Source organism: Tachypleus tridentatus, chromosome 1, assembly GCF_004210375.1.
Source record: "Tachypleus tridentatus isolate NWPU-2018 chromosome 1, ASM421037v1, whole genome shotgun sequence".
Classification (NCBI taxonomy): Eukaryota; Metazoa; Arthropoda; class Merostomata; order Xiphosura; family Limulidae; genus Tachypleus; species Tachypleus tridentatus.
The window spans coordinates 24,234,637-24,298,983 of record NC_134825.1 but is presented as its reverse complement, the minus strand read 5'-3'; the positions used below and the strand labels follow the sequence as shown (position 1 = coordinate 24,298,983).

Genomic DNA, 64,347 nt, shown 5'->3' with positions numbered 1-64,347 from the left:
GTTTGGATACAATGATAATAAAGTTTAATAAACTTGCAGAATTTTACCATTAATTACACTCTTCAAAAGTGGTCGAACGAGAACACAAATGTTATTAAGTGCCTCAGATATCCTTCTTAATTGATAAATGATATTATTTAATGCTATATAAAGATAATTCTCTTGAATCACTCCTCCGTGTCTTCAAACTATTATCAGGCAATTGTATATCAAGCATGGTTCGTCTCTTTTGTTCTACTGCTAATTCAGTAGGAATGTCTAATTCCTATACTTTAGATCTTGACTCACTAACTATTTTTGATCATTAACCATGAGGGCTTCATTTAAAAAGACAATTCCTTGATATCCTCCCCAACGTTTTTCCAGAGTAATTCCTCTAGATTCGAGAATTACACTTCTTCTATAAAAGTTATCTAAGTCCTTTATCCCAAAAGAGGTCAGTATAATTATTTTAAGTGATGAAACACATTTTGAAGCCATTAGTTTCGAAGTAAGCATCTTGTGCCAGTATTTCAGAGAAGTTCAATCCTTCTTGCAACACTAGGTAAATACAGTAAGACGAATAGTCTGTGTTCTTGAACTCCAACGAGATTCACTCAGGTTAAACAGATAATACCCAGTGTTTCTATTAATTTATTCTACCTTGCATAGCTTCCACTTAACAAAACGTACGTATGAACGATGCTTCCCAAAGAATGATAATTTCTAAACAACAATACGCAACATATACTCAAACCAAATTTAATCAAAGGGAAAATGGAGTAAGAAATAGATCTTGGGTCGACACTCATAATAAAAGTTTGTGCTCCTTTCTATTTAACCACCATTTTCGAGGCATTATTCATTACCTGACCTTCACAATCACATATGTGAAATTTGTGATGGTTTTACCTAGATAACACCAATTTTTGCCTTTCTTTAAATTCAGTAAGCTGTTCATATATGACCCACTGTCTTTTCTATTCTGTTAACAAGTGTACATATCGAACATTAAGAATGTTTTGTTCAGTATGGGGAAAGTCAGGTGTGGTATCAGAAAGAATAAAAAATATGTTTTTCCTTTTAATAAGTATATATTTTAATATACAATTCTCATATCAATTGACAAATTCATTTTGCATTTCTCAGAATAAACAGCATCTTTCTTTTGAGTTTTAAAAATAATCCAAGTGCTCTTTCTGTATAGGGTCATCATAATGGGAGAACACCTCTAGAATTCCACTTTCAGATAACTTCCGCGAAATGCCTTATATCTTGTAGTCAAAAATTGTTATATCAAGTGTATTTTCCAGTAATGAGACAAAAGTTTAGGTAATTATAGACTGTTGCACTATCATGTTGATTGCTTCACCTCCTATGATATTCTGTAATGTTCTTCATTTCATATAACATTCTTTCGATGAATTCTTGTTTAGTGTTCTGTTCTAATATAATATAAAGTTTAGCCACTGTAAAACTAATGCACCAAACCCATTACATCTACAAAACTTGTGATTGTTGAAGATTGTATGAAACAACAGATATGACAATATAGTAAGTTTCGCTTTCTACTCCAAGAAAGCCAATCAATCTATTGGTGAACTTTAACGAACGTTTGGCGACTTTTAATAGAATAAAAAATCAGAAAAGTAGGAATGCTGAAACCTCTTTTAATTGTTCAATATTCTTCGGGCCTTTTTAAATAATTATTTGATGTTCAGAGTATGATATATTCAGGGGACAATCTTCAGGATCACTGGGATCTAAACATCCACCCACGTGTTTGCCGTGCGTGGTGACCCGTGAAGGGGAGGAGAGGATCCTGGTGGTTGATGGGTTTAAACCTAACACACTACTTTGGCCTTCAATTTCTGTAAACGGGCAGTGTGGGAGAGCCCACCCAGGTCTTTCGGTCCACTTAGGCTAGAGTCAATCGAGCACCAGTGTTGGTCGTTCTCATTAGGTGTTGTGGTCATTGTGTCTGAATCTGGTGTTTGGGTATAGTGCTCATGAAACTTTGGCATTGCTGCAATGTCCTTGTTTGGCATTGTAGTGCGTACTCTGTAGGGCTCCATGGTGGGTGGGGACAGTGTGAACTGAAATTTTTACTTTATCATTGATACCCTAAATTCAAATAAAGAAATAAACACCTCATAGGTAAACAACCATGTAATGAATATTCTAAACATCAGTCTTTCAGTTCTTCAACATCTGTACCTCATTTTCTAATATTACGTTCTTTATCGGACAAATTCTTCGGGCAAATGTCTCCCTTTTAATTCAAAAGGGAATAAATGGGCTTGCTGGCTCTCCTAAGTCAGACAAAACACAGCGAAATCCTCTTTCGTTCGAAAATTGTTGGGGGTATACTCACTGAGGTTACTTCCTAAGGTACTTTGAGTTCATCATGAGAAGTTGTTGTTGAGAGGGATTTAAAGAACATTCTCGAGTTGGAGATCCTCTCTGGTTTCTCCAGCCAAGGCATTTCTATTGTGTGCTGTATCTCCACTCTGAAGGACAAAATAATGCTTATATACAAATGCACTAAATTTGACGTTTACATCATCACGTCTTCCTGCCACAATTAAGCCAGGTTATCTAAATTGTAAAGTACAATGTTATGTTCCCAACCCTCTCAGATGATCTTAATATCAGTGGTACGGTCACTCAAAGACATCATGTTGTGGTTCCTTAACGTATGCTCGTTGTGGTGGTAAGGACCATAATGCCTACTAGTATGAAATGGATCCTCATTGTGTCAGTAGTAGTGGATCTTACCTTTCTTACTTTCGTTCTTGCCCTAGAGAAGTGGTGAAGAAAGAGGTAAAACGTTTGAAATGTTCACCATATTTCTTTACTCCGAGACTTGAAAGTTACTGTTCACTACTCCATTTCGGACTTCCACTGCTGTATTCTACGCCACTGCTACAGTGAATGTGCAAGCAAATTTCTTTGCGACTCCAACAGAGTCGTTTTCGAATAACGTGGAGAGTGTTTTGCCCTCCGAAGTTAAGAAAGCTGATGAGTCAATGTCAACATCTATCTCTGTCCCCACAATTACTTCCAATGGCTCCCTAAGACCACTTTCTTTGGTTCCAGCTTCTGGTGTTTTTTCGGGTCCATTTCTTCTTCTCCTACCCGAGATGTCGAACGATTATTCGTTCTTGACCTCAATGGCTACACTCCATATCTACTTACAGAGACCTGCCCACTCGATCTAGGGCAGAATCCATATAGATCGAAATACCTCATTCTAATTAATAAAAATGACGTGATCGAAAACTGAAAGGTTCTCCACCTAAATAAAAATGGCTACATTGATACAGTGATACTATCGAGGTTTCTAGTTGCATGTAGATGACAGAAAGGATTTGATTTATTCTTATCATTCTGATTGTCTTTCCTCAAAGAAACGTTTCTGAAACCAGCCGATGCAGCCACCTTTCGGGAGTGTTATTTACAGAGAAGTGAAACATTGTGTGATTGACGAGTGCTTGGAGGGGAGGCACTGCTGATCGATTAGCAGGTGCTCGGCCTGTCTTTGACGGCTGTAGCTATCCGTGTCGACTTGGGTCGTACCATCACTGTTTTCTCTATCTTTCTCCTTGAGAGACCTTGATGTTCTCATTTAACAATTGCTGCTTCCCTTTTTAATCCTGAGGAATGTTAATAGACATAATACCCTATAGGGTGGTGCTGATATAGATAGCAGGGGTCGTTTCGTAGAGTGTATGCTTTCGGATCACAACCTTATACTTACACATAATTTCTTGTACTTATTCGTTCTTAAAATTATTTTCATGCAACTTGTTATTATTTTACTGCAATTGATTTCCTTATCTGCTCCCCTTCACTTTTCTGTCACTTCTCTTGAGAGGTTGACAGTGACCGTTTTCTTATCATTCTGAGAAAGAATAGCCGTTGTCGTTAGTTACTAGCCGACCCGTGTGCTTCGGTGGAAGCTTGTCCAGACCAACTTGCCCTCTTTCACTGCTCTTTCAAAACTTGATCCTGCTGTCTTTTGTAACCATCGATAGACGATGGCGTAGCAGCAGTGACTGGCTGTATTATCCATTTAACTGTTCAGTGTATTTCTAAAACCTCGACATGTTTTCAACAAAGTCCTCGTTCGTGGTGAAATCCTGTCTGCCACGTGGCATGGAAGGTTTACCATTGGGCCTGAGATACCTCTCGTAGTTGTCCTATACTTTCAAAATGCATTGCTCTTCAAAGGGCCTATGCAGATGCTTGACGAGAAAGACGTCAAAACCAGAAAGAATCTTGGATTAAGGTCACAAGTAGTAACTATTTTACTATCAATTCCAAAGTCATATGGGACAAGAATAAAAAGGTCAGTAGGCAGTATACTTCTGCCTTCCTTTCAACCTTGCTTTCTGATGGCCAAGAAGTTCCTGATGCAAAGAGCTCATACTCACGGCGAAAACTTTTATCGTGCATTTAGCACTTCTGCTTCAGCCCCCACTTCCCCCTCCATCAAGGCTCGGAGAGAGCGATCACCTCTTTCTTTTTGGGCTGATCGTCTCTATGACTGTAATCACCCATTTACATTGGTGGAACTAAAGCTTGCTTTTCTTTAGGCTGGCAGTAAATCAGTAAGACCTGATAACATCCACTATAAGATGCTGCGACGTCTCTCTCTTGCCTCTTGCTGTTCTTTTGGTTTTTAACCGGATCTGGCAGGAGAATGCTCTTCCTGAGCGTGGCACAAGGCTATTGTCCTACCTTTTGTTAACCCTGGTAAGGATTCAAAAATTCAAGAACCATGGACTACCTGATTGAACATAGTCTCTTTCTATTCTTTTGGTTTTTTAAACCGGATCTGGCAGAAGAATGCTCTTACTGAGCGTGGCACAAGGCTATTGTCCTACCTTTTATTAACCCTGGTAAGGATTCTAAAATTCGAGGACCATGAACTACCTGATTGAACACAGCCTCTTGCTATTCCTTTGGTTTTCTAACCGGATCTGGCAGGAGAATGCTCTTCCTGAGCGTGGCACAAGGCTATTGTCTTACCTTTTATTAATCCTGGTAAGGATTTTAAAATTCAAGGACCATGGACCACCTGATTGAACATGAAACGTCAATCAGAAAAGCCTTCCTCAAGTGACAACATTTTGTTTCTTTATCTTTTGACCTTGAGAACAATTCTGATACTATGAGGAGGCATGGCATTCTGCAGACGTCCACTCATAGGGGTTGCGTGGCCATTTGCCCAGTTTTGTTAAAAATTTTTAATGGACTGCTGATACAAAGTCCATGTAAATCCTACACTTTCCCATTCTTTCCCACAGGAACTTGAAGCTCCACAAAGCTGTGTATTGAGTGTGACACTTTTCATTATAAAGATTAACGTCATCACTGGACAACTCCCTCATTCGTGCCCTTATTCAATCAAAACTGGACTATAGTTATCTGGTCTATGACTCTTCCAGGACCTTGGCCTTGAAAATGTTGGACTTTGTTTACTATCTACAGCTTTGGTTCTGCACAGGGGCTTTCCGCACATCTCCAGTCCAGAGTTCTACACTGAGTCTCATGAACCTCCTCTAAACCTCTGCCGTTTGCAAATGTCTTTACTGTGTACTTTAAAATTTTAGTCCTTACCACAACATCCCATCTGGAGTTGTGTTTTACTTTCTCAGTGGGACACGCTTTATCAGAATAGATGATCTGCCATTGTTCCTTTGGGTCTTCGTCTCCAGGTTCAGCTGGTCGAATCGGATCTGTCCTTGGATGACGTTGCTGTCATAACTGGTCAACTCATCCCACTGTGGCTTATTACATTCTCACCTGTGATGTTTCCTTGAGATATCTAAGGAAGGTGGATTGGAAGTACCGTCTTCTTTTTGTTGACCACCTTTCGAGCCATCTTTCATTCCATTCATATCGATGGTTCAAATTCAAGGGCCTCTGTGGACTCTGCCACAGTATATTGTTCGACAGTTGTACACAAGATCTCCTTTACAGTTTCTGTGTTCACTGCCGAATTGTACGACATTTTTCTTGCCTTGCATCATGTAGAAACTACGCAGTATACCAACTGTACCATTTATACTAACTCGCTTAGCTCTCTACTGGCTCTGTGATCGCTTCATATTAGTTCTCTTCATACTCTTGTCAATATTCGAAACCAACTGGTCAATTTTTGTTTACCATGTATTCCTATGAAGTTCTTATGGGTGCCAGGCCACGTCAGTACTCACGAGTGTGAGCTCTCTGACACTGCAGCTAAGTCCATCTGTTCTAAAGGTATCACTGCCGTGTTTGTTCCATACGTGGACTATAGTTTTGTATTCAAAGTTCGGCTCTGCGCCATTTGACAGTCAACTTGGAGTGAGGAGTGTGATGACAAGCTTTTCCAGATCAAATCCTCTGTTGCTCTTTGATCCTTTTACTTCTGTAAGGATCAGAAGGAGTTATCCTGGCCAGGCCACGCATTGCTCATAGTTTTTAACTCATCGTTGTCTTTTATCTGGGACTGATGCACCAATGTGTGGTCTGTGTGACACTGAGGTCACAATATCCTACATTTTACTGTCGTGCCATCGTTACGACCGTAAGCAACAACGCCATTTTGGGCATGTCTTTACCATGGGTTTACCCCTGACGTTGGACAATGTCATTAATGATAGTGATACTGCTTACCTCAGTTGTATTTTTAAATTTTTAAGAGCCATTGGCCTTTTAAATTTTATTTAAATTTTTAATTTGAAAATTGGACTATCTTTTGTTTTAGCATGATTCTTTTTTAGATATTTTAACGATTTTCCTTTTTTTACCTTTTTACCGGATGTTTGGCGCAGATAGCCTACTTGCTTTGCGTCAATAAACGCCAACCAACATCAGTTAAAGTGATTATCAAAGAATAGCATTCATTACTGCTGGTGTGATACTGTGGTGTTACCAGTCTTTTTGTGTATCTGACTGCTAAGTATGTCGTTGTTTACTTTATGACTATTAAATATTGTTTAAAACGACAGAGTGAGCTTTTCATATATATATAAGTAGAATAAAACACGTGAAGTAACTATAGAAAATAGAGGAAAGAAAACCTTATGTGTTACGTTTTACACTGTTATGTTTGCTTATGTATAAAGGATTGATTATTTTATATTAAAATTATTTCTAATACGCAAACCAACAAGTTATGTGACATTTAGAGCCGATATAAAGTATCGGTGGAACAGGATGTATCAGAACTACATTTTACATTGTTTGACATTTAGTAAATAGTATGATGCTAACAAAATTAATTGCTTTCAGCTGCAAAATACAAACACTTTATAAAAATGAATTTAATTCGAGGACTTAGAATTTCCAAAAGCGGTATACATTATGTACTTAACGGCAGTGGAGAATAAATGATTATGGATATGGCATTTGGAAAAGTCGGTTGTGTTTAGCAAATTCAGTATATAGAGGGTAATGTTAAATAATCAGGAGAAACTAGACAGTATTAATAGGTCAGAATAGCTGGAACATTAGCGTGTCACAAATATAGAAACACTTTAAATATGGTTTAGTCGAACATGTTTATTTAAGAAATTAATTCAGGATGTTAGAAAAACTCGTGGGTACAAAACGTCTATTTAAGACAAAAATACAAAACTCTATAACTTTAGCTCTTATGAAAGATGAAGGGCCCGGCATGACCAGGTGGTTAAGGCGCTCGACTCGTAATCTGAGGGTTGCGGGTTTAAATCCCTATCACTCTTACCATGCACGCCCCTTTCAGCCATGGGGGCGTTATAAAGTCGGTCAATCCCACTATTCGTTGGTAATAGAGTAACCTCAAAAGCTGAGGGTGGGTGGTGATGGCTAGCTGCCTTTCTTCTAGTCTTACACTGCTAAATTAGGGACTGCTAGCGAAGATAGCTCTCGTGTAGCTTTGCGCAAAAATTAAAAACAAAGCCAGAGCTTACAAAACATGAACGTAATCATCAGGCACAAGTTTTATTTAATGGATGGTATTAACGACATTACAAAACTGCAGATATTAGCACAATATTATATCAGCAATGAAAGTTTAGAAGGTTGACATATTGTAGATTCAGTTTTAACTCTTGTTAGTTATGAGAGGCACTGATCATTATACCCTAACACAAATGTACCAGCATTTATTACTGGTTTGGGACAAGTCAACAGATGGCGCTATTTCATGTAATTGCCACATTTGTCAGACCTGAGAATGATTGTTGTTGTAGCAAAAAAAATTGAGCTGTTCTTATTCTTTAGCTGGTGAGATTTTACTTTTATGTTTGGTTTTATTCTAACAATTATTTATATTCTTGTTATTTGAAAAGCGATAACATACGTTAACATTATCTGAAACTATAATTGTATTCCTGTAGCGGGCACAGCACAGATAGCCCATTATATAGTTTTACTCTTTATTAATAAGAAACAAGCAACTAAACACAACTGAATCTTTAATACTATGAATTACTCGAAGGTTTCGATTATTGTGTTAAATATTTTATTGTTCAACGCGTAGAAGACGAGTGTTCTTGGTTTTGATTTCTGGTTCTAGATATTTGTTTGTTTGTTTTTGAATTTCTTGTAAAGCTACACGAGGGATATCTGCGCTAGCTGTTCCTAATTTAGCAGTATAAGATTAGAGAGAAGACAGATGGTCATCACCACCCACCACCAACTCTAGGGTTACGCTTTCACCAACGAAGAATGGGATTAGCCCTTAAATTATAACGCCGCCACGGTTGAAAGAGCGAGCATGTTTGGTGTGACGGGGATTCGAGCCTGCGACCCTCACATTACGATTCAAGCGCCACCTAGCCATGCCAAGCCGGTTCCAAATATATAAACTACACTGAGAAAAATATCAGAAGTTTTGCTCATCAATTTCTTATTTTACTTGTTTAGTCCAAAAAAATAACTGTGGTAGCTAAATACAAAATAAAACATTTTGTTTGTATTACTGTGTGTTAATCCTACAGTTATTCAAAGTAAAATATGATTAGTTAATGAGATCATATTTATAATATCATTTATATTGAATAATTTATTTATATAACACAATACGATTTGGTATGGGAGTACGCGGGGTAAGAAGTCACGTGCTTAATAGTCAATATAGCTGGATAACATACTGTTCTATTACATCCAACGTTTAATATTGTAGACTATTAATGGATTTTGGAAGGATAAAATTATATTTGAAGATATCTGTATGAATTTAAGAACATACATTCTGTGTACTGCGAATTTACCCAATTACTGAAAATAAGAACAATACTGAAACAAATATTGTTAGTAAAGAACACAAACTAGGAAATGGTATATTCAATCATATAATAATGATAGTACGAAACTGATATAAAACCAGGAACTCTTTCATCGGTGACACGCATTTCTCTCAAGATTCCTTATATTTTCTTCTGTCAGTATAAAATTGAGGTTAAACGTGATTTGAACTCTAACACGGATATGTATATATATGGTCATTGGAAAAAGGTTTCAACCAATCGGGTTACCACGCTACTCAGTTTTTCTCTGTTTAATATCTGGTAATGTTCTAATTATTTATATTTATTTTTCTTTTACGTTCTATGAAAGTACGATTTTTCTGAAGAAATGAACGTACGATTCTACCGTCAGGATTGTAACTAGCACTTATTTATCCACGAAGTCCATTCATTTTCAGTAGTTGATAAATAAATGACGTTTCTATAACACACTTTCATTTGAACAAGTTCTACTTTCGTGATGACGAGAAACTCACTTGAAGTACAAATATATTCTTAATACAGCTGGTATGTGTATTAAAACATTAATTAAAATAAAATACACAACAACGTTTCGACCTTTTTAGGTCATTTTCATATTTAACAAAGAGCGTTTGCAACCTGATGTTGACCTAAAATGGTCGAAACGTTATTGTGTACTTTATTTTAATTTCGCATGCTGTTTATCAGATCGAACAACATTGGTCTGATATTAGCATTTACATTATTTTCAAATGTTTGTACAAATTTTATTAAGTTTCTTTTACAGCCCTAACTTTTCAGTTTGATACCTTTTGAATAAATCTTTTTTGTCTTACAGATCAGTTTTACATCGATTGCAATGTTATTAGCTGTTTAAACAAACTAACATATATAGCTTCAATATTTAATAATGACAACAAGAACAAAGATAATAAAACCTAATACAAGAAGGATTCATCTGTTTATTTTATTCTAGAAGCAAAAAGGAAAAATAAATTATGAGTTTCTAGAACTGAATTGTACAGTGACAATTATTGTTTTACCATAACACTTCCGTATAGAACAATCTTATATAATAAAAGCGAAAACGTTAATCATTATATATAAATTGAAATTACATTTTTATTTACCCGAATCTCGTGACGTAAAGAGATAAATAGTTATTACCATACACAAGTAACAAGATAATCCGAAAAACAATGCAAGATTTTGCAAAGGTAAAGGAAATCGAAGTGTGCTTTATCATTCGTTATCATGAAATTTACCAGGTTTTAAGTAGGCGGAGGAAAAAATTACTGACTATCATTTTTCAAAGAAAATTTAATATTTTTTGTCAGCAGTGAAGATCGAGGCAAAGTGATCAAAACGTGGACGTTAAATAAACGGAAGCTAAACCTGTTTCCATTTAATTTTCACCTACACGTGTTCATGGGTCATATTATGTTGTGTGCCTACAAAATAGATTAAACGAGACTTGTCTGCTTAAAGCTTCTCGTGTATTGTTTGTTTTTGAATTTCGCGCAAAGCTACGCGAAGGCTATCTGCGCTAGCCTTCCATAATTTAACAGTCTAAGACTAGAGGGAAGACAGCTAGTCATCACCATTCACCGCCAACTCTTGGGCTATTCTTTTCCCAACGAATAGTGGGATTGACCATTACATTATAACGTCCCCACACTCTGAAAGAGGCGAGCATGTTTAGCGTGACGGGGATGCGAATCCGCGACCCTCGGATTACGAGTCGCGTGCCTTAATAATATTAATTCGACATTTATTATTCCTTATACTCGTAAAAAATATCTATTTTAAATAAGTAGAAAACGTGTGTAGGGTGTGATTGTCAAATGTTGATTTTGAACAGCAACAAAGTTGTAGTAAAATCAGATAAATTACAGCCATTAGATATATAATAGATGAAAAGTTTAGTCTGAACAGGATCTTCTTTTTATTAGCAGATTCCCCGTTGATTATAAAAGGATGTTTTCTAATGAAGACCACCTGGTGGCGAGAAGATTAAATTGGCTTAAATTAGTTTTTTATCTTCGAATGAAACTTAATTTTGTTTTATTTTACAATTTTTTTTTAAATATTTAGCCAATGTTAATCTTCATTGTCTTACAGACGACGAATGATGCAGCTTAACGTATTTATGACGAATATTGTTTAACGTGTTTTCCACTTCGGTCTTTTTTTCAGTTATAAGTAAAACTGTACAAACGGGTGACAAAAATTGTTTTTTTTCAACATAATTGTTACCTGTTTGTCTGAATGGGAAGATAATAGACCAAAACTGAGGCAGACTGAAAGCAAACGTTTGGTTTTATTTTGATAAATTTTTGGTTGTTTTAATTTATGAAATCAAAATGATTAGAAACAGTTGAGGAACAAAATACGTACTACAAAGAAGGTGACGTTTCTTACGAAGTTGATTCAGAAACAACTTATTTTCCACAATATCTTACTGTGAAAATTATAAATATTTTTAGTCTGATTAGGTTAATTAGGTCAGCTATTAAAATACTGAAGTCGTTAGCCTTATTACACCTAATTTTGTTCCTCCAACGACAGTAGTTACACCTGCCTGAACATAATTTATATAAAATGTTACTTTAATTACCTACGTTACAACTACTTTCTCGTTGTTTTTTAAAGCAAACAGTAGAATACCAGTTAAGTGTTTAAAATGTTTCACTAACAACAAAACAGCAAAGTTTCACAAGTTGAAATAAAAGTTTTATCAATCAATCAAATGGAGCAGACGATCCGGCATGGCCAAGTGCGTTAAGGCGTTCGACTCGTAATCCGAGGGTCGAGGGTTCGAATCCCGGTCGCACCAAACATGCTCGTCCTTTCAGCCGTGGGGAGTGTTATAATATGACGGTCAATCCCATTATTCGTTGGTAAAAGAGTAGCCCAAGAGTTGGCGGTGGGTGGTGATGACTAGCTGCCTTCCCTCCAGTCTTTTACACTACTAAATTAGGGACAGCTAGCGCAGATAGCCCTCGAGTAGCTTTGCACGAAATTAAAAAAAAAAACAAATGGAGCAGAAACGTAATCATTTAGAAGTTCTGATTAAAAATGAGATAACTCTATAGATCAGGTATAATAAAGTAGCTTGGAAATTAACGAGGGACATTTTGTATAACACAGTCTGTATATCTAGAAGTTGTTAAAAACGTAAAACAATGAACAACAAACCTAAAACCTACTATAAATAAAATGCACTACATCATGAGTTGAATGTCCTCCTGTCTTATGCTTTTGTACAGTTAGAAATATGAAAATTATAGAATAGATAAAAACGCATCAGATAAAGTATTGAAATGCAGTCAACGTTTTGTTCCAACGATCAATATCAAGGCCACACGTTTCTGTTTATCTGTACATATTTCAACCATTTTAGTATTTTCAGATTTGATCAGACTAATATTGCATTAGATTGTTATTTTTATTTGCTAGAAGTGCTTGAAAAATTTAAGAAATAATAGTAGTATATTCTAAGACTTTTTAAAAATATATATCACCTCAATATATTTTCTCAGAGTATTTCTAAATGCTCATAAAGCATAGTTTAATTTTTTTGGTTCAAGAACTGAAGTAACTTGTCAAAGAAAGACCAAAAATCTGGAATAACTTGTAATGTCTAACTAAACCTTAAGCTCTCTCTATAAATATTAGGATAATATAACAGTAGAGGTATAATAGAATGAGCGATAGTTTCATTTCCCAAGGTGTTATAAAAGATAATATCGTTTTTATGTAACACTACGTTCTGCCTTTCTTCCGGAACGTCACGGTTACAACCAGCTATGAAGGTTTTTTATTGGTTTATTTGTAGGGCAGTGGCAGAAGGGAGAGCTGAATAGCGGGACTGTCTGAAACTCTGAGTAAGTGTGACACAATCGTGCGTGAACACACTCGGTATGGGGAACTTATAACGGACAGCTTCGAACTATTTTCTTTTTTAGAAATCAACAGTTCTTTCACTTACGTTATTGGAAACATGGCTCAGTTTATGCAGTTTCACACTTCAGAATTTTGGGAAAACTAAAAACTAAAGTCCTAACGCCCGTTCAACGTTTTTCCTCGTGAGGTTTATGTGCTTTAATTCAAGTGAACAAAGATTCATGATCTACGTTGGTGACAGGTCTTGACGAAAGTCATTTTTTAAAGACATTTTTTCAGTTTTATAACCAGTATTAAACAGCACAGTCCTAACAGTTTAGAAGAACAGGAACATACTTCGGTAAGTGCTTTTAAAGCAAGTTGTATAAAAAAGGTTAATGCAAGTTTTTTTTTACACGTTCTGGATCGTATATATCTTGAAAGTTGAAACCATACGGTATACAGTGGAACATACTTTACAAGACAGGTTTTTACAACAAAAGTAGGTTAATTACACCCGGCAGAAGAAACTATCCTTGGTCGAATAAGTCTTTTGTTCTAAGACTACAGAAAGTATAGGTTTCATAGGAAACAGTGTGTAGACTCCATGAAAGATTTAGCTTTCGAAGCTCTTATTCATGAAAAGAAAACCAAATTGATGTGTTATTTAGTTATAGTAATACATTACAACATAACTATAAGTATAAAAATAAACTTTATATTTCTTAAATGTTAACCTGCGTCTCCATTTCAAAGTTACTATTATTATTGGCCCGGCATAGCCAGGTGGGTTAAGGCGTGCGACTCGTAATCTGAGGGTCGTGGGTTCGCATCCCTGTCGCACCAAACATGCTCGCCCTTTCAGCCATGGGGGCAATATAATGTGACGGTCAATCCCACTATTCGTTGGCAAAAGAGTAGCCCAAGAGTTGGCGGTGGGTGGTGATGACTAGCTGCCTTCCCTCTAGTCTTACACTGCTAAATTAGGGACGGCTAGCGCAGATAGCCCTCGAGTAGCTTTGCGCAAAATTAAAAAAACAACAAAACAACTATTATTATTATTTTATGCAGCTATTTACAAATTAACAAGTGGTTTGGTATATTAGAAACATTCTTCAGTGTTATTTTATAATAATTTAAGTATTTCTTAGTGTATGTCATCAATTACATTATGGAGCTCAAATACTTTAGATCATGATAAGCCTGAATATTATGATACGGTACGGAACCCTAAGAAAAAGACAGATATGAACCGTATTTGATAGAATCTCAGTGTTACAGAAGAGTATTGAGCCTGTAATAAAAATAAACAGACCTGAACTGTATTTGACAGAACCTCAATGTTACGAAAGGGTGTGGAACCAGTATTAAAAATAAAACCAGATCTGAACTGTATTTGATAGATTTGGCCATATCTGATAACACGGATTATATTTCATGTCGTATTTACTTCAGAACTTACCTCGACTTATGCGGTTAATCTCTCATATTGTATGCTAATAGTGTAAAGTGCTTTAAAACTGATATCTGATTCAAAGTGTTTAACTTTTTACAGTTAGACAATATTGATAATTTTAAGTAAAAAAACCTGTGTATAAACTATACCTCTGTATTGCGGTTACTGGATGTGCATAATGAATATGGATTCGTGTAATATTAATTAAAGTTAATATTCTAGTAAGAATGATGAATGTTCCAGTTCTAGGAGAACTTCTATTATAGAAAGAAAATGACTTGGCAGTAAGGGAGAGTTAATATCCCAATAACATAAAAAGGTAAAATATTATAGTAATGGGTAAGAGATAATATTAGATATGGTACAAAAAGTGCTGTGGATTGTTTTGAATTTCGCGCAAAGCTACACGAGAGATATCTGCGCTAGCCGTCCCTAATTTATCACTGTAAGACTAGAGGAAAGGTATCTAGTCATCACCACCCACCGCCAACTTTTAGGTTACCCTTTTACCAACGAATAGGGGGATTGACCTTCACATTATAACGCCCCCACGGCTGAAAGGGTGAGTATGTTTGATGTGACGGGGATTCGAACCCGCGCCCCTCCGATTATGAGTCGCGCTCCTTAATCACGTGGCCGTGCCGGACAGTATTATGGAACTGAGAGTTGTATCATTTTTTAAATTTGTTTTTTCCTAACTTCCCACGTTTTCGAGGAATGATCTGGACTATGCAGAAATATGTAATCTAATAGAATATGCGATTCTAGAATGTTCTTTAATTACGAAAAGTTGATTCCTTTTTTATTTGAGAAAATAGTTTAACTGATACATCTCTTAGTTCATTCAAATTATCAATTTCATAGAAAATTCGACATAATAACACTTTATATATATATATGTATATACATGTATATTTAACTAAAAATCCTCATGCTTTATGTAATTACCGAGTTCTCTTGTCATACCATATTCTGGTACATGTAAAAAAAATTACTATACAGCAAAATAAAAACGTTCACATTATGAAGTTAACAAAACTTTAAATGTCTCTAAGATTGAAATGTGTTTTTTTTAAACCACTCTTAATATTCCAGAAACACTTGCACGAGGGAATGCAAAGTCAAGCGAAATTAATTTACCTCGTGTTTCTATTCCGTCACTTTCAGGTGTGGCCTTGTTCTAGTACACTAGGGACAATCCTTAGTTGCACTTCGTCATAACCATGGTCGAATTACATACCATTAATAAAAGCGACAGTCCTTGGAAAACAGTGTCTATGTTTTAGAGAAAACTAATCAGAAAGTCAAGGTAATCAAGGTAAAGGGCATGCCCTACCGTGTGGTTTAACTTCTGTGATAACTAGGACTAGTTGTAACCATCGACTTACAGTGAAGAGATTACTAAAATAAGTAGCGGGTTTGACTTGTTTTGATTGTTTGGGTCTTCCACACTTCATTTTTCCAAACCTACGTGTAATGTTGATTAACCAATAAATACACGTTTTAATGGGGGAAATAAAAAGTGACGACAATTATGGCATAGCTGAAAACTGGTTTGTGATTTGTACTAAATAGATGACCGTTTCAAAATACAGTCTCTCAGCGAATAAGTGCACTCGAGTTTGTTTATTTGTTTCCACAGACAACAGAAAAATATGTACAAAATAGCAAGAGTACACCAAAATAAAACTGACAATAGAAGGTATGATTTTAACACTGTTAATAACTGGTATTATCAATCTTACTGTGAAATATTGTCACATAATCCACTTCGCCCACACCTGACATGATATACCATAAAAAATTGTAAATATATATTTAACAAAATACTTATGCTACATTTACTGGTTAAAATTATGTATGTTTCGATATATTTACTTAAAAGTTTCAGTCTCATTCACTCATACATATGTACATCCATCCATCCATGCATACATAAGAGTACTTAACTGTTTAATTAATTTTAATAATTACGTTCAAAACTGAGTGTATAATATTAGTAGCGTCGGTTTATGTGTCTCTTTATGTCAGATCTTCACGTCGGTGAGATAGGGTTAGGTATATGGACTTACACTCCAAAAATCCGGGATTCGATTTTCCGCAGTGTACACGTCAATTGCCTGTGCTCTGAAACAAGAAATAAAAAAAAAACATTTTAAATTATTTATAGTAATTGTATTTAGACCAAAGCTAGAAAACATGTGCTAATAACGATATATTTAGCATTTCTCAATCTCTAACTAACTTTCTTCGTGAAAATTGGACACTTGTTTATTCAAACAGTAGCTTCTAGTTTATGAACTCAATATTTTCTAAGCCTTAAAAACACTGTGATGCTATCACAGACACCAGTATGTTTTTTTCTTTTTTTTTAACTTTTTGGAAAAGCAGTCAAACCTGTATTAGGCTTGAAAGTAAATGATAACCTAGAAAAGTTGTTTATGCGTTGTACACTCGTCTTCCTATAACTCTGTACACCAGGTGCCTGTCTCTTCTCACATGCGTTTACTCTTAACACACCAGCTTTATCTAGGTTTGTCTGTTAATTGTGATATGAGAACGATGTTTACGTTATTTCATGCATATACCAGATAATATCAGTAAAAATCAGTCATCCAAAACCTAGTACGTGAATGAAATGATGAAAATGGTACAGGGTAAGAATCATATAAGTGTCTAAAGTATAGACTGTTTTACGTTAAAAAAACAACAACATATTTACTTATTTTCTTAGCTTCATCATATAGAGATTGTTAAGTTACCATTTTTTGTTTCAAATTATTGTATATAGCACAGATGGATAATTTAATGTAGCCAATTTTAATAACTCAATTTTTCTGAATTGCGAGTGTATAATTTATAATTGTCGATTTTAAATTTAACTACATTGTTATGGATATAACGGTAAATATTCTGAAATAATTATCTTTCCCCATCAGGAATTTAAAATACATAAAACTTAAACTAGTCTTAAGTTCATAAAATATAAGATTTAAAGCCTCTCCCATCAAATATTCCCTTTTTCGTTTCTGCTGTATTTAACTTTGATCGCTAAAAAGTTGTGTTGAAATTTTTATTTTTCGTAAAAAAAAAATTACGAAAGAAAATCGTAATATAAAACAAATATTTGTGAAATTAAAACACTAATGATTCACGAAACTCGTTCTAAAATGCTTTCGTACAGACTTTTATGAAAACTGTAATAAGAGATATATATTTATACCTAAGTGTGTTTTATAAACTTAAGTGTTAGCAACAAACAGTCGTTTTTCTCATTCATATAAATATTTTGTTATTTTTATTTAATCATTATAGGTTTGCTTTCCTTTATATATTACGTGAGCATTTCTATATCCTTCCCCTAGTGGATAAGTGGTAATTTAAAACGTACAATGCTAAAATCCTGAGTTTGATTTTCCAGGGACGACAGGATGTAGATAATCCATTATAATATATTTGCGTTAAAACAATATTTTTTTGATTTCCTGTTTCTTGGAAGCCCGGTATGGCCAGGTGGTTAAAGCGCTTGACTCGTAATCTGAGGGTCGAGGATTCGAATCTCCGTCACACCAAACATGCTCGCCCTTTCAGCCGTGTGGGCGATATAATGTAACGATCAATCCCACTATTCGTTGGTAAAAGAGTAGCCTAATAGTTGACGGTGGGTGGTGATGACTAGCTGTCTTCCCTTTAGTCTTACACTGCTAAAGTAGGGACGGCTAACGCAGATAGCCCTCGTGTAGCTTTGCGCGAAATTAAAAAACAAACGAACCTATTTCTTTTCACTACCAATTTTTGTTATCTATTATCTTTAATAGTTAACTACGTTTACGTCATGGATCACCAGATCTGTGAAGGAAACGAACAGGAGTCTGACTGGTAGTAGCCCTAATACACAATAATGTTCATTCTATATCTGTTTTCAAACGTTAAAAATTATATTTTGCCAACAGCAGACGTTTCGAATAGAGAGAAAATACAAGTTACACAATCATCACAAACATTTAAACAAAAATGATAAAGAAAACATAAGACAATTGTGAAATATTAGTAAAGTGAAGATACTTCTAGTAAATTCATAAATGTTGGATATAGGTAGTTTTGACTTTTTAAAGGTTGAAAAAATAATTAAAGTTTGAACTTTGGTTTAAACTTCACGCAAAGCTACTCGAAGGTTATCTGCGCTAGCCGTCCATAATTTAGTAGTGTAAGACTAGAGGAAGGGCAACTAGTCATCACTACCTACCGCCAACTCTTGGGCTACTCTTTTACCAACGAATAGTGGAAATGACCGTTACTTTATAACGCTCCCACAGCTGAAAGGGCGAGCATGTTGGGTGTGACGAAGATTCGAACCCGAGACCCTCAGATTACGAGTCGATTGCCTTAACCACCTGCCCATGCCAGGCCAAAGTCTGAACTGCCTTTATTACTGGGTTTGCTTCTGACATATATAACTTACAACACAAAATACACATATTTTTATCATAGTTTCTAATACTTGGAGAATCGATTAATCTTTACCCATCCCGTGTGTACAAAGTGTAATATGTCTAAATATTCACATTCTACTTTTATAGCATATACATTTCTTATTCAATAGTTAATACATTTTTCGGTTATTTTTCACCTAATATAATAGTTTAGTTGAATCTAATTCACTTACTCTCGATGCAACCTGGTTCACATGTTTTTAACTACGTGAAGTACAGAAAAACTTCATGAATTTTATCAGTGGCAACAATAAGAGGAAAAAAACAACATAAAAAGTCCAACACATTTTTTTTGTTGTACTTTCTTTATAATTTCTACGTTTAAGTTACATTTAAGTAAAAAATTCTTTACTGTGCTTCTATCCATATCTCTACTGTTATTGCTTTGTTTGTTTTGAATTTCGCACAAAGCTACTCGAGGGCTATCTGTGCTAGCCGTCCCTAATTTAGCAGTGTAAGATTAGAGGGAAGGCAGCTAGTTATCACCACCCACCGCCAGCTCTTGGGCTTCTGTTTTACCAACGAATAGTGTGATTGATTGTAACGTTATAACGCCTCCACGGCTGGGAGGGCGAGCATGTTTAGCGTGACGGGTATGCGAACCCACGACCCTCAGATTACGAGTCACACGCCTTAACACGCTTGGTCATGTCGGGCCGTTGTTATTGCGATTTATAATTTAATTTTTTTTTCATTCTGCTATATTATAAAATCATATTTTTTGTTTTCCTGTCAGAACTCAGTGTTAAATTTACTGAAGAATGAAAAGAATCGTACAGTATAGCATTTGGTTTATATGTGTTTTCATCGAAAGCTTTATTTACATGTGCAGGAAGTGTATATACTGGTATATGTTTATTTCGGTAAGGTAAAGAAACGTTAGAGATTAGCACATTATAATAGACGCCTGTTTTCAGGCACGGTCTGATGGACACTAATTCCATCAAGGCCAACACGCACAAAAGCAAACAAACAAACTCGAATATTAGCAAATATTGATGTTAATATTTACATAGTTGTTGTTTTGTTAGTGTATTAGGGTAACTATCCTACATAACTGTTGATAAAAACAGCTCTCTAGACACAATCGGGGTAAAAAGCTTCATCAGTAAAGTACCTTTGATAGAGATATAACAAAGGTCTTTTGTAATAATGAAACATTTGGTTTCACACCCAGATAACTTTCACTCTTTTACTTTACTTAAAACAAAAAAAAGGTACCTGTGTGTTGATTTAACAAGGAAGATTTGCGGAAGAATTGTTTTTTGTTTTGTTGTTTTTGAATTAAGCATAAAGCTTCACAAAGGGCTATCTGTGCTCTGCCAACCACAGGTATCAAAACCTGATTTTAGCGTTGAAGTCCACAGACATATCTCTGAGCCACTTAGGAGCTTTACGGAAGAAGCTTAAATGAACCAAAATATGTCGATAAAATACTGTGGAAGGGTCATGCACTCTTGTGTTCTGGTATGATATTTCTTGTGGACAGTGAATTGATGACAAATTTTTGACTTCATCCTGTATGCCACACACGTTTCTGGCCACTAGAATCTTTACCACGTGCTTTTATTAAGCCTTCAGAACATGTATTCCTTTTTGTTTTAATTTTTAAATATCAAGGCAATCTGAACGATGTTTAAAAATTCGAAATTAATTTCGTTCAGTGTTAAGATTTTATACTGAGAATTGTTTTCGACAAATTAATTTTTTAAAGTTTTGATCATAAATAACGATTTTTTTTTTATAACAGTTTAATAAATTTTATCCTATGGCTTGTTCAATAGTAGTAACGCCGTATCTAAGTCACCAATCTCAGTTCATCACTTTAAGTTACACGATCTCTGACACCTTGAAAATTTATATTTTTTCTAATAGGATAACCATGATGTGTGTTGTGATCCCTTTCGGCTTCAATTACAAGTTCTTGTGTTTTGTTTTTCAGCGGCCATATTTTTGTAATGGTATTAGCCATTACTTTTAAATAAATTATTCAGGTGTTTCCACTTAAAACTAACCATGCCAGCTGATCAGAACGTGGTAGGGACAACACAACTGTCTGATGACGAAAACACCTTGGATGAAAACGAAGATTCTCCTTTGAATGAGAACACTTACGGCAGGTAAGATAATAATCCTATAGTCTCCTACACCTAACCATGTATTGTCCATAAACATAATTCTTTAACCCTTTTGTAACTTCATTCAGTGTTTATTAGCACGGTAGGCTGTTTTTTTCTTTTTTCTGTTATCGTGTTTTCTTTGCATGTTACTTACCTTCCCGGGATTCATCATTTTGTGTTATATCCTAAAACCCATGTTCCTTGACGTAAATTACCACTTCTTTGTTCTCGTTGTTTCCAGTCATACTTGTTCGTGAATTGGTTAAAAAAAAATGGAGGGTGACATCATCATCAATCTGGGCGCTGCCCTAAATATGTCAAGTGTATTTCTTTGTTAACATACTTTCTTGCTTTAAACAATTTAGTAGTATACCTAAAACACGTCATTCAGCGACAACATTTATTATAGAGTGATAAATAAGTTAAAAACATTGAAAAGGAACATCATGAGTGATAAATAAGTTAAAAAACATTAAAAAGGAACATCATGAGTGATAAATAAGTTAAAAAACATTAAAAAGGAACATCATGAGTGATAAATAAGTTAAAAAACATTGAAAAGGAACATTATGAGTGATAAATAAGTTAAAAACATTGAAAAGGAACATCATGAGTGATAAATAAGTTAAAAAACATTGAAAAGGAACATCATGAGTGATAAATAAGTTAAAAACATTGAAAAGGAACATCATGAGTGATAAATAAGTTAAAAAACATTGAAAAGGAACATCATGAGTGATAAATAAGTTAAAAACATTGAAAAGGAACATCATGAGTGATAAATAAGTTAAAAACATTGAAAAGGAACATCATGAGTGATAAATAAGTTAAAAACATTGAAAAGGAACATCATGAGTGATAAATAAGTTAAAAACATTGAAAAGGAACATTATTTTATGACAAAATTTTTGTTTAGCTTAAAGCTTTTGGTTAAATCTAAATACAATTATTTGTACTTAGTATTATTACAAAGATAGCAAAAATAAATTACTTAGATTTCCATAAACAAGAATTTTAATTCCTTAGTTTGTTGTATGTAGAGCCATTTGTTGACACCTCATATTTCTAAATACTGTGAGCTTTTCTATACTACATGATTACTCCATAACGCCCCACACTCTGGCTGAGTCTACCACCCTCACCTATTGAGGTTACATATACTGAGTATTTTAACAGTATTGTGTATTTGCTATGCCCAGCTGACACTTTTCTACGACCCTTCAGACAGAAAATACTTTTAGGTAAAAGTTATGAACACTAAGTCGGTTTTTCATGTGAAAGTACGTTTATCGAACTTGTCACTTCTTCAGAGTTTAAGGTAAATTAGCCACTTGCTAATGTTTGAAATATTTTAATTTTGTTTGTTCGTTTTCAAGCACAAAGTTATACAATGGACTATCTTTGCTCTGCCCACCGCGGATATCGAAACCTAATGTTTAGTGCTGTAGGCTGACTGACTTACCGTTGAGTCACTGTAGGAAGGGAGCGACATTTTAAATATAAGAAATTCCATAACAATGAGATATTGTAAACAGATCTGACTAATGTATGTTAGTCACTAAATATTACTGATGTATTTTTATTTCAGTATTTCATACAGTTTATAAACTATGTATATGTTTAAAAACGTATAATTTGTTTCTGAAAAAATCCACATTGTGTACATAGAGTGGAATAGAACCCCGAATTATAGCTTTTTAAGTCCATAGATTACCTCTTTCCTCCTGGGGGGATACGATGTATTAAATAAAGTTTAAACTAAAATAGATTAAGTGTCGTTCCGCACTTTGGGGCCTCAGATACGTTAGAGGAGTGACAGTGAAATCTCACTATTCGATTAGAGTAGCCAATAATATTGGCTTTTGGTTGTGTTGGCCAATTGCTTCCCTTCTTGTCTGTCGATTCAGAATTAGGGATAGTCTTCAAGGAGTTATGATTGTAATTCGGCAGAAAAAAAAAAACACGTTTGAATTATACGTGACTTTCCAGATTCGTGGGCACGTTGTTTAGGCGTTGTTATTGAAACTTACCCCTCAGTGACTCAGCGTTAAGTCAGAGGGCTTTTGAACGCTAAAAATGGGGCATATAACGTTTACGGATAATATCAAGGAAAATGTAATTCCCTAAAATGCAAAATAAAAAAGAATAAAATGTGTTTACAATAGCTGGAGTGGTTTGTTTTTAAGAATATAACTAAAAATGGGACATCTGTGTTCTGCGCATCGCAGGTATTGAAACCTGAGTTACTGCGCAGACGATGGTGGAATTTGCTTTGTTTGTTTGTTTTTGAATTTCGTGCAAAGCTACACGAGGGTTATCTGCGCTAGCCGTTCCTAATTTAGCAGTGTAAGACAGGAGGGAAGGCAGCTAGTCATCACCACCCACCGTCAACTCTTGGGGTACTCTTTTACCAACGAATAGTGGGATTGACCGTCACGTTATAACGCCCCACGGCTGAAAGGGACAGCATGTTTGGTGCAACAGGAATGCGAACCCGCGACCCTCAGATTACGAGTCGAACGCTTTAACCTACCTGGCCATGACAGGCCTTAGATGGTGGGTAAAGGGCGCTTAAAAATGTGGGCAAGTCACGTATAACCAACTGTTACGATTGTGCCTTATAACGAGCAAAAACGAACAAGTCTAGTTGCAGTACACACTTATATAAATATTGAGAATCTGTGGTAATTTTTGCATTTTCAATAGAAAAGAATTCTTTTTGTTTTCAGAATGTTCTCACAACGTTACATGAAGGGTAACTGTGAAATTAATTTTTAAACGCAGCCAGTTTGTCTTATTTTATATGATGTATAAGTGTAAAGTTATAATAAAGTATGTCGTTGTTAGATGTTCTGATGTTCTTGTACATATTATATAAACAACTGCACAGGCCTAGCCACAGCTGTTGTGTCTCAACATTTGAGGTATGATAATGGGGTTACGGATAACCACTTTCTAAGTTCTTTGTTTTCCAATATTGTGAGCCTTGCGTCAGTTTCCGAACAAAAGAAGCAAGAACAACCTTTACCGTTCAAGGTCGTTATTCAAGGTCATTTCATCTTTCAGACATTCAATGAACCTCGTTGGCAGGTGACGTCAGAAGTTGTTATGCATGTTAAAACATATCTATATATATATACTGTAGCCACGGAATAATCGTTTATTTTCTAAATTAAATCAAGCAAACTCTGATTTATAATCATGATAACGAATATTTAAGTATTTGGTATATCCTTATATGATACATTCATATAAAAACATTAGCCACTGTCCCGTATATATTTTTGAGCGACTAGTATAAAAACATATATAGACACAGATATATAGTTAAATAATTACCAAAGTCCCTGTAAAACCTTATTTCATGGTTAACTGTATGTCGACATAAACAAATTATCAACCTCACGTATAGTTAATTTTTAAGCGACATTACTGTATATGGTTTTGCAGTTTCTAGTAAAAACTTGACGCAAACTAATAACGTAGATATAGAGTGTAACTTTATGGATGTCAATATATTATTTTAACCAGATTATAACATCTGAAAAACCAACTTCTCAACAAATTCAACTTAATGTTAATACGTCCTTAAAGAAGGGGTGGGCAACTTATTTTTCATGGTGGCCACAACTGTGGCTGATGAAAAATAACGTTGGCCACATTATTCAGAAAAATAAATTGAAAGATGTTAGTTGCGTCAAAATAATTGCATTTCAATTAACCTTCAAAATGAAAATTGATGGGAATTTTCATTTACAATTCTCGTGAAATTTGACTTAATATCTGTGTTCAATGAGCATAAATTTATGCCTCTAAATTTATGTCAGTAAGTCGAGATCTGTATCTAGTGTAGGAACTGTTGAAATTGCTATCTTTAAATTTGGAAGACTCTCATTTCTCAGAATAGTGAGCCACATCTCTGTGGTAAAACGTCTTTTTTACACTTTGCAGGATAAGCATCTCGTCTTTAAATCCACACTTATCCAAAGACAAAATAAAAATAGATGTAATTTCCTTACTGAAATTTCCTAAGTCAAATTGAAATAGATCATGCAGAAATTTAAATATCAATTTCAAATTTTTAAATTTGGAGAAACGTGATTCAAATTTTTGAGATTTTTTATCTAGTTTACATAGAGATCGTCTTTAGCATCAGAGAAATCATAATCCTTATTATTTTCTAGAAAACTATTCAACTTTGCAAAATGTGTCAAATCATTCTTTTGTAATTGTTCGCAAGGAGGCTTAGCTTTAATTGAAATTCATGAATAGACTGTGATTGGTCGCTTATTATTTTACTTCTTCTCTGAAGCTTCGTATTCAAATCATTCAAGTGAACCATCATGTGGCACAGAAAGTGCAAATCACATTGCCATGACAAAGTTTCAATTTCAGGGAAATTTTCAATCTTACCTTTTTCAACAAGATACTCTTATATTTGAGGAAATAAGGAGGTAAATCGTTCCAAGACGTTTCCTCTACTTAACCATCTTACATTTGCAAAATCAATAAGATCATCAAAAGTACAGTCACTGCTTTTCTCCAAAGACTCAACAAACTGTCGATAGATGAGAGAGCTTCCACTTCTAACACAATTCACAATTTTTACAACAATGTCCATCATTTTTTTTTTAAATTAATCACTTATAGACATCTGAGCACATACATTTTCATGATGTAAAATACAATGGAAAGATGGCAGCGTGGACTTCACACTATTTTCAATTAAATGCTGCTTCCAAAGAGTAATAAATCCTAACTTTGCCCCAGTCATGGCGGGAACACCATCTGTTGTGACAGAAACCAGTTTTTCAAAATCCAGATTGAATGTTTTTGACATTTCAAGAAATTTTTCAAATATATTTTTTTTTTACATGTTTGATCTCGTAATCCACAAAGGCCAAACATTTCTACTCTCACTTGAAGATCTGAAGTTACATATCGAACCCAAGATTTCAACTGGGCAGTGTCACTAACATCTGTTGACTCATCTAGTGCTAAAGAAAAATACAAACATAATTTTAGTTGTTCAAGAACTGGTTTTCTATGTCTTTTGCTAACTCTAACATTCTGCGAACAATTGTTCTTTGACTTAATTGCAAATTATTTACCTTTTGAAGAATATCATCTTTTATTTTGAATCATATTTCTCCAACAGAATTTCAATGACCACAATCAATATTTCTTTTACTAGTTCAGCATCAGAAAATGATTTCTTTTTTGAACTAGAATCTAAGCTACTTTATAGCTGGCTATCGTAACTAGTTCTGTCGATGACAAAAATATTTTAGGTCTTTCTTTTGTTCATTAAGTTGTGCTTTCAGACGGCTAATTTCATTCACACGATTTTTGCTATCAACTGGAAATTTTACATGAAATTCGTTGTGAAAATTGTTAAATTGTTACTTAAGGTTGTATGCTTTATTATTCATAAAAACTTTGTTATACAAAAGACACACTGGTTTATTATTTGCTTCAATCACTACAAATATCAACTCCTAACTTTCATTAAGTTTTCGTTTCACGTTTTTCCAGTCACGTGTTATTCTATTTTCGTCAGTAATACCAGAATCAATTAAATTATCTTTATTTTCTGAGTGTTCACCATCATCTGGGTTCTTTCGTTTTCAAATTATCCACTTATCCATAGTATGGGAGTGAAAACAAAATATATTTAAACACTTAATAGTTGCACAATAAAAATATGTTTGCGAGCGCATGCAAAACAACGCACACTTGATAACAAACATCTAAACCGGACTGACGTTACAAAATGGGCGGAGTCTGTGGCAGTGATGAAACGCGTGACATTTGCGATAAAAAAATAACAGATCGAAAATGTTGATTCCTAAACTCGATCTGGCCACAACTGTGCTATCCACTGGCTATATATGGCCAGTGGACATGGAGTTACCCACCACTACTTTAAATTTTTCTCCTTTCATGTATTACTTAAATAAATTTTAGAAATCAAGAGGACAGTAATAATGGACTATTACTTGTTAAAGTAGTGTCGTTCACACGTTACTTATAAATTAATAATATTAACTGAACCTTTGTAAATTGGTCGTTTAATTCAATGAACTGTTTAAGGGTAATACCATTAAATACCACTACATAAAGATAATATACAAACTCGTTAAACGATAATCAGCATTTGTCGTTTCAATATGAAATGGTTGACCCAACGATGTAAAATTATACCAATCCCTGATTTACAGGCCCGGCATGGTCAGGTGGGTTAAGTCGTTCGACTCGTAATCCGAGGGTCGGGTGTCAAATCCCCATCGCACCAAACATTCTCGCCCTTTCAGCCGTGGGGGCGTTATAGTGTGACAATCAATCCCACTATTTGTTGGTAAAAGAGTAGTTCAAGAATTGGTGGTGGGTGGTGATGACTAGCTGCCTTCCCTCTAGTCTTACACTACAAAATTAGGGACGGCTAGTGCAGATAGCCCTCGATAATTTTGCGCGAAATTAAAAAACAAACAAACCAAAACCTTGATTAATGTGCAATTACAACATCATTCAATAGCAATAGAGTATTGTAAATTGATTAGAAGTGTTTATAAGCAGAATGTATAATAGCTTTCGAAAACAACAACAACAAAAAACTTACTTACTCAGCTCTTTATCGGCAAAACTATAAAAAGATTCCTCTCTGTTGGTTCCGACTAATTGTTATCGTGGGACACCTGTTTTAATTCTGAATTACATTTTCGTAGCCGAAACTAGATGGCATCTTATTAATACAGATAGCTGGAAGCAGACTTTATCAAGTCGATCTATATGTCAGTGAAGTACATATCGCTTATTGCAATATACGAAAATAAAATATCTGTAAGGGAGCAAATAACACATCCAGTGGAGCAACATCTTTAAAATCATTTATATTTCATATTTCATATCAACTGATAAATCTTGAGACACCTTACTTTAAGCCCTCCCAGTGGCACAGCGATATGTCTGCGGACTTAAAACTCTAGAAACCGGGGTTTGATACCTGTGGTGGGAAAAACACAGATAGTCCATTGTGTAGTTTTGTACTTCACTACAAATAAATCTTCATTTTTTTTTGTTTCATTGTAATTGCCAATCACCAGTGAGTATTTCTTGAGTAAATGTAATCTAAGGTTGTCATCAAGTTATATCTGGAGTACATAATATCCAGAAACATTGGTATATAACTTGTTAATGTGTGTTCTTCTGTTTCGTAGTCGCCGGAGTGAACAAGAGACTAGAGGATGGGACGTGTTTGTAGACAATCCGGCAGAAGAGGAGGACCTCACATTAACTTCGAAGGCCGTCGAAATCATTCTGAAAATCGTCAAAAGTTTTGTCTATATTTTCACTCTAGTTTTAGTTATAACAACAGCAGTTATTTCTAAGGGAAGTATGCTCTTCATGACGTCGCATATTAAAGAAAGTCGAACGCTTCCAGTTTGTAAAAGGGATTGGGTAAGCATAGGAAAGAACGTCATGAAACATTTTGTTGTTGTTGTTGTTGTAGAAATTAAAGGGAGCGTTTGTGATTTAAAACAAAATAGAAATGACTAATTAAGTCCACGAGAAAAAAAAACCTATTGTTTTCTTCAACCTTTGAAATGTGATAAAAATACGTAAGTGATATAAAGTTGAAAAGGATGCGAGGAAAAATCTAATGCTGTATAGAACTCTAAGCTGCATTACTGTAAAAGTATTTCATTTTGTCTCACGTCAAAAGAAATCATTAGCTGGCTTAATGTGTCTGATTATTTACCCTTTTTAAGTCTACTAAATAAATCGAACAAAAGTAAGAAAACTTAATTTCACATATTTTTTTTCTTTAGTTTTAGGTGTAGACTAATTATTGAACTAGTTTATAATTACATTTTATTTCTGTTAAGTAAAGACTGTCTTTCAACTGATTGGTGACCAAAATGTTGAGTTGAATGTTAAAATAATTATAATTTAAACAAAAATGCATTTCAACTGATTGAAACTTAATTGAGGTAACAAAAAAACAACAACACAATATTAAATTTTAAATTATTGTTTCCCTTTGTGTTAAAAAATAAAATATTATTCAGTGTCGATTTTATATCACAGCTGTGTAATTTCCAAAGGAATTTTTACAGTACTACAATTCGAGTTTGCTGGATCTTGTTACGGTGAAAAACTTAAACTTAGTTTGATGTAAAAAAAATGTAGTTATCAATCTAAAGATTTTTAAATATCGAAACCAAAACCAAAACCTTGAAGGATAACATGACAATCATTATGTTTTATTACAACTCTTTTTTTGTTTTATTTTTTGTAGGCCTAGAAAGAGACAAAAACTATCAAGTGCAAATACCGGAGGTGGAGAGAATCGCGTGGATATGGTGTCTCTTTTTTGTACTGATAATACCTGAAACGTTCACTTTTTTCCGTAGTTTCAGGATATGTGTCTTCAAGTCCTATAGAAGACCCAAGATTACCACGTTTCTTTTGGTATAATGGTCTTTTCAAATGGTTCATTTTTGAAAATTCTGTATCAAATATAATCTTTTAAATACTAAAATTCTGTCCCTCTCTGGCCCGGCGTGGCCAGGTGGTTAAGGCACTGGACACGTTATCGGAGGGTTAATGGTTCGAATCCCTGTCACACCAAACACGCTCGCCCTTTCAGTGTAGGACGTTATAATGTGACGGTCAATCTTACTATTCATTGGTTAAAAAAGTAGCCCAAGAGTTGGCGGTGGGTGGTGATGACTAGCTGCCTTCCCTCTAGTCTTACACTGCTAAATTAGGAACGGCTATCGTAGATAGTCCTCGTGTAACTTTGCACGAAATTAAAAAACAAACAAACAATTTTATAAATAACCTATTAAATGTAATATTTCAAAGTTAATGTTGAAGTGATCTCGAAATGTGTCTAGTTGACATAAAATTATTTTGTGAAAATATGAACCGGAACAGTGAGTGAGTTGTTCGTGAATTAGAAGTATTGAGACAGCTGAAAGTAGCAATAAATATCCTCGCTGGTATCGCATTTCAAACAGACCTCTACAGAAACACTATCTGTAGTAAATACAATTCACAATCTGTATTGAAAAACCATTGAACACAAAAAGTTATATCTATAGTTTTATTAATATTTAACTTTTTCAATCTCCGTACGTACACTGCCCTTTCATTCGAATTCTGAGAAAGCCTTAGGCGGCTACTAAATGTATTTATTTTGACTTAAAATATTTAAGTTAAAGGCGGAAGTAAGATGAAGGGCTTGTAATTTAATATATTGAAATGAAGTTAATTAAACATTGAATTCAACGACGTAGTTGTTATTTACCACAATATTTATGTGTGTGTGTGTATTTTTCTTATAGCAAAGCCACATGAGGCTATTTGCTGAGCCCACCGAGGGGAATCGAATCCCTTAATTTAGCGTTATAAATCTGTAGACTTATCACTGTTCCAACCGGGGGTACACAATATTTATAACTGAATACTTTATATAAGTTGTTTGTTTGTTTTGAATTTCGCGCAAAGCTATTCGAGGGCTATCTGCGCTAGCCGTCCATAATTTGGGAGTGTAAGACTAGAGGGAAGGCAGCTAGTCATCACCACCCACTGCCAACTCTTGGGCTACTCTTTTACCAATGAATAGTGGTAAAACACCCACACGGCTGAAAGGGCGAGAATATTTGGTACGACCAGGATTTGAACCCGCGACCCTCGGATTACGAGTCGAACGCCTTAACACACTTGGCCATGCCGGGCTATATAAGTTATAGTGAAACAAGTCTCGTGGGAATTAAGTTGTTTTCTTATGAAATATTTTATAGCACGAGACAACGATAAAGGTGTGTTACACAATGCTAAGTCGTCATATTATTAGAAATCTCACGAAGGAAAATAATTATAATATGTGTACAGACCGATGTGTTAAAAAACAGCTTCAAACAGATCAAAGTTTAGCTGCTCGTTTAGAGTCAACCCGAGAAAATTTCAAGCCATAGTTTTTTATAAAAACTATGTAGCATTCTTTCACTGTATTTTGATCTATCCGTACGTTATATACTCGTATACAACCAGTATATATCAGTGCTACTATGGATACATTATATAGTGGTAAGAGCGTAAACTTTACTGTTCGCTATATACGTAATTGAAATACTTTTATAAGCAGCCAAGTAAAAGACATTTAAGTACGTTTAAAACTGTATTTTTAAATATATTTTTATTCGACTAAGAAAAACTCCGTAAAAAACTGTTACTAAGTTGTAAAATGCACACAATTGCACATTTATGTTAAAAACACACTTTTTTTTTTTACTTTCAGGTTTTCCTTATGGAGTCACTCCACGTTCTAGGCCTTGTTCTCCTGATATTCGTAGTTCTTCCAGACCTAGATGTTATAAAAGCAATTATGCTTACAAACTGCACGTGTTTTATACCTGCTGTGTTTAGCCTACTGTCCCGTTATAGGGGTGAGGAAAAGCGCGCGATAAAAGTTATTTTAGACGTTGTTTGTATTCTTGCACAAGCTACAGGTTTTGTGGCTTGGCCAATTGTTGAGCATCAGAAACGTTCCTGGACTATTCCTGTGGCAATATTTCTCTTGTCCTTTGGCTGGTGGGAAAACTATATCGATAAAAAATCTCCAGTTAAGTTTATCAAAACAATTGCCAGTGTGAAAGATGACCTGCGCAGAAGCCGATACTTTACGTATATTTTTATTTCTATATGGAAGGTTATTGTAATTTTATGTAGCATGCTTGCTTTTTTGTGCATGTCAATGGAAGACATATCCCAGGTTTTTCATCTCTTTAGAAACAGTTTCCAAAGTCACGCGGTTACGGTACACCAAGTAAAGAAGTTGTCTCTCGACTCCAACCTTCCGGATCTTCCTACGGCCAGTCCTATAGATGAAGAGATTGTTATCGATTCTCTGGAAATGACTCCTATTTACGTTGCTCTGATCCAAGTTAGCGCTTCGCTTCTTTGTTATGTTTTTGGAAAGTTTGCCTGCAAAATTTGCATTCAAGGATTTAGTTTCGCATTTCCAATCAGTCTGACCGTCCCCGTAACCATGTCTTGCCTCATTGCAGCTTGTGGAATACGAACGGAAAACGAATGTGTTTACGAAAACATCCTTCCTAAGTACCTTTTCTGGACTTGTCCAGAGGGAGAATTCTTCCAGGACTTCGTTTCCAAACAACATGCATGGATTTGGCTAATGTGGTTACTTTCTCAAGCTTGGATTGCTGTTCATATTTGGACCCCGAAGTGCGAAAGACTGGCTTCAACTGAGAAGTAAGTTGTATGAGTGCTAGTGTCTTAGAATAAAAGTCTGTCAAAAACTTATTGTCTTTTCTATTCTCATGTATTACCGACTGAAGTTATTAATGAATATGTGCTTGGCAGAAATTAATTTACACGTAAACCACTCTTTGCTTGTTGAGTTTCAACTTTGATACTTTAATTTACTGTTCATAAAACATATTTTTATTTTTTTAGAAGAAAATCATTCAATTTTAGGTTATGTCAAAATGTTCACGTTTACTATCATATTGTGCAAATATTATGCTCTGATTTTAATAACAGGTATATTGAAAGCTGGAATACTTTAACTCTATTTACGCTCACACACACATATATTACTGAAATGTTTGTAATTTCACTCAGTGAATTAAGTATTTTTAATTAATTTAGACTCTTCGTCAATCCTATGTATATTGGCGTCTTAGTGGATCAGTCTGTTGCTTTAAACAGAAGACGGGATGATATTGCAGAAATCAAAAGTTCAGTAAGTACAACATTTTACTGATGTGAGTAAAGTTTATCACAGTTAAGCTGGTTGCTGTTTTGATGAAAAAACAACAACATTATTTTATAAATTATCTCAAGGGATATGATATTATATAAAAACAGACTTGAAATGAGCTGTTTTGTAAGACGCTTATTAAAATAGTTCTTAACGTAAAAATAAACTAGAATGAGAAACTCGGTGACCTGATGGTGACCTGATGTTTCTTATCATTAAATGTAATTCTTAAAGATGTACGTGTATCTTATAGGGACAGAAATCTTAACATGAATCAGAAAACGATTAATATATTTCAGCCACAGATCTGCTTCCACACGCAAAATTTCAAATAATTCTTCAAATAAAATAATTGTATTTGTATTCATAATTAACAATTATGAAAGCCAAAAAAAATTATTGGGCATTCCAAGACTCCACCAACACAAATGTACACATGTGACAGAGGCCCGGCATGGCCCGATGGTCGGGGGTTCGAATCCCGGTCGCACCAAACATGCTCGCTCTTTCAGCCGTGGGGGCGTTATAATATTACGATCAATCCCACTATTCGTTGGCAAGAGAGTAGCCCAAGAGTTGGCGCTGGGTGGTGATGAATAGTTGCCTTCCCTCCAGTCTTACGCTGCCTAATTAGGGAAGGCTAGCGCAAATAGCCCTCGTGTAGCTTTGCGCGAAATTCAAGACAAACAAACAAATAACACAAGTGACAGCATGGTTTCATTGTAAGAAGAAGAAATTTAATGTAGTATATTTTCCTTTGATCATGAGAAATTAATTATCTAATTAAAACGTGAAAAATAAGTAGGCTTAGTTAAACTGGTCTCATTGTATGATTTTGACAGCAGTGGGAAAAGTGTGACTCATTTAATGCTTGTTTCACTCGTCGGTGTCACGTGACACAAAATGTTGTTTATTCGATGGCACAGTAGTTAATAAATGCATTATGCTATTAGCAAGAAAGAAACCAATACATGATTTTGTGTCGTGTTTCGTAATCTCAATCCTGAATGATGTAATCAATTTATTTTAATTTTTAGGAAATTGATTTGGAAGTCAACGAACTCAACGACAACTCTCAATACTATGAAACCATATCTGTACAAACCAACGAAAGTTCCAGCAGCCAGAATTGCCGGAATAGCCAGGGTGTCCGAAGCGTTGATCACATCACTCGAATTTACTCGTGTGTCACAATGTGGCACGAAACTCCAGATGAAATGATTCAAATGTTGAACTCGATCATGAGGTACGTGAGAATCATGGTTGATAAAGAAAAAGTATTTCGTATGTTTGTATCAGGCCCAGCATGGCCAAGCGTGTTAATGCGTGCGACTCGTAATCTGAGGGTCGCGGGATCGCATACCCTTCGCGCCAAACATGCTCGCCCTTTCAGCCATGGGGGCGTTATAATGTGAGGTCAATCCCACTATTCGTTGGTGAAAGAGTAGCCCAAGAGTTGGCTACTGGTGGGTGGTGATGACTAGCTGCCTTCCCTCTAGTCTTACACTACTAAATTAGGGACGGCTAGCGCTGATAGCCCTTGAGTAGCTTTGTGCGAAATTAAAAAAAACAACAAAAAACAAAAAACCCTATAGCATGTGAGGAACTCTTCTTATTGCCTTTAATATAAGACATTTCTCTCTGAAGCAAATAGTTGGAGAAGAATAGGGAGAGATGCCAGTCCTCATAAGGTTTGCCATGACAATATCGACACTTTAGGTACCATGAGAACTGATGTCTTGTATTTTCTACTGTAATGAGTGATTTATGGGCTGTAGTTCATCCATCAATACCAGCTTCTTAGTGTGGAGGATGGAACTTTCATAAAATCTTTATTAATGTAACTTAATTATAGCTGCACAGTTTCATTTCCTAATGTGTTCACATGGGCTAAATATGAACAATGTTTTTATATAAAATTTTGCCTTTATTTATTTCACACATTTTTAGCACTTTAACAAAAACAGATTTGGATATTCCTAGGTGGTATTAAGCGCTTCAGACACTCAGGTCAACAATGTTGCATCCGGCAATTAATCCTTCCAAAAAACAGTAACTGTTTACCTTTAGGGATCCTGATTCCAAATGGTTGTGAACAAGAAATGATGGCATAAACCACATGCATCTTTTTAACTTGGCAAATACAATGAGGATAGAGATATTCTGGCTGAGGGTAATGTTCTGTTGCTTTTAGTAATATAATATGCGTATTTGTCTCGTGTTATAAGATCGATAGTCAACAGAAAATGCTGGAATTTATATCATTAAATTGTATCAGTGTGCAATACAAAAGTTACTAAGAGAGTATAAGCCACACTCTAGATGAAAAAAAAAACAAAACATTTCATTGTATATACTGACCGTGGTGCCTCTGGCGACAAATTAGCAGCCATGTATTTGATATACGATGAATTTATAACTATTTTAGAATACAACGCTGTCGATGCTAGAATTATGCACATGGATTTGTCAAAATTGTTTTTGAGAAGGGGTATTCTTATAACAAGAATGCTAAAACAATCTTAGAGTCAAACGGTACAACATTCTATATAATGATACCTTCAAACGACAAGAACGGTTCCAATCCGAAATCAGTCCCTACACTAGGATAATGATTTCATCCCAAAAGTGATATTTAGGTAACGCATAAGACCTTCAGAATCAGTAAAACGTATTGGTGAATCAAGTTATGTCCTCTGGTGGTATTGTTACGAAGTAATCAAAACGGTTTCGAAGTTGACAAAGGCTAAGAAACGAAAGAAAAAGCTTACAAGTTTCGGCTAAAATCTTAAATCAATGTCTCTTTCACTAGAGCATACATCTGAATATATTAAAACCTTGTTCGACTATTTACCTATTAAGTTACCTCATTCAGCTTTGATGGATGTCGTACCTTTTCGTCCGTTCAAAAGTGATGTTCAGGTGGTCAAAGGAAACTTTATCAAGATGTTTGGTCTCAATCTGATATTGCTGTTTTTTTTATCAACATTTATTGCCATAAACATTTCAGTTTCGTGCAATAATGTGTAATCAGGACAACCAAATGTTCTTTAAAAATATAGTATATATATATATATTTTTGTTAGACTTTTTTTAGGGGTGAATGCATTAATTAAGTACAATTCCTTAAAGACGGCCTGCCGCTAGTACAGCGGTATGTCTCCGGATTTCCAACGCTAAAATCAGGGGTTCGATTCCCCCCGGTGGGCTGAGCAGATAGTCCTTTGTGGCTTTGCTTTACGAAAAATACACAACACACACCTTAAAGACGAGTAGCCCCCCGCTAGTATAGCGGTAAGTCTCCGGATTTACAACGCTAAAATTAGGGGTTCGATTCTCCTCGGTGGGCTCAGGAAATAGCCCGATGTGGCTTTGCTATAAGAAACACACACACACACATAGACGAGTAAAATAATGAAATATATATCATTGTAAATGTACCAAAAATCAAGGTTATACCGATTATATTACAATAAAACAATGTTTCAATAAGCAAATCAGTAAGTCTCTTAGCAACCACAACGATATAAATTCAAAATGGAACGGAATTTATCAGAACTACAATTTGACATTACGTTGTGTAGATTGTATAAGATTGCTACAAATGAATTGCTTTTGTGATTGGTATCTATCAGTCGTTTCTGACACGAAAACCCTCTCACACTTAGATAATGTTCATAAGGAGGATTTAGTATGTCCAAAATAGGATGCTCCAGGAATATGAATTAATTTGGGGAATTTAGGGCAATCCAGAAGAAGGCCTGCAATAAGTCATACCTCAGTCATGGTAATCAGAGTGGTTACTTATAACAAGTGAGAACTCACGAACACGAAGATTAATATAACAAGTGAGAACTCACGAACATGAAGATCAAGGATGAAAAACATCCATGGAATGGACAACACAAATCACATGCACACGAGTCTCTTCCACGACAGTTATGTTCAACAGTCACACACGTCAAGTAGATGGACAAAGTATCTGGTGATCAGGCTATTTCTTATGAAGAGATACCAACCAGGTCACTAGATTTATGTCTGATTGTACTCTCGAAACAAACACTATAAGATAATCGTCCTTGCGCACTAAGTGGGTTATAGAAAGTCAGCAGAAAAAAGAAATGGTGTGCTAGCCTTACGATGGAACCTTTTGCAATGGAAACTATCAGTAGGGTTATTATAAAGATGCATGGTATTCAGATAAAAAGTGACTGGCCGTGGTTAGATGAACTGTAACGACGTTGTGGGTCTCCAAAATCATTCTAATATAACGTAATCAAAACCGTATATAAACACGAGAGTTAGGTAATTGTATTACAGTTAGATTTATTTTTACAGTAACAGAAAGAAATAACACATAAAAGCGTCTAATCGCTCTCTTTCTGCTACTGTCTGCTTTTTTGTTTGTTTTAAATTTCGCGCGTAGCTACTCGAGGGCTATCTGCGTTAACTGTCCCTAATTTAGTAGTGTAAGACTAGAGGGAAGGCAGCTAGTCATCACCACCCACCGCCAACGAATAGTGGAATTGACCGTTTCATTATAACACCCCCACGAATGAAAGTGCGAACAGGTTTGGTATGATGGTTGATTTGTTCTAAATTGCGCAAAGCTACACGACTGCTATCTGCGCTAGCCGTCCTTAATTTAATAGTGAAAGACTAAAAGGAAGGCAGCTAGTCATCACCACCCACCGCCAACTCTTGGGCTACTCTTTTACCAACGAATAGTGGGATTGACCGTCACATTATAACTCCCCACGGCTGAAAGGGCGAGCATGTTTAGTGCGACGGGGATTCGAACCTGAGACCCTCGGATTACGAGTCAAACGCCTTAACCCACCTGGCCATGCCGGGCCGCTCCTCTCTGCACTGTCTCTGGATAGGCTAATATGTATTTTTATTTCTTTAAGGATGGATGAAGACCAGAGTGCTCGAAGAAATGCTCAGAAGTATCTAAACATAGTTGATCCTGATTACTATGAATTCGAAGGTATTTTAGCTCTTATTTCATATTTCACAATTTTTTCTATAATTTCTGTCTTCGCATTACGAAGCTCTAACTAGTCTCATATATCGAAGAAGTAACCTATGTGTAAAGGCTTAAAACAATTCTTTTAATTATATTATATTGTTCAATATTTAAACAATTCGTAATGACGAGAAAACCCACTTGCAGAGAAAATTATATACTTAAAAACGGCTGATATGGATAGAGAAAGCCCTATGTAGAGGAGCGAACAACATTTCGACCTTTTTCGACGTGACGGTGACTGAAGAAAGTCGAAACGTTGTTCGCTCCTCTACTAGTGCTTTCTCTTCCCATACCAGCGGTTTTTAAATATATAATAGATAAACAAGTATCGGAAATGTTCTATCGATAAAACCTTCTTGCGTTACAAAGAAACGGAATTACGGATCGTTTTTCTACCTCTTGACAACAACGGATTTCTTCTTTTCTGTTTCAGTACATGCCTTCTTCGATGATGCATTTGAACTGAGTGACGACAACGATGAAGAAATGGTTGTAAACCGTTTTGTAAAACAACTTATAAGGGTTATTGATGTTGCTGCAAGGTAAGTTTGTGAAATATAAAAACATAAGTTTTTGTTTTATTGTTGTTTTTATTAGGCCTAAAATAGTATTGTCCTAAAGTTTAAAGTTGATTCTCTGTGTTTCCTCAAGTATATCAATAATTACTTAGTTAGTGAACTCTTTGAACTTGTAAAGTTGATAAATTGTCTCTAATCGAGCAAGTACAATACGTGCTAAAAGGAAACACCAAAATAATTAAATATGAACACATCCATATAATATTATAATATGCTTGTGTTTTAATGGAATATTTATTGAAATAGGTAACTTAGAGATTTGTCGTAATTTTGTGTCTTTGAAAAAGCATTTTGCTACACGGTTTGCAAAACGTTATTATTTATGCACAGAAACAAATGTTAGAATGATGTCTCCTCACCATATATATGTACGACTGGACATGTCCTCGTAGCTGTTGTGATTAGACTATGAATTCGAGAGTACGTGTTTCGCGTCTTGTTACCCCAAAAAATTGATCTGAATTTTGGGCTCTGCGTGCATAATAATAGTGACGGTTAGATTCAAGCAGTTGGAAGTAAGTATTGCTGGACTGCTTCCTTATCTCTAATACATCAGTCCAACATCAGTGATGAATAACGATAGACAGCCGTTGTGAAGCTTTAAGATAACATAGCTTCACTCTATATTCGATATTTGACCATTTAAACAAATAAACTAGTAAGTCGTGGGCTACATAACTAACATATTCAAACAGTATTTAAACTGGACGTGTACAAATGCTTGATTATCATTCTGTTTATGCCTTTTTATTCCGTTATGCTGCCAATAATTACTACCAGATGGCAGCACAAATTAACTTTACGAAAGGGACAGCATGTGACGTCGGATTACTGAAATAATTTGTTGAACAGAAAATTATCAGTAAATTACATTACATTTTCTACACGTGCACAAATGCTACAGCCAAATCAATATTTACATCTCCAATCTTACTCCAATTTGGGGGCCCGGCATGGCTAAGTGTGTTAAGGCGTTCGACTCCTAATCCGAGGGCCGCGGATTCGAATCCCGTTCGCACCAAACATGCTCGCCCTTTCAGCCATCGGCGCGTTATAATGTTACGGTCAATCCCACTATTTGCTGGTAAAAGAGTAGTCCAAGAGTTGGCGGTGGGTAGTGATGACTAACTGCCTTCCCTCTAGTCTTACACTGCTAAATTAGGGACGGCTAGCCCAGATAGCCCTCGAGTAGCTTTGCACGAAATTAAAAAACAAACATAAACAATTTGGATTATAAATTACACCTATGTATCCGTTTTAACTTAATATTTCTGTTATTAAAAATAAAATAAGTTAAGCAATTTTTTAAGTATTTGATTAACCGGAAAATACGGTTGAAATTAAAATAATAATATATTTAAGCTAACTTGTAAATTATAAGCTTATGTTTTAACTCGAACGATTATAATTTAATATATATTTCGCTGTTTTTAAACTACTCTTTAAGTGCTCTCCTATTTAGTATATCACAATATTCTTCTAATTGATGTGTCAATACTGTGAAAACACAAATAAAAATCAAACTATTTAAGGTAATATTAAGCCGTACAATTTTGCCTTCCATAACATTTATCAAGTATTCCTCATACCAGAAATTCGTCTAAATTAAAAGTGTGTAAAATTGCCAGACTCGAGCGCCAGATTTTAGTAGTGTAAACTTATAGACTTACCGTGGTCCTACCAGAAAATTTGATAAATGAATAAAAAAACACGTATATATGTTTTCTATTGTTAAGATATATTACTGTACACACATTTTTTCTCTAACAAATCATTGTATTAATTTATACATATTGTGCCTTTTATGATCATACTTTAAATAAAATCTTCGTTATAAACAGAAATTGAAGTATATATATATATATATTTGGGTAAAAGAACAGCGACCTAATGCAACTTATCCGGTCTATTCCTTCCTTACTAATTCAAGTATGTCATGGCAGAAATTTACTTGGGCCACATTCCGAAGATGAAATATCAACACAATTGATAGTACCTGTGAAACACGAATTTGAGGTGCGCGTATACTGACAAAAAAGTTGTTCTGTGTGACACACTTTCACTGTGTTCCGTTCACCCTAGCAATAATACATCGTTAAAAAGGTCTAGCAGAGGCGTCTTCTGGCGACACATGTTTTACCGGTCTGTGAGCTTCTTAAGGGTACGATTGTGTTGACAATACTGTTAATGCCATCGCGAAATTACTGGATTACATTATTTGTTTTTATATTCATCCCCCGATTCCCGGATTCAACAAGATTTCCAGAACTAGTTTGAGGAAAAATTGAATAAATAAATAGAAAATAAAGCACGAGAAGGTTCATGTTTATTTGTTTTATTTTGTACACAATTATGGTTTTATTACTTATCTGCGGGTTTCGAGTCACAAAACAATTAGCAACACCAGGCTACGAGAAATTATTAATTCTGCACACTTTGTAGGCCACAGCTAAACAAGTTTGTTAAATGCCTCTTTACAAAATTAATAAACCTAAGGGGAAACTTGAATAATACAGGAACTACAAGTTGCTTTCCCTGACATCTCTGGCCTAGCATGACCATGATGGTTAGGAGCTCACAATATGTGGGTCGTGATTTCAAATTCCGCTACCGAATATACTTGCTCTTTTAACCGTGGGGTGTCGTAATGTAACGGTTAATCCCACTTTTAGTTAATAAAATAGTAGTCCAGGAGCTGGGAGTGGATTATATTGACCAGCTGTCTTTCCTCTAGCCTGCCACTTTTATATCAGAGACAGCTGACACAGAAAGTCCTCGAGTAGATTGGCGAGAAGTCCTAACATCACAAATCTATTTTGAATTAAAAAAATAAAATAAAAATACGTTTTGGACATTAAAGTTATGTTAATAAAAAAGTTGTATTGTTAAAGCTAGTGAAACACGTTTGGTAAACTACTAGGTTTACTTTCATACACCTATCCACAGACCTTCCTGTCTCGTATATGCACCGCAATGGTTTTTTTTTAGAAGAAACTCCTCCATGTACCCTCTCTAAAAGAACTCAATCAGGTGACAAATATAAAAAAAGTCCACTGGAAAATATTGCTGAAGTAAAATCATCTGTACATTGTTGCATTGTTTCAATATAAAGTGAAAACAAAAGGCTTACGTGCAAAAAAGAAAGTACAAAAGCGTAAGTCGAAATGTACTTACTTCCTAAGTGAAGCGTAGAACCAAACTAGAACACACATAATTAATTATTATTATGCCACTCGATTCCATGAAGGAACATAGGGCCGCAATCACTTGCGGATTCATTAACAGGCTGGTTTTTTAAGTGGGCAGATTGTTAGCCTACCGCACAACCCCCAACCAGAAGGAGAAACCTAAGCTGTCCCTAATTTTGCAGTGTAAGACTAGAGGGAAGGCAGCTAGTCATCACCACCCACCGCCAACTCTTGGGCTACTCTTTTACCAACGAATAGTGGGATTGACTGTCACATTATAACGCCCCCACGGCTGAAAGAGCGAGCATGTTTAGCGCGACTGGGATGCGAACCCGCGACCCTCGGATTAACACGCTCGGTCATGCCGGGCCACACATAATTAATACACTGTAACAAACAATTACGACTTTCCTTCCTGAAGTTAAAGTTAGACTTTTGTTAGAAGTCTCGATTCCTGTTTTCTATTATCATTTGCTTCTTCTAAGCCCCTAAACAACGTATATGAATTACTTCCGAATCCACGAAAGGCGAATAAAGTAAATACAAATAATCAAAGAAATACATATAGTACACGTTACGATAGACTTGTGTGAATAGGAAATATATATGTATGTGCTTATTTGTTTAGTTTTATTAAAAAGTAAATACTAGTTAAAATGATAGTATGATAGTGATTTAACTAAAATAGGTTTTAAATAAATATGGCAGGATATTATATTAATGTTTATATGTTTCAGTTTAATCTAGTTATTTATGTTTAATGTATAAGGGTTACTAAGACAACAGTAATTATGTAGAATATTATAATAGTAGAAATTAGTAAATTTAAACTGGATAATATGTACTTAATAGGGATTACATTATATTCAATTAACAGTTTGGTACTACAAAATTTTATTTGTGTTTCTAATCCAGAGAACGACTAACGAGCTCAGGTGATTTAGGCCTAACTATATACTAATACGAAGCTATGAAATCGATATGCTGGTTCCAACTTTGATCTGTTAATAACGAAAACGAACAGATTATCTACGTCATATATTTACAGTTTTGTAGATATTGCATAAATTCACGTATTAGATAAAACAACTTTTCAGTATATTCCATTTAGACTTTGTAGATATGAAGCAATACGTACTAGAAAAGTTAAACGTTACACATAAACAAAAGGTTTGTCTCGTAACTACAATGGACTTGTAAAAGTTAGTAACATCAAAGAACTTCGCTGTGGATAGAAGCCACAGATATTAATATGCAAAAATATTGTTGGTCATAGAAATATTGATACATAAAAATATTGTTGTTGAGTTCTTTGTTATTGCGCGAAACGGTCTTAATTGTATTAATACAACGACAGCCTTTGCAATAATTTCATAAACTCTAAAAGTTTACGTCACGTTATGGATGAGCACGTGTTAAACGGGTTCCGTTATTTTTAAAATTCACAGAGTAAAAAAAAAACCAAAACCGGTTAGAAACCGTTCAAACAAGTTTGTATTCTCAACCTTTCTGACAGGTGGCGTGCGTTGAATTTTGTAATCAATGTTAACAAAGTAAAAGAGGCCGGCTTCATAATTGTTCTTATTATTTCCGTGATGGGAAAACTGTTATTGGGTTAAAAGAGAACAATAAACAAACAATAATTTATTACATATTTACCTATAAAGTAACATAAACAAACAATAATTTATTACATATTTATATATAAAGTTACATAAACAAACAATAAATTATTATATATTTATATATAAAGTTACATAAACAAACAATAATTTATTACATATTTATATATAAAGTTACATAAACAAACAATAATTTATTACATATTCATATATAAAGTTACATAAACAAACAATAATTTATTATATATTTATATATAGTTACATAAACAAACAATAATTTATTACATATTTATATATAAAGTTACATAAACAAACAATAATTTATTATATATTTATATATAAAGTTACATAAACAAACAATAATATATTACACATTTATATATAAAGTTATATAAACAAACAATAATTTATTACATATTTATACATAAAGTTACATAAACAAACAATAATTTATTACATATTTATATATAAAGTTACATAAACAAACAATAATTTATTACATATTTATATATCAAGTTGCATAAAGCTAATCTAAGACTTTTAACTTATTTCGATTCCTCTGAGCACCTAATTAATTACAAAATAAATTATGTTGCTTTCATTTTTTTTTATTTTATGATATTTTAATTAAAAGCTAACCTAAAATAATGTTTTCTCTCTCTATCTGTATATATATATGTACATATTTATAGTATAATAATAATAAGGTAAACAACATGGTAAAACAAACAGTGAAATAATATAGCAGAACAACATAGTGAAACAATATAATATAAAACAACTCAGTTGATTTCGGGGAAGATAAATTTTATGTCAAACACGAGTAAGTCATCCACATGACTTATGGTTACTGTTATCACAACACAAAGGCTGTGCTCGTGAAACGGTTTGGGAGTCTCACCATGTTGTTACAGTCCATGCTAGTTTGTTTTTAACGCCATTAATTGGATGGACTATCACCGTCTTGAATTTTCTAAATCCCTAATCTGAACACAAATTTATAATTTGAGAGTATGAACATTTGGCGTCTGAAACAACTGTTACATACTGGTCCCAAAAGCGATTAATGACTGTCACATGCTGGTCTCAAAAGCAATTAATGACTGTTACATGCTGGTCACAAAAGCGAATAATGACTGTTACATGCTGGTCACAAAAGCGAATAACGACTGTTACATTATACGACCAAACATTAAAAGCTTTTGGTGATATCACATTATCCACATAATTCCAAGTATTATCAAAATGTTGTTCTGATACATTCAGTTCTACCGTAACTTTATATTGACTGTGGTAGTAACGTTATTTGATAATCTGCATTTTCATGTTCCAACTGGTAGATAGTTTTGTAATATAAAGTACTTAATCCATGTAAAACATGTGTGTAAATATTCGTAGTGCTTAAGGTAGCTAGAGTGTTACATATGATAATGTCATTACTGTTCTTTGTAGTCTGAGGCTGCTCTGATTTTCACCTACACTTTGCAAGACTGATACCTGAAGCCTTTTTTTTTAACAGATTAAACTTTTATGGTATAATTTGTACAATCATCAACAGATAGGGCATTAAATACTTCATGTGCTACATTAACTCAGTAATAATAATTACTATTTTCCGGTAGGCCATTCCGTGATTTTGGCAACTTTCTCAAAATGCTGTAAATATTTATCAACTTCATTTTCATTAAACGACGGTACCTTAATATATTGATTGAGTTCAAAGTTGCTATTTTGCCCTGGTCGATTGGAGTTGAGCCTAATTTCCATTTCTTTCAGCGTAATTTCTTTCTCGGCTTCAATACCGGCTTGCTTGGCCTCGAAACGTTTACTTTTCCTTTCTACATACGATGTATTGTATTTAATGTATTGTTATAAATGTATATCTGTATACAATATTTTGGTTAAAAATTGGCGTTAGAAAAGTTTTAATTCTTTAAGGAGGGATATGTAACGGATTTACTGTTATACATTTACCTTAACATCTACGTTTGTTTCAATTTAATGCGTAACGTATAATGTTAAATGTGTATTGCGCAAGTCCCGCCTCTATTCTAAATTTGTAGACAATTCTCGAGAGTAAGAATCAACAATATTTGTTTTACGAAAACACAGCGTATCATCAAATATTCTCAGGCCAAGTGAACTTTCGATAATTTTGCCTAAAGTTTATAAATTGACGCGTCAAGAGACAGAATATAGAATATTGTTTGGTCGTTGCAGTTAGTATATTATAATCCTCGTAGTTATAACCGTAATCAATGTTAACAAAGTAAAAGAGGCCAGCTTCTTAATAAGCACTTATTAATTAGAAAACTACAGTTATTTGACAAGGAATCTTTATAGATTTCAAGATTACAAACCGCTCATCTTCAAAGAATAACCTTCTAACATTAGCAATCCTAGTATTTCTCACTTTTTCTATCAAAAGCCTGGTATATGAAGAGAATCTCAGCTTTTATAATTATACGTTTCTTTTAGCTGACTTTAAAATATTACCTTACAATAGAGTAACATTTTACAGTTGTAACTTTTGGTTCTATTTGTTTTAATACTGAGGATTGTTTGTTTTTGGTTTTTGAATTTCGCACAAAGCTACTCGAGGGCTATCTGCGCTAGCCGTCCCTAATTTAGCAGTGTAAGACTAGGGGGAAGGCAGCTAGTCATCACCACCCACCGCCAACTCTTGGGCTACACTTTTACCAACGAATACTGGGATTGAACGTAACATTATAACGCCCCCACGGCTGAAAGGGCGAGCATGTTTGGTGCGACTGGGATTCGAACCCGCGATTCGGATTACGAGTCGAACGTAACACGCTCGGCCATGCCGGGCCAAATAATACTGAGGAAGCCAGTAGTGCAGAAAATTTATTGTACACCTTAAGTCGAGATGGCCTAGTCTGTTATGTGGTCATTAGCTGATCAAGTGATATGTCCAGTTACATTACTGTCTTGTTTGGTTACTTTTTCAACTTCTATAGCCAGCTCAACATAAATGTTTTATTTAGCGATAGTTTTGCCTCATACTTGTTTGTTTGCGTTTTCTTATAAGATGGTACACGTAGTTTCTTACAGTATAGAGTGTATTCTAAGGCTTTGCATATCTTGCATAAAAGAATAGATAACCAAGTATCGTGAAGACTGTTTTCTTCATCAAGTGATGATAAAATCATAGTTACTGCTAGAACTAAGAAGACGATAGGCCTGTTGAAGAAAAATGATGATGAACGAAAATAAGAAATCTCGGTTTTAACTTTAATCGGTTTTCTATTTTGTGACGCGCTGAATATCTGAAAAGAGGCATATACATTGGAAACGTAGCTTCTGATGATTTATGGAGAAGAAAATACAAATTACTTTTGTATTGCTTTAACCTGTTCAGTACCGTAAACGAGATAACTCGTCCAAGCCGATCGGTAACACAGTGCCACGGACGACTTAATTTGTTCTCAATAATACCTAACTTCAACGTTAGATGTCAGCACCATACATGTATTTGACCTACTTACAAATTGTTTCACTTTCGATCCAAAATGGCGTCACGAAAAAAGTTACAAAATGAAGAAGCATTAAAATTGTATTGTAGCAGCTGAAATACTTTGCAGTCAACAGGTTAATACGGGTATCCGTGCCATCCATGCACAAAGAGTGCTAGCATACTTTCTGATACACTGCGTATAACTTCTCATTTAATAAAAGATCTGCATAAAACTAGTTAAGATCTTTTGTTGCTAAAATGATTAGTTTTCTTCAACTTGCGCTTATCTCGTTAAGTGAAATGAAAGAGACGTTTTAAACGTGAAGTAAATTTCAATATGAAACGGATTAATTAATTTCAATCAAGTTTAGTGGTTTGAAACACATTAAAGTGGTTTTTACAAACACCTATACTTGTACTTTTTATACTATAATAAAACGTAAAGGAGTTTGATTACAGTTTCGAGTAATATTACTAACCGATGATTAAATTGTCACATGATAAAGTTTTGCATGTACAGGTGAAAAGTTAGCGAAAATGTAACTTAACTGGATAGCCTCGAACACCTTTTCTGCATGAAATAGCATGAAATAGATACAAATAAATAACCTATTTTCGATACTGGTTTTATATTTATGAAATATTAATTGATTTGCAGGACATTTGCAATACGGTGACTGTTAAAGTCTACTCATTGTGAGTTTTTAGTGAAATGGATTGGTTTTTCGTGTAAATTTATAAATTAAACTTACATCAAACTTAATGTGTCATGGCTGTAATATTACATCAGCCTTATTGTGCAATGGATGTGAAATTAAATCATCCTTAATGTGTCGTAAGCGTGATATTGCACATTAGGCTTATTGTATCATGAGCGTGTTATTACATCAGTCTTAATGAGGCATTGGTGTGATATTACATCAAACGTAATGTGTCATAGATGTAATATTACATCAGCCTTAATGAGCCAGGGGGGTGATATTACATTTCAGTAACCCTGATCATTTCAGTCATACAATATTTCAATTAATTATTTTTGTGAAACCTAAACGTTTATAAAAGAATTCCTAACCGAAGATTATTACAATCGTACTTTGTTATAAATTTTTGAAACCCATAAATATCATTTCGTGTTGTAATGCTTTGGAATAAAAAAAAAACACTCCTTTTGTCTTAACGCGAGCGGAAAGCTGTTTGCTCAATTTCAAATCGTTTTCTCTCATTATATGTATAATTAGGTGAGGCCCGACATTTAAGTGCTAAATGAAGAACTTTTGTTACGATTTTTTAACATTGTACGTATAACATAGTGAGGCTCGATATCTAAATGACAATTAAACAACTTGTGTTACGATAAACATTTTTACGACATCTATTTTTACAGTAATGTGCATCAGACAAACATCCGGTTGAAGCCCCCGAAGAAATATCCAACCCCATATGGAGGTCGACTTGTTTGGAGTATGCCCGGAAAAAATAAACTCATCGCTCACTTGAAAGACAAAATGAAAATCAGACACAGAAAAAGATGGAGCCAGGTAGTGCTCGACGTCTAGTATTGAATCAAAGAAATTTTGACTTCTTTGTAAAGTTATATAAATTAGAGAAATATCTTCTGACATGTCAGTCGCTTAGTATCATATTTTGTTAGCCCTTGTAATATACTGCAAACTCCAAATCTATTTCATTATCATAATTCATTAGAAACAATACTAAAATAACTTAAATCTCTTTATTGTTTCATAATTATTCATATTAATACCACCAACACTAGTATCTATGTATGTGTACAATAAACCTATAAATACTTTAGTCCCTACTAATATTCTTTTTGCGTGCAAATTATTTCTCTCTAAATTTTGCTCCCCAGTCGCTCAGCGGCATGTATGCGGACTTACAACGCTAAAAATCGGGTTTCGATACCCGTGGTGGGCAGAGTACAGATAACCCATTGAGTAGCTGTGTCCTTAATTCAAAACAACAACCTCTCTAAATTTTAATTAAAACTGTTTTGATATATCTGTAAGTTAAATTTAATGCCAAGCCATACAATTGTGGTATTGAGTTATTAAAACAAAAAATTATTATAAATTTTGATATATAATAGACAATACATAAAATCTAACCCGATTAGATAAATGTGTAAATCTGAAAGTGAACATAGAAAAAAAACTGCATAATTTTCGTTCTTTTAACCCTATTCACACAGACGTTTTACTCTTCTAAAGGAGACAGGAATGACTTTTGGTCATAGAATAAATTATTTAAAGTGTGAACAAGTAAGAGAAATATAAATTAGTTTTATTCATCTCTATACGTTGTCAATACTCATCTTGCATAGAGATAAACAGCTATATTTGTGTGCCAGGTTGCTTCAGAAAATTACCAAGGAATTATTTTCGTATGCAAACACCAATTGATATCTAACTATATAGCTGCCGATAGATGGCAATAGCTATCACATATAAGCGAAAAATCGATATCTTAATACCTTTGTATTATCTAAATTTGCCAATTTTAATCTATTCTATAAAAATCTAATCCTTGATTTACAAATATTCTTACTACACGATTAAGTTGAAATTTATAGTAGGAATTGTAAAGGTTACAGATATATACACAATCATGTTGATGTCAATTTGAAGTATCATTGGTTTCACGAAAGGTGTAAGTTAGGAACATTATATACATTTCAAAAAACTGCTGAAAAATTCCGAAGAAGGTACAAACTTTTAATCATAACGAGCAAGGGAACAACAGCACACTGTGTGAATCAATTTAAATTTTTACCTGTATATATTTGTTCCTGTCTTTTATTTTCATTTTTTGATGTTACTGAATTGTATAGAAAGTAAATAACTTAGATATTAATTGTGAATAACTGTCTTTTCTATGTCTTTTTGTTAGGTAATGTACATGTACTACTTGTTGGGACACAGACTCATGGAACTACCAATTGATGTTAGCAGAAAAGAATTAATTGCAGAAAACACATTTATCTTGACACTAGATGGCGATATCAACTTCCGCCCGCCAGCTGTACAGCTTCTTGTGGATCTAATGAAGAAAAACCGAAACTTAGGAGCTGCGTGTGGTCGTATACATCCTGTTGGAATAGGTACTGAAAATGTATACTTTAACAGCGAAAACTTTGGATATACAGGAAATACGACTGTATAATTTTGTTATGTATTTTAAAATACATAAGTGTTTGCAGTATGTATGTAAGTCATACAGTATTAAATACATACATAGAAAGACCAAATTAGATAGTAAGTAGAAATTAAACTCTAAGAACGTTGGGATTTAATTGTTAGCTAGTAGCCACGTACAGTTTGGTAAAACCTTGTAGTCGTAAAGGCTATCCAGCTTCACCAAACTTGGGGGAAGATTTTTACAAGATTAATATTTCAAGATGTTTCTTATTAAATTACGATTTTTTATTTAAATTTCGTCAAACCGATATGGTTTGACTTTCGCGCCAAGCTACAAGACGGATATCTGAGCTAGCCGTTCGTAATTTAACAGTGAAAGAATAGATTGAAGGTAGTTACTAACCACCAAGAGTTGGCGGAGGGTGGTGGTTACTAGCTACCTTCAATCTATTCTTTCACTGCTAAATTACGGACGGCTAACTCAGATATTCGTTTTGTGGGCTACATTAACGGCCCTCACATTGTGAATCGAGTACCGAAACCACTTGTTTCTACTGAGCTGAAACCGATTTGCACCAATTCAGATTACACGAAAACCACACCTGTTTAAAGATTTTCAACAACCAAAGAATAATATAATTGTTTTACTTTTTTCTTTACAGAAAACATATTCATTCTATAAATGTTACCACTTGTATGGTATTTCACTTAAGCGTTCAGCTATTCAATTGCTACATTATATATTTCAAAATTCATATTTTGATTTTCAACTCTGCTTGTTTTTGTAACATAGCATAAATTTTGTATTTACTTTAAATTATTTTGAAGTTTGTAGTGACACAATCGGAGACTTTGATAAAAATGCAAGAAAATCACAAATCATATCCTAAACTATATATGTATTTATTAAATAATTCTCTAGCCCGGCATGGCCAAGTGTGTTATGGCGTTCGACTCGTAATCCGAGGGTCGGACGTTCGAATCCCCGCCGCACCAAACATGCTCGCCCTTTCAGCTGTGGGGCGTTATAATGTGACAGTCAATCCCACTATTCGTTGGTAAAAGAGTAGCCAAAAGAGTTGGCGGTGGTTGGTGATGACTAGCTGCCTTCCCTCTTGTTTTACACTGCTAAATCAGGGACGGCTAGCGCAGATAGCCCTTGTGTAGCTTTGCGCGAAATTCAAAACAAACAAACAAATAATTCTCTAAAGTAAGCTTTAACAACAATGACTTAATGAACCATAAGTTATTTGTATACTTATTACATACGGTATTTAGGGCAAGAAATTGCAAGAATATTTATCCATTGCGTCTGAATACAACAGAATATGTGAAATATTTATCTTATACACGACGTGTATTTTGCTTTTGTTTTTATGATTAACGTTTGTTTTTGAATTTTGCAAAACTACAAGAAGGTTTCTTGTGCTAGCCGTCCCTAATTTAGCAGTGTAAGACAAGAGAGAAAGCAACTACTCATCACCACCCACCGCCAACTCTTGAGCTACTCTTGTACCGGTCCGGGATGACCAGGTGGTTAGGACGCTCGACTCGTAATCTGATGATCGCGGGTTCGAATCCCGTCACATCAAACACGTTCGTCGTTATAATGTTACGGCCAATCCCACTATTAGTTAGTAAAAGAGTAGCTCAAGGGTTGGCGGTGTGTGGTGATGACTAGCTGCCTTTCTTCTAGTCTTACACTGCTAAATTAGAGACGACTAGCGCAGATAGCCCTCGTGTAGTTTTCCTCGAAATTAAAAGAACAAACAAATAAACTCTTGTACCAGCGAATAGTGAGATTGACTGTCGCTTTAAAAGGTTCCAACGGTTGAAAGCACGATCATGTTTGTTGGAACTGAGATTCGAGCCCTCACATTACGAGTCAAGCGCCTTAACCAGTCAGAATAAAAACTATTATATATCAGTATGATAAATGTAGTCATTGTCTGGATGTTGTGTATTATAGCGCTTAAAAATAGATCTTTGAATCTTGTAAACTTGAATATGAAAGAAATTTTACAAAATATTATTACAAACAGCAATCTATAAAAACAATTCTAAAGATTCAAATATACCAGCCAGTTTATTGTTTATTCATCGGAATTATTTCAGATAAAATCCTTCAATATGTTTTTTTTTTTTCTGTATATATCTGATGCGTTTTGTATTTAATCGATTTATTCGAAAACATTATAATTATGATCGCTATTGTCTTTAGGTCCCATGGTATGGTACCAGAAGTTTGAGTATGCAATTGGCCACTGGTTGCAAAAAGCTACCGAACACATGATAGGCTGTGTGTTGTGCAGTCCTGGTTGCTTTTCACTTTTCCGAGCAAAAGCTCTAATGGACGACAACGTAATGAGAAAGTACACAACCAAGTCAGAAGCTCCTTTGCATTACGTACAGTACGATCAGGGTGAGTTGTACGTCGTAGAACGTCCTCAATTTATATGAAGTATAACTGGGGTGATTATGTAGTTCCATTACGGAGCTATGACTGTGAGTAACATATATCATTTTTAAGGTATGTCCATGATAAGAACAAGTGTTGAAGAAACAACAATTAGATTTTATTTTCATGAAGATATGTTAACAGTATTATGTTGTGGGTAATTTAGACATTGTCTTCATAATAAACAGACACATATTAAATAGGCAGAAACTGCCCAATTTGCAATAGGTAACAGGTGAATATATCAACTCTGATTATTATCGGTAACACTTTATTTTTATTACCATTTACTAAAGTTCGTGAACTTGTAAGTTTCAGATTCGAGCAATCAAAATTAAAAGCGGGCTAAGAACGACCTCTACATTACAGTATAAAAATATATAATATTTTTATTTACAGGAGAAGATCGATGGCTTTGTACATTGATGCTTCAGAGAGGATACAGAGTCGAGTATAGCGCTGCATCTGATGCCTACACCCACTGCCCAGAAGGTTTCGGAGAATTTTACACCCAACGTCGTCGTTGGGCTCCATCTACTATGGCAAATATCATGGATTTATTGGGTGACTACAAGAGAACTGTCGAGATTAACGACAACATCTCTCTTCCTTACATTATATATCAGGCAATGTTGATGATTGGAACCATCCTTGGTCCTGGCACCATCTTCCTTATGTTGGTAGGGGCCATGGTTGCAGCTTTCAAAATATCTAACTGGACATCTTTTGGCGCCAACATCATTCCTATCTTATTCTTTATTTTCATTTGTTTCGTAGCAAATAACAAGATTCAGGTAAGTTACTAAGATGTAGAGTTCATTCTATCACATTATTGCACAATTTGTATTTTTGTTGTCGTCTTAAATTGTGTCATCCAAGTAACAACCAACGTAATATGAAATTAACTTCAAATGTAAACTAGTGAAGTTTCGCGATGTAGCTTGAATTTCATAAAACGTCTGTAGATCAACAGTATTTTAAAAATCATGTGTTGAGTACGCCAAAACACAAAAATACAATGATGTATCACTCAAAAAAAAGCATTGTTTTTGAGGTCCGTCCATTGTTTCATTATCATCTCTCCTTATTTTAATTAGAATTACAATAAAACTAGCGTTATGTATTTGTTCCAGATTCTTGTGGCTCAGATTTTCAGCTCTGCGTATGCCTTGCTTATGATGGCTGTACTTGTCGGTACGTCCATCCAGCTTTCAGAAGATGGTGTCGGTTCTCCTTCTTCTATCTTCTTGATTGGATTGTCCAGCAGTTTCTTCATAGCCGCAGTCATTCACCCACAAGAGTTTTGGTGCGTGGTTCCTGGCCTTCTTTATTTTATCAGTGTCCCGTCCATGTATTTATTGTTAATTTTATATTCTCTGGTGAATCTCAACGTCGTCACTTGGGGCACCCGTGAAGTCCAAAGTAGGAAGTCCAAGAAAGAACTTGAGAAAGAAAGAAAGGAATTAGAAGAGATGCAAAAGGCAAAGAAAAGTAAAAGTAAAAGCAAGAACGAAATTTTCAGTTTTCTTGGCTTGAGCGGGAGTGAAGAAGATGAAGAAGGAAGTATAACAATCAGTCTGGCAAATCTGTTCACCTGTATGTTATGTACACATCCTAAAGGGAATGAAGAAAAAAGTTCAACTGCTAAGGATCAGCGATCAACTTGAGTCCTTAAATAAGAAGATTAGTGGAGTTGAGAGACATCTTGATATTGGCCAAAGTTTCTTACCTGGAGGTGGAATCAAGCGTCGAACATCTATGGGTCGTCGTTCGGATCGAGGATCAGAACGTATGTCCACAGTTGCAGAAGGAGAAGAGAAGGAGGAATTCCAAAGCAGCTCAGAAGATGCTGATAGTGAGGGACTAGGTACGAACTTGATAATGCGTTATTTAAAAGTGGTATATTAAAATGCAATCTGTGATAAATGCTAACATATTCGATGCACCGATATTATGGGACAAAATTCTCTACAGAAGGAGTTTGGAGATGACGCGCACATCATAATGTGACGTCTGTCTTCTTTTTTCTTTTGCTTTTAACAATTAATTAAATTTCATTTTGAATAAGCCACATATATTAAATATAAATATTTATTTACATATTTGAAAATAATGTTGTTATAGTTAATAACTTGCGCAAAACAAAGTCGAATATATCACTTCAGACTTTTGTTTGCAATGTTGTTTTTTTACAGTTTGTCAAGTAATCTTTATTTTTACGAATAATTATAAAAAGAGTGGAGAGCTTGCGCATTCTTATTCTTACGAGTACGGGTTTATATCTTGCACATTTATTGTTATGAGACAATGTATTTCCGATTAATTACGTAGTTCATTCAAAGTCTTGATATATTATGTGGTAACGTCAGTGTTAAACAATATGTTCGATGTCATCGTTTGGTGACGTTGTTAAATATTATGTTTCATTTCATTTACTAGAACCTAAAGTAGAAAGAGACGATTTAATAAACCCATACTGGATCGAAGACAAAGATTTAAAACGTGGGGAAGTGGATTACCTGAATGGAGCAGAAATCCAGTTTTGGAAGGATCTGATTGAGAAATATCTGTACCCTCTGGACCAAAACAAGGAACACGAAGCAAGAGTGGCATCAGAGTTGAAAGAATTACGAAATAAGGTGGTATTTGGATTTCTTATGTCTAATGCTCTCTTCATTCTCATTGTATTCCTTCTTCAATTGCACAAGGACCAACTGCATATTAATTGGCCCTTAGGGATCAAGACCAACATCACTTATATTCCAGAAACCAGTGAGGTTCGAATCGACAAAGAATATCTGCAGTTAGAGCCTATTGGATTGGTGTTTGCTTCATTCTTTGCCATTATTCTAGTGGTGCAATTTCTGGGCATGCTCTTTCATCGTTTTGGTACACTGTCGCACATCTTGGCATCAATTGAACTTAGTTGTTGCAACCAGAAGGTGGATGACATGACAGAGGATGCTTTTCTGGATAAAAATGCTGTTCAGATAGCCCGGCAGCTGCAGAAACTGAGAGGATTAGAGGACGACGACAAGAGCGATTATTCAGGATCTGGAGATCGATTAGCTAGACGAAAGACTATTCAAAATTTGGAGAAAAGACGCCATCAGAAAGCAAGAGTTGGGACTCTTGATGTAGCCTTTCGGAAACGATTTATGAGTATTTCACCAGGTAACGAAACTGGTAAGTCGATTTAAAATTCTGCTTTTTTAATTTCTAACATAAAATAGTGAACCTATAAAAATACGTTTTTATAAATATACATTTCAACAAACAAAAATAAGTCGATATTTATCTGAGAGAAGATAAGGGGGCGCTGTCTGACAACTATATTTTGTTTACGATTTTAGATATTCGTGAAAACCCACATCATCACTGTAAACTAGTTGATACGCCAGTTACCAACCTACACTACTTTTCCAAACTTTCTCTATGACAGCTCGTAAAGATATGGTGCCTTTTATTGCGCTTCACTTGGCGTATCTGATATAATGGGACAGTATCATCTTTAAGGCATCGTATCAGAGCGTTAAATGGGCTGTTTTTTGTTATTTTCTTATAGTCACATAACAGGTTGCAATGGCGTACTTTTATTAAGCGAAGATGCGTTAGGCTATGAAAGAAATTTCTAATATTTTAAAGTTATTTTAGGACTTACAACTTCTCTTAAAATTCTATTTTTCAGACTTTAGTGTTTATATTTGACTTAATTTCAACACTTATAGAAATTCAATGATTTGATTTTACGATTGTAAATTATTAGAATTTTCGTTTGACTTTTCTCCCAACACGTAACTATTCATAACTATTAGTATGTTTTGTTTTTAAAGTGAAATATTTACCTTGTAATTCACTTAATTATTGACAGGTGAAGACGTTTGGATTCTGTTTAAGTATAATAATTAACCCTAAAACTTAGAATATCTTTATGAAACAAAGTATTTATTTACAATTGTTATGTTAAGTTGTATCACGTGAATTTAATAGAAATGTTTGTTTTCGATAATACATACATCATTTTAAATTTTACTTATAATCCATTATGAGATGGAATGTGCCAAATAATAATACAATAGTATCCAAAATAGGTTCTTTCTCATCGTCACTTGTTATGGTTTTAGTTAGGCATTTTACAACTCATATAAAAATGGTACAATCATAAAGCTATATATAAATATGTATATTTTTAACTAAGACACATTGAATGCTACTAATGTAACTAGCATATTACAATAATATTCTGTAATCTACTGTACATAGGGAATTGAACATTAAGACATATCAGGTTGATCTATGTCGTAACCTTTTATGATTACTAATAAACATTTAAAGCTCTGTGTATTAACACCTTAACTAAAATAAAAGCAAACAATATGTAAGTAAGACAAGAAACACACGCTGCTACATAAAGCCGAATGTTTGAAACAATAATGTTAATGGGATAGATCCGCGTATAATGAGGGTACTATACGTGTTTTATTCTATTTAATGGAATAGTATAATGAGGGTACTATACGTGCTTTATTCTATTTAATGGAATAGTATAATGAGGATTCTATAGGTGCTTTATTTTATTTAATGGAATAGTATAATAAGGGTATTATACGTGTTTTATTCTATTTAATGGAATACTATAATGAGGATTCTATACGTGCTTTATTCTATTTAATGGAATAGTATAATGAGGATTCTATAGGTGCTTTATTTTATTTAATGGAATAGTATAATGAGGATTCTATAGGTGCTTTATTTTATTTAATGGAATAGTATAATGAGGATTCTGTAGGTGCTTTATTCTATTTAATGGAATAGTATAATGAGGATTCTATAGGTGCTTTATTCTATTTAATGGAATAGTATAATGAGGATTCTATAGGTGCTTTATTTTATTTAATGGAATAGTATAATAAGGATTCTATAGGTGCTTTATTTTATTTAATGTAAGTGTATAATGAGGGTACTATACGTGTTTTATTCTATTTAATGGAATAGTATAATGAGGATTCTATACGTGCTTTATTCTATTTAATGGAATAGTATAATGAGGATTCTATAGGTGCTTCATTTTATTTAATGGAATAGTATAATGAGGATTCTATAGGTGCTTTATTTTATTTAATGGAATAGTATAATGAGGATTCTATAGGTGCTTTATTCTATTTAATGGAATAGTATAATGAGGATTCTATACGTGCTTCATTCTATTTAATGAAAGTGTATAATTAGGATATTATACGTGTTTTATTCTATTTAATGGACTAGTATAATGAGGATTCTATAGGTGCTTTATTTTATTTAATGAAAGTGTATAATGAGGGTACTATACGTGTTTTATTCTATTTAATGGAATAGTATAATGAGGATTCTATACGTGCTTTATTCTATTTAATGAAAGTGTATAATTAGGATATTATACGTGTTTTATTCTATTTAATGGACTAGTATAATGAGGATTCTATAGGTGCTTTATTTTATTTAATGAAAGTGTATAATGAGGGTACTATACGTGTTTTATTCTATTTAATGGAATAGTATAATGAGGATTCTATACGTGCTTTATTCTATTTAATGGAATAGTATAATGAGGATTCTATAGGTGCTTTATTTTATTTAATGGAATAGTATAATGAGGATTCTATAGGTGCTTTATTCTATTTAATGGAATAGTATAATGAGGATTCTATAGGTGCTTTATTCTATTTAATGGAATAGTATAATGAGGATTCTATAGGTGCTTTATTTTATTTAATGGAATAGTATAATAAGGATTCTATAGGTGCTTTATTTTATTTAATGAAAGTGTATAATGAGGGTACTATACGTGTTTTATTCTATTTAATGGAATAGTATAATGAGGATTCTATACGTGCTTTATTCTATTTAATGAAAGTGTATAATTAGGATATTATACGTGTTTTATTCTATTTAATGGACTAGTATAATGAGGATATTATACGTGTTTTATTCTATTTAATGGACTAGTATAATGAGGATTCTATAGGTGCTTTATTTTATTTAATGAAAGTGTATAATGAGGGTACTATACGTGTTTTATTCTATTTAATGGAATAGTATAATGAGGATTCAATACGTGCTTTATTCTATTTAATGAAAGTGTATAATTAGGATATTATACGTGTTTTATTCTATTTAATGGACTAGTTCTATGTACAAATTGAGTACAATATGTGTTTTATTATAATTAATAAAATAGCTCTGTGTAAAAGGAAGAAACTATATGTGTTTATTCAATAGAATATAATAGGTCTGTGTGTAAGGAGGGTTCTACACGTGTTTTATTCAATTTAATAGAATAAGTTTATTTACAGGAGTGGTACTATATGTCCTTATTCTATTCTTTTCAACCTTGAATTAACGTCCAGTATTTCAAATTATATTAAATCTTCACTACTTTTAAATATATTACACTATAACATTATAACACTATAGTACACAGTGAGAGCCAAACTTTTTATGTCAGTCGTTTCGGCTATAAATGTGTAAACACTTTGCTCTTATCAGCAAAAGAAAATCGTGAACACAAAAGGCACGGTTAGATCAAAATACAAACTATTACAAATCATTATATAAATGTTGAAGATACTTCATTTAATAATAATGGGTCCCGGCATGGCCAAGCATGTTAAGGCGTTCGACCAGTAATCCGAGGGTCGCGGGTTCGAATCCCAGTCGCACCAAACATGCTCGCCCTTTCAGCCGTGAGGGCGTTATAATCTGACGGTCAATCCCACTATTCGTTGGTAAAAGAGTAGCCCAAGAATTGGAGGTGGGTGGTGATGACTAGCCGCCTTCCCTCTAGTCTTACACTGCTAAATTAGGGACGGCTAGCGCAGGTAGCCCTCGAGTAGCTTTGCGCGAAATTCAAAAATATTAAATAACAATTAATAATAATAATTATGTTTGACAGTTTTAAAGACGGAAAACGGTTACCTCTTTTTAATGTTTGCTTTCATCTTCCCAGTTAGCAAAAGGACCACAGTCTTCAGAAGGAGTACCTCCTAACCACGTGTTTATTTCTAACATTAAGAATTAACCTGCGATGTAGACTTTCCAGATATTGTTTTCTTCCTATATTATACATATATTTTGTTTCTATTAATCATCTGGTTTCATTAACTTTAGTTTACATGTTCACATATATTTCATTTTGGATCACAAACTTCACAGTTCATCCTAGAGTTTCTGTGGTTTGATAATATTATTTACACATGTTGGAATGGAATTCTTTTATAGCAGTTGTATCCAAGATTCATTCGTTTCGTCTGGTTACAAACCATTGTTTGGGGAAAACAAAAGTTGCTAAATTTTTTCAATAACATTGCAATCAATAATGTTTAGTATTGACTGTGAGATATATTCTGTGAATACGACACTTCGGGTTATCCGTTAGGTATTCTCGCTATTAGCAGGGTTTTAGTTCCTTATCTCAAGAACACATGATAGTGTTAGATAACTTAGTTTCGATTTGAATTTTTGAAGATGTAACGAGTTTCATGCATATTGTGGTAACTAACTTTCACGCCTAACTGATCAAAAACGCCTGCGAACTATTTCAGGACGCGGATGATCTCTCTCGTACATTAGGAGATAATTGGCTGATTTTTGTTCTTAAACTTACTAATTTATTGTTTGCTCACAGAAACACCAGTGTTGAGTGGAATCAAACACCATAGGGACACAATGAAAGTTTTAGTTGATCGTCGAACTTCGATAATGAAGAAACGACAAATGGAGACCTTAGGAGTTCGGAATAATTTTGCGAATCCACCTGGTCGACGACGTGGTCGTCTGGATGGAACGCTATCGAGTCCCAGTGGAACCCTAGAAGGTTACAAAAACACTGCCATGGACGAAAGTTCTGACGAAGAGAATGCTCGTGGTCGGAGAATGCAGATTTACGGAACAGGGTCTAGGAGTAGCGTTGTCACTTATCGTGAATAAATCGATACATTAAGAAAGCGCTTTAGTCATGAATGAAATAAGAGAAAAAATTAATTTTTTTTGGATTCTCTGTTCAAAACTCAACTATTTTTAAGATAAGCTTTATGTTTTGAAGGTATTTTTATATTGAAAATATATGAGTATATATCATCATTAGAAATCTACAAACGGATGTCGAATATGAGTGTTTTATTGATTTTTCTTATTCTTAAATAAACAGTTTTTTATATATTTTCTCAACTTTTCTGTGTGTACTTACAATTTAATGCTAGATTCTTCAAATATCTTTATCTGTACAGTCGTCTATCTCCGGCTCCCGCTGGTACAGCGGTAAGTCTAGGGACTTATAACTCTAAAACCAGGGGTTTGATTCCCCTCGGTGGATTCAGCAGACAGCACGATGTGGCTTTGCTATGAAAAAACACACACAGTCGTTTATTTCTCAGTGATTTTGCTTATGCACAGAATGTACACCATGAAATCTATCAGCACCCCTAAATGGCCATCGTCTTTAGGTAGCAGATGGACACTGGGAATACGACGTCCCTAAGATTGATGAATTGTGTATTTTTTAGAAGTTTGAAATTTAGCATCTCACAGGTAACATGTTTATATATATATAAACAAATACACGATCCCTCTTTTACATGTAAATGAAGATAACCAGCTTGTTTTGTATGGTTATCTAGAGTATATCAGCGAATATTCAGTACTCTATAACAATGGTGAATGAAGACAAGGAAAAAATGAAACTCATTTATGAGAATGACAATCCCAACCCAACAACAAACAAAAGAATATAAACGTTATGTTTTAAAACTCATAAAGTCAGTAGTACGTTCTAAGCATGATTATACAATCTAATCTATTTAAAAGGATGTTGCTCATGAAAATAAAAATAAAATGACTGTTAATATAAAAAAGAAATTAATTTCTACTTTCTAAGACATACCCAACCTTAACCAATATATATATATATATACAGGCTTCTAACACATCTAAAAATTCAAACGTGTTCGAACAATGCAACACATTTTTTTTTTTTTATGTGACAGAGGGCACTGAGGTGTAAGGAAAATTATCTCTTGGTCGTACATTTGAAACTTTTGAATTACATCAGATTTTAAACAGGAGAATCTTAGGTCGATTTTTTGTACTCTGATCTAAGTTTTTAAAGCGTGACTTCCAGGGAATTTTACGTTTCACTAGATAGGATGGAAAGGTTTATGTCATCCTTAGTAATCGATATCTTGTTACAAGGAGTAGCCACCTGACATTCCTATTAAAGTGTACCTTCAGAAGGATAGCAATGGTAGACATTAAAATAATAATGTCTCTAAGAGTATTTGTTAGTGACGTAGGTGTGCATATTCATGTTTTGAAAGAGAGAAATATAGTTCAGTTATCACCTCGTAAATGTTTGTTAGGACAGAACATAATTCCGTAGACAGTAAACACAATAGGCTTAAGAAAGCAAAACACTTACGCATGGTTATTTTAGACTTCAAATGCATTTTTAGTTTGTCAGATTTTCTCTTTGTACATTAAGTGAGCTCTTCTATGATTCTGTCAGTAAACACATTAGGCTTAATAAAACAAGACACTTACGCATGGTTATTTTAGACTTCAAATGCATTTTTAGTTTGTCAGATTTTATCTTTGTACATTAGGTGAGCTCTTCTATGATTCTCATACCTTGTAGATGTATTTATTAGTGGTTGTCGCGCCAAACATGCTCGCCCTTTCAGCCGTGGGGGTATTATAATGTGACGGTCAATCCCACTATTCGTTGGTAAAAGAGTAGCCCAAGAGTTGGCGGTGGATGGTGATGACTAGCTGCCTTCCCTCTAGTCTTATACTGCAAAATTAGGAACAGTTAGCACAGATAGCCCTCGAGTAGCTTTGTGCGAAATTCACAAACAAACAAACAAACAAACAAACTTTACGACAAATTTACCGTCAATATAACGGAACGTATTTGGGCAATTTACACAAACTTTTGTTGCTATAGCGACGAATAAATAATGTTGAAAAAATCTCGAAATACACACACAAACAATTATTAACTAAAAGAGCTACATCGTGTGACCTCATAATTGTTTATATGCTAGCGATGTGTTTCACGTGGGTTCTAGAACGATTGGTAAGATTCTTAGATTGCGATTGTTTAGAGAAACCTACAGCCAGTGGATTTTTTGAATTTGACACAGAGCTACTTGAGGGCTATCTGCGCTAGCCGTTCCTAATTTAGCAATAAAAGACTAGAGGGAAGGTAACTAGTCATCACCACCCACCGCCAACTCTTGGGCTACTCTTAGACCAACGAATAGTAGGAATGACCGTCACATTATAACGCCCCCACGGCTGAAATGGGCGAGCATGATTGGTGCAGCAGGGACTTGAACCCGTGACCCACAGATTACGAGTCGAACGCCTTAACCCACTTGGTCATGTCGGGCCGAAAATGTTCTACAAATGTTTTCTTTTCAAATGTTTTACCATTTCCATTATGTGCCACTTAAAAATCATAAATGTTAAAACAAAAGTAGTTTTCTGTTGATATGACAAAATGCTTTAAGATTATCCTGTACAATACGTGACCAAAGTTCATGAAATCATACCTGTTTATTATAAACATGTGCAATTTGATACTAATTTAGTTTTCTGTTTAACATTTATATGATTTTTAAACCTGATTAGATACAATTTAATATATATGTAAAAACGGTTCGTTTGGGTTGAGAAAATATTTTACGTAGAGGAGCGAACAACGTTTCGACCTTCTTCGGTCATCGTCAGGTTCACAAAGAAAGAAAGATGTAACTGACCGGAAGCTGACCACATGTTTGAAAGGGGTTGTGTAACTGAGTGTCGGAATGTAGAAGGCGGTGTTAGATGTTTGAATTTATCATTTTATATTAGTTATTATACTATTTTTTTAATATAGGTATAAAGGTGTTCCTTTGTATTAGTTTATTTTGGGTTTAAGTTGTTGTATAAGATACAGTTTATAAAAATCATATTTGTATTTCATGAATGTGTATGGCCTGTTTTATAAGTCTCGTATTCTCAGTATAGAAATACCTTGTATGGGGAAATACATTTGAAAATGTTCATAAGATACACAACTGACAACAACTTTATTTTTATAACAAAAGATACTCCTAATCAACAACAACTCAGAACAATTGCTATATAAAAATATATTCAAAGCCATTTTATTTTCTTTGTAACTTTCGGGACCCGGCATGGTCAAGCGCGTTAAGACATGCGACTCGTAATCTGAGGGTCGCGGGTTCGCATCCACGTCGCGCCAAACATGCTCGCCCTCCCAGCCGTGGGGGCGTTATAATTTGGCGGTCAATCCCACTATTCGTTGGTAAAAGAGTAGCCCAAAAGTTGGCGGTGGGTGGTGAAGACTAGCTGCCTTCCCTCTAGTCTTACACTGCTAAATTAGGGACGGCTAGCACAGATAGCCCTCGAGTAGCTTTGTGCGAAATTCCAAACAGACAAACAAAAATTGTAACCTTCATTTTACTTTCACTAGATAACTTGTTTTAAGCATAAATGTTTAGTAATTTAGAGATTGTCCGTCTGAAAATAACCTATGATAATTTAAATTGTTCTATTCATGTGTTAATGGTTATTGTTACTTGTAGTTATTAAGACACGCTGGAGTTCTGGTAAAACTTCCGTTAAAAAATCCACATTTTTTTATATATATTATATTTCAGAAAATGTGTTTATATATACGGTATATAAGTTTAAACGATTTCCATAAGTTTGTATTTTCTAACGTAGCCCCATTTACACGGAAGTTTAGTTGGTTTGTTTTGAATTTCGCGCAAAGCTACACGAGGGCTATCTGCGCTAACCGTCCCTAAGTTAGCAGTGTAAGAGTA

General features: G+C 34.5%; 2 protein-coding genes across 4 annotated transcripts; both read left to right on the top strand.

Moving 5' to 3' along the window:
• Positions 1-13,103: 13,103 nt before the first annotated feature.
• LOC143244579 (uncharacterized) lies at positions 13,104-29,617 on the top strand. Of its 3 annotated transcripts, none has more exons than XM_076489518.1 (4): positions 13,104-13,470; positions 21,001-21,178; positions 28,396-28,636; positions 29,478-29,617. In XM_076489518.1, exons 2-4 carry the CDS (start codon positions 21,075-21,077, stop codon positions 29,481-29,483), a joined length of 351 nt encoding a protein of 116 aa, XP_076345633.1. In that variant the 5' UTR covers positions 13,104-13,470; positions 21,001-21,074; the 3' UTR covers positions 29,484-29,617. The 3 variants fall into 3 exon arrangements, with proteins under 3 accessions (XP_076345633.1, XP_076345653.1, XP_076345643.1); XM_076489538.1 differs by lacking the exon at positions 13,104-13,470 and adding an exon at positions 17,046-17,098; XM_076489528.1 differs by lacking the exon at positions 13,104-13,470 and adding an exon at positions 17,082-17,222.
• On the top strand, positions 29,519-60,676 carry LOC143244572 (chitin synthase chs-2-like). Its single transcript, XM_076489504.1, is given in 14 exon segments — positions 29,519-29,650; positions 31,485-32,458; positions 32,858-32,951; positions 34,007-34,215; positions 37,880-37,959; positions 38,435-38,543; positions 48,252-48,405; positions 49,775-49,985; positions 52,244-52,444; positions 52,880-53,274; positions 53,614-54,111; positions 54,113-54,347; positions 54,920-55,666; positions 60,144-60,676. Coding segments are annotated over 13 exon segments (4,200 nt in total). The 5' UTR covers positions 29,519-29,650; positions 31,485-31,493; the 3' UTR covers positions 60,446-60,676.
• Positions 60,677-64,347: the final 3,671 nt, after the last annotated feature.

What these genes read in the sequence shown, in the direction of transcription:
- LOC143244579 (XM_076489518.1), top strand. Translation starts at nt 21,075, where the DNA reads ATGCCAGCTGATCAGAACGTGGTAGGGACAACACAACTGTCTGATGAC. An exon ending in AATGAGAACACTTACGGCAG is followed by an intron (nt 21,179 to 28,395) that starts GTAAGATAATAA and finishes TCTGTTTCGTAG; the next exon opens with TCGCCGGAGTGAACAAGAGA.